At 35.7% G+C, this 72089-nt stretch overlaps 1 protein-coding gene across 1 annotated transcript; it reads right to left on the bottom strand.

Annotated features, from left to right (window-relative positions):
- Positions 1–43311: 43311 nt before the first annotated feature.
- On the bottom strand, positions 43312–44592 carry LOC149165239 (BTB/POZ domain-containing protein At1g63850-like). Its single transcript, XM_089429755.1, has one exon. It carries the CDS (start codon positions 44590–44592, stop codon positions 43312–43314), a length of 1281 nt encoding a protein of 426 aa, XP_089285881.1.
- Positions 44593–72089: the final 27497 nt, after the last annotated feature.

Here is a 72089-nt window from a genome sequence, read left to right on the forward strand (position 1 = left end):
TCCAAAAAGTGATGAACATGAGTTAGCCCATCATAGTGAGGCAGGTCGCTTACTTCTGATGACATGCAACACAATGACTTGGTCATCATATTACAACACAACATAGATACTTCATGCAGTTAGTTCTACCAGTGCTCTAATTCTTGGTCTAAATCTGATGTGTAGGAGCTCTCACTGTCCCATACGATACACCCATCTGTAGTCAGATTTACCCAATCTTGGTCTCACGTCGTTATATTGTAAATATGCTCCAAATTGTCATCACTTTCATAATCATGGATCAGTTCTCTATAGCGTGGTCCTTTTGTAGAATCTAACAACACCACTACAGAGCGACTTCTTTTAAAATATCATCTTCCACTTCTTCAGGTTGATTACCCCATTCATGTCAGTGGCCCAATTGATTCCGCGGAGTGTAGGGTAGGGATTGTTATCATCCAAAATCTCTATTACCTCAAAATCTGCTAGTACGCTTGCGCCTTCAATGTCAACTATTACCCCTTGCAACCTCCGCATCAGGATAATTTTCTGTTGATCTGCCATCCTTAACTGGATCGGAGACCACTGGAGTGCAGGTCTCCCCATTCTTTCCCATGTTTTCTTTGGCAAAACATTCACGCCTGACCCGGGATCCAAGATAACTTGGTCCATTTCGTATTCCCTTATCTGTGCGGTGAGTTTCATCTCATGCCTGGTCCTTTCCTTATGCTTGCCAAGGTTTCTAACTATGCGTGGCTCACCAGTAGCGCCATCCTTACCAGTGCATCAATTGATCAGTTCCCACAAGCCCTTCACAGCCTTACTATCGTGGAGCAGTTTCATGTAGGTCTCCAAGAATGTGGTAATCATGGATGGGTCCATTTCTTCAAATGGTTTCTACTGACTTCCTGAGGTGGAGGCCTCAACGAAGCTTTTCTTTGCTTCCATAAATGTTTCTTTTGCGCACTCCAAATCAAACCTAGTCTCCTTTTCTGGTGCTTTGTGGACCCATTTGACTTCTATAGGCTTCTTGCCTTTATCCTCCTTAATCATCGTTTTGCTTCGCAGCATAATGTTTACCTTAGCATCTTCCTTGCGAGGCTCATCCCTCATCATCTATCTTGGGCCTCCACAATTATAAGAAATCAACTATCCTTGGCCTCCACTAGGCCCTCGTCCACCTCGGCCTTAGTCGCACCCTTGATACTCACCTCTCATTTCCCTAACGCCTTGGTCGAGAGGCCGCATTTATGCCTGCACCTTGTATGAAGGTGTCTTGTCCATCACTAATTTCGTAACTACGTCAATTGCACTCATCATGACCTACTGATTGACAAAAATTTCAAAACAACTTTTGTGGTGTCTGTACGAATTTATGCAGCAAATGGAAATTGTCAGTCTCATGTTTCCCAACCACCAGGCATATAGCGCACCATAGAGCGGGCCCCGTACTTGGCCCTACCACAACCCCCAACCATAGAGGCATTGGTCACCCTGCTGCAACATAGTTCGCGAAGACTGGCCAATGATCCTTTCCATGCCCCTAACCTCTGCATTTTAGGCACCAAACTTCTTCGTGCGCCTCTGGCCGAGTTGTTCTGTCCTTCTTCAAACTTTTCATTTCAAGACAAAGGTTTTGCAACTGCGCATGAATCTCCTAAACCCCCAGATTAGCATCCTACATTGGTGTCTCATGCAGTCTCATCGTGATTTGAAAAGCTTCAACCTACGTCCCAATCTTCTATTGTGATAGCACAACCCTTAGGTGGGTCTGGAGCGAGGCCACAAACCATTCGAAGTGTTGCCTGTCAGTTAGGTTCATGTTGTCTTCACAGATCGTACACTTCAATCTTTAATCCAAATCCCAGGGCATCTCCCCCAGCTTCATCATGATCTCCTTGAATCCCACAATTGACTGTGCTTGAGACATAGGTCTACTGAATTCTCTATTCAGTGCAGCCTAGATATCTACCAACGAGGACAATGGATTATCAGTAATGTACTTAATGTACCACATTAATGCGTGGTCCTGCAAAGCACTAACTACCATGGCTTTCTTCATCTTCTCATCCATGATACCCTGAGCTTCCCATGTAGCCTTTGCGCGAACCAAAACTGGTCCAAGTATTCATTTCCTACACCCTTGAATACAGGTAGCTTTACGGAATTCGCCATGTTGAACAACGGTGGAAGTGGGGGTGGTGTGGGCTATGGGGTGAGAGGTGGGGGTGAGGATGGAGGCAGTGTGGATGGATGGGATGAGGATGTAGGTGGTGTAGGTATTAATAGGAACCCTTGTCTTATCAGCTGAACAATGCTCAGTGGAAAAGACTGTGTTGCTCCTTCGTCATCACTCAAAGGAGGCTCGATCTGTGGTATATACTTAGGACCTTTTCTTCCTTCATCCCTTAAATACTTTTTGCTTCACGTAGCTCCAAACATCAGGATAACTGCATGACTCGCTTTTCACAAAAGACAATCTTAATCCAAGTATTTAGTGACTTCAAATACTTACCTCACGGTCCTTTAAATTAGTGGTGCTCTGCTTCACCATAACTGATAGAAGTATCGACCACAAACTCTGTCTCCAATCCTCCTATGTTGTGGTTGAGCCAATGGTGGACATCGCGAGCGATCTTATCTTCAAAGGCTTCCAGTCTCCTTACTAACTCTGGTGTCCAAACAATTGGATTGTTGAGCATCCACGTTCCTTAGTCATTTGCCAACTTTGCGACCCACTCGTATAACTCAACCAGGAACGAACAAAAGAAGATTTTGTGTATTTTTGTATACAGATATCTATCCAACCATTGTTTTTCATCAATCGCGAATTCTTGTTTTGTTGCACCACGAATTTGTGGATCTTTCTATCCAACCAGTTTTTGATCTTATTTTTAGCTGGACTCCAATGATATGACATCACACATCTCGTTATGCAGATCCCGGTCCTAGTTTTGGAACCATTTGTTGGCTTGACGGGCCCTGACCCAAGTTCAGTGTTTAAGTAGCCAAGCAAATCCCACACCACTGGCCCTTTCAGCGTCAATTCGTGGAGCGCGAACTAAAGTCTCACTCGAAGCAGTATGGGGGGATGCGTGAATCAATTTTCCCCAGCCTAAGATAGTCGTGATGTCAATTTTACACACTAACCCCTGTCTTCGCGTAGATCGATAAGCCTTTATGGCTTATTGATGTACTTCTTCTTCCTTCTTTTAGAACCTTCGCAAAGGTATCCGACTGTCCTTCACCCAACCCTAGATGATGATTCAAGCACTTACGTGCTTCCGTAACTAGGTTACTCTCTTATTCCCCAAATTATATTAATTATTAGCCAAGTTTACCATGCAATTAAGATTATCCTTGCGTAAACATATATTATGACTTGCGTTCATGTAACAAATGAAAACATATATTTTCACGCATTAACTTCACATTATATCTTAAACCCAACATTCAACATAGCATAATCGCAACATTGATAACATAAGTAAAATAATGCTTACACAAATGGAAAGTACATAATAAGTTCAGAAGACTTCTTTTTATTGATGATTCAGATTTCCAATACAAATTCTAACCGCCCTGCACACACAGCTGCAGGGGTCGGCGCACTCAGCTTCAGAATTCTATCCTAGGCCTTTCCACACTCAGTTGCAAAGCCTCTTCCTTCGCTAATACTCTCACCCTTAGCTCTCACAAACCTATTAGATCAATGACTCATGACTACTGAACTACCTTAGACTCTCTAATACTCTCATTTTTATACAATCCCATGGTCCGCAGACAAAGGGCGGATCTCCAACACCAACACAACCTATCTAGACTAAGGGCGGAAAACCCTCTTTGACTTTAGATATCTTCACGCTCCACGACGACAAAATGCGGAGACTTTACATTCTTTATATAAAATTCGGGCCTTCTGCCCCAAAACTTGGGTTTGTAACCCCAAAATTTACCCCCATTGGACCTGTGCCCAACACTTCTCATGTTCCTTTGGTTGGAATTCAGTTTTAATAACATATTTCACCTCTCTAAACACTACATGTCAGTTGTACACAACCTTCCTTGTTATGGGGTTCCAAAGCTTATAACCCTTCAAACCATCCTTATACCCAATAAAGATGCACTTTTCAGATTTACTATCCAACTTTGTTCTTTTCTCTTTTGGAACATGTACATATGCATAGATCCAAATACCCTCAAATGTGAAAGAGAAGGTTTCTTACCAGTCCATACCTCTTGTGGAGTCTTATCCTCCAACTTTGATGAAGGCGATCTGTTGACCAGGTAACATGCAGTCTCCATCGCCTCTACCCAGAATTCTTGTCCTAACCGGGCACCATTGAGCATGCTTCTTGCCCTTTCCATCAACATCTTGTTCATTCTTTCTACAACTCCATTTTTTGAGCTGTGTATGGAGTAGTCTTCTATCATGCTATACCACACTTCTTATAGAACTCTTCAAATTCCTTTTTGGTAAATTGTCCACCATTATCTGCCCTCAACACCTTTATCTTCTTCTCTGTCTGGTTTTCCACTAGAGGCTTAAATTCTTTAAACCTATCAAAGACTTCATATTTCTTCTGAAGGAAATATATCCATGTATTCCTTGAGAAGTCATATATAAATGATACAGAGTACACAGACTTACCCAGTGATGAAACCTTCACATGTCCAAAGACATCACTATGCACAAGCTCTAATATTTGTTTCGCCTGCTTACCACTAGAGGGGAAACTCACCCGATTCTGCTTCCCATATACAAAATTTTCACAGAAATAAAAATCTAGAGAGTTATTAGTCATACCTTCTACCATACCATTACAATGAAGTATTTGAAGGCCCTTCTCTCCAATATGTCCAAGCCTTTGATTCCATAGCATGGCCTTTTCTCTAGAGACCACTAGATTTTCTGCTCCACTTTCAGGAACCACATAACTATTGCATCGATAAACAATAGTGCTACCTTGTAGCTTGTATAGAGTTTCAATCTGAAATCCTCGCATCAATACCAGTGATTCCTGAACCATATTACAGGTATGCTTCTTGAACAATGTTTTTACACCTGCATCACCCATCTTGCTTACAAAAATCATATTTCTGGCTAATGCAAGAATATGCAAAACACCCGAAATTGTTCTAATCCTTCCACCTTGCAACTTCAACTTTACTTTTCCGCGACGAACGATTCTAGCCTTCCTGTCAACCCCCAAGAAGACATCACCACCATCATATCTCTCATACTCGCAGAACCACTTTATGGAGAGTGAAGTAAAAGGATGCACCTGAGTCAATCAACCATGCCTCATGATCTACATGTGTAATTGAAGAACAAGCCAAGTATATATCCCCACCTTCATCTGAGGTGGTTTTCACCTCTGCAGAAGTAGCATCATCAGATCCCTTTCCTTTCTCAGGAGATTTAGATTTGCATTCCCTTTTATAGTGCCCTTCCTTTCTGCATTTCCAGCACACCTTTAAAGATTTTCCTGGAGATTTAAATCTCCCTCTAGATTTAGATCTCCCACTCGATGACTTATTTTTGTTTTTGTTTGGGGACCATCCTCCTATAGACAAGGCATCACGATTCTGGCTCTCCATATTTTTTCATCTCATCTCCTCCATTAGCAAGGATGAGACTATTTCATGAAACTACAAGGCAGTTTCATTGCTACCTATTGCAACAATTAGAATATCACACGAATATGGTAGAGAACACAACAAACTGATGCAGTTATCTTCATCTAAAATTTTAGTATCAATAGATAGTAACTGTGATGCAGGAGCATCAAGGACATTTTTATTTGTAAATATGTTAGAAAAGGGGGTGTGACAATTTTTAATATTTTATTAATTAATTTGTTATTTTAAATAAAATAGGAGGAAGTGAGGATTTTGTAAATATCCTTTTATTAAATAAAAGGATATAAGAGAATTTGGTTAGTTAAGGAGATAAAGAGATAAGATTCTAGATAATAGGATTTGTTGAGATATTTTAGTGATATTGAGATATTAAGGGGATTGAGCATTAAATTAGATCATTTTTAAAATTGTATAAATTCATTAAGCCTCCAAGGCATGGGGGGAGAGACTGTGAGTGAGTGTGAGTAGAGAGTGAGAGGTTTTCTGCTTGGATGTCTTCGGGCAGTTTGTAAAGGGCCATCAATTCCAAATATCTGGCCAACAAAAGTTTGTAAGTAATTCGTTTTGTTTCAAATTATATATATATATACACTGGTTGATTGTGAAAGTTTTATGTGTATAATTGAGGTATCAATCATTAGAGAGATCAACTGAATTTGTAAGATCGATTTATACTCAATAGATGGAAGGATTGATGTTAATATGACAATTGTTCAATCCATGTGAGAGCTTATTTTTGTTGAGTGAATGGTTGTTTGTATCGATCTGTAATGAAAGGGAGAGAGCGCCAATGAAGTTGTGAGCCTGATTAAAAAAACCAAGAAGGCTCGAGTTAACTTTTGCAAAAGCGTTGGAGGCGGTGGTATTGTTGATTGACAGTTTGAACAAATCGATGTGTTTGAATGAGCGTTGCATAAATTGTGGATTTAAATCCCTATTTGCGTTGTTCCAATTTGAAATCGAGTCTACAAGTCTATGAGTGTCATGAATGCTGTCATTGGAATGTGCCAGAATGAATGTTGTTTATGTTAATTGATGATGGCTCGAGTGCAAATTGTTGGCATAATTTACATAGCACAGTTTTCAAATTGATCTACTGGGGTATGGAACTAGAAATTAATGAATGCGTTAACCCTGAACTGATCTTGTTGTTGGAATGTTAATTAACGCAGAATTCATCTGCTTGCCGAAAGGATGGTTGTCACTTCAGAATTATTTTGCAGAATAGCCAGCATTATTAAATCCAAGACTGCGTTTATATATGTTTGAATGTTTCATAGTTGCAGGGGGGAATCGATTGGATAACACTGGAATGAAATCGATTGAATGTTTTAATAAAGGATGCAGGTTATTACAGAGAGCTGAATAGCAGTGGGTAGACAGGGTCTGGAATGGCGTACATAACATACAGTAAATGAAGAATCGATCTACAGTGATTAAAAGTGCATAGTAAGGAGTTGAAGAGCGCTGCTGAATTCTGGAAAGGTATGTTGTGGCTTAAATCTGAGTTTATATTTGCCATAGTAGAAAAATGTTTGAAGAAATGTGTGAACGAAGTTACACGCAATGAAATGGAGTTTTGTAATTGACAGATTGAGATTTAATGCATGGGTGCATTTGTTCTGTGGGAAGTTTATTTGAAATATGGTATTAAAACCCATATGTGAAGCGATGGGTAGAATGCGTTGAATAATGTGCTGGTTGTTGAATATGTAAGGTGAGTTTCAATGTTACTTGAAATGATGGTAGCAGTATGATATTTCATATCAGAATGCATGAAATCAATCTACATCAGTAATTTGTAAGTTGAATTTTTAAGAGGGCAAATGTGCATATATTGAATATGATGTGATTTTGAAAAGGCAAGGGCGTATAATATTGGAATTTATGAGCTAAGCATTAGTTGTGTATTTTCTTAACTAGTTCATATGTTAAGTCCATAATCAATGGTTAAGATGTGGGCACATCAAAATTGGGTTTTTATACTTTCCAAATACTGAATTGAGTGCATTGAAGTGAGGATAAAGTCCAAGTCTTTGGGTTATGACAGTATGGTTTGTATTTGGAAATGATTGTGTGAATTTTCCAGGAAATGAAAGGTAAGCTTCCACATATTAATTGAGATTACAAATGGTAGAAATTTGCCGGATATTGGGGTTTTAATTTGGGAAAAGTTGAAATGCATATTTAAATGCATGGTAGACTAAGATTCTGGGGTTTGCAGGCTATCCCTGCATCATTTTTGGTATAAGAGCTTGGCTCTGTTGAAATGAAATTTTTTTATTTTCTGAATGAGGACAAGAAGGTTTGCTGAACCAAAATGTATTTTTGAATGTGTGATGAATGATGAAGATCAGATTTTAAATCAAATATGCAGCATACACAATTGCAAGTGAACAGGATGGCAGAAGTAAATGGAGACAAGATCCTTCAAGATCTTAAAGGTGAGATGATTTCCTGATTTGAAATTTATGATTGAAGTTTATGGTTGCAGAAAAGATGATGGCAGTGAACCTGAAATTCAGCTAAAGGCTGGATAAGGAGGACCATTGCAGTGTCCTGAAGAAGAAGGAGAGTTGAAGAGATAGCTTAGAGAGTGAGCAGAGGACAATGCTCAAAGAGGTTCCAGAGGCAGTGAAACAAGCACTTACCAAAAGACTGAGTGAGGAGAGCTTGGTGAGGTAAGTGGCGGCAAGACAGGAGAACTTGTTGCAGAGGCTAGTGAAACTCATGATGAGTGAGAAACTCATGGAGGAAATGATCATGGAGGATCAGAGAAGAGGTTTAGAAGAATGCCACAGAGGTGAGATGACTGATGAAGTCCGATAAAGAGATATTGCAGTAATGAAGGTACAATTGCAGGTACTAGAAGAATGGATGCAAGAGCAGGAAAACAAGAATAGAGGATGGATCTTTCCACTGAAGGGAAAGAGAGTGATTTGGCAACAATTGCAGATGAAGTTGAGGCAAATTGTGATTGCCTTATTGAAAAAGGAACTTAGAGTTCTTGAGCCAGAGTTGGAATTTGAAGATTCCACATGCAGATTTGTTCAGAAAGATGTGTTGGAGGAAGCAGTCGAGACTGAAAAGTCTTGTGATTTTAAAACTGATAAGTTGTGTATGTTTGCAGGTAAAGGACAGGGAGATGAGCAAGCTTTAGAGTTTGTTCAGGAGAGAGAATTTAATCTGAATATGGTTCAGATCCATGCTGAGATAGCAAGATCTCAAGAGGAGATGAAGACGAAGGAGTCTACTCAGAATGTTGGGGTAGAAAGAGAAAGACCAACTGATGATTGGTCAAGAGCTGGTGAAGGTATGAAGTATTGCCAGAGGAAGCTAGAGCAGATGATGGATGTACATTTGAGATGTATGCAACTCAGAGCAGCTGAGTTGGAAGAGGAGGTTTCTATTGATGAAACAGAGGAGGAGATCATTGATGATTTCTTGAGTTATTGGGTAGATCCAGACCAGCTGGATAATGTGAACTCTTGTATTTTTGTAGCTAATAATTTTGATGTGGTTACAGGTGTTGAGGAGGATGCGTGATCTTGTGAAGTTGTCGCAAGTGTGGAAATGATTATTTCAGGAGATAAGTACTCTGAAGAAGAAACAAGTGATGCTTTTACTGTTACAGCACAGAATGTTCATGTGAATAAAAAGGAGATTCAGCTCGAAGAGCTGGTATATGAACCAACAGTTGAGACTGTTGAAACTTGTAATTTTCAAACTGAAGAGTTATGTATGAATGAAGGGATGATACATGACAATTTTTTTTTGAAAAGTGGTGGACAGATAACTCAGTTTATTGTAGAAGTTGACGATCAGAATTATGTTCTGATGACAGATGAAGAGATGGTGACAACAGAAAGCTTGGCTTATGAAAGTATTGAAGATTGCACATAAAGTTTCTCAAAGGAGATGACAAGTTTATGGCATGAGTTAAGTGTTCTAGAGAAGAGACTAGAAGCACAGAGGGTAAGTGTTCAGAGTATAAAGACAATGATGAATGGAAATAAAGAGGTTCCAGAACACAGAGGTATTCTCGAAGAAGATGACATTGAGGAGAGACTAACTGATAGTCTCAAGAATGATTGGGATCATCATACTGAAGTGCTGGCAGTGGGAAGTAAGGAATTGAGGCCTTATGATCTTTATTCTAACAAGGGTTTTGTGAATGCAGGTATTGTTGCAGGTACTGGAGAATATTTGACTCAGTCGAGCAGTCAAATGAAGCGAGAAGAAGTTTTCTATTTCAGAAGACAAGAGGGCATGGATGATTGGGTGGCAGTCAGAACAGAAACAAGCAAGAAGTCAGCGAGTGACAGTACAGATAAAGAAAGTAAAAACTGAGCAAGCCGTCTTAGCTCAGCAGGCAGCAAGAAATCAACAACCAGGAGATTTATTGGACCGAGAGATTGAAAGTATTAGAAGACTGATGACGAAAGAATCCCGGAAGAGACCAGCAGTAGTAAGACAAAAGAGAAGCAACAAGAGAAAGACAATGAAAGATTGCGAGAGCACAACAAGTGGAGTATTACAGCACAAAATATGGAAACTTGGAAGACAATAGCAAATAACAACAACAGTAAAGCAATTGACAAGCAAGGACAGATTACTAAATAAAATTTGGGATCCAGGAAGAAATAATTATCCAGACTTATGACCAGGTGGTCATGAATTTTCTTACATGGGGAGTCTGATGCAGGAGCATCAAGGGCATTTTTATTTGTAAATATGTTAGAAAAGGGGGTGTGACAATTTTTAATATTTTATTAATTAATTTGTTATTTTAAATAAAATAGGAGGAAGTGAGGATTTTTTAAATATCCTTTTATTAAATAAAAGGATATAAGAGAATATTGTTAGTTAAGGAGATAAAGGGATAAGATTCTAGATAATAGGATTTGTTGAGATATTTTAGTGATATTGAGATATTAAGGGGATTGAGCATTAAATTAGATCATTTTTAAAATTGTATAAATTCATTAAGCCTCCAAGGCATGGGGGGAGAGATTGTGAGTGAGTGTGAGTAGAGAGTGAGAGGTTTTCTGCTTGGATGCCTTCGAGCAGTTTGTAAAGGGCCATCAATTCCAAATATTTGGCCAACAAAAGTTTGTAAGTAATTTGTTTTGTTTCAAATTATATATATATACACTGGTTGATTGTGAAAGTTGTATGTGTATAAATTGAGGTATCAATAATTAGAGAGATCAACTGAATTTGTAAGATCGATTTATACTCAATAGCTGGAAGGATTGATGTTAATATGACAATTGTTCAATCCATGTGAGAGCTTATTTTTGTTGAGTGAATGGTTGTTTATATCGATCTATAATGAAAGGGAGAGAGCGCCAGTGACGCTGTGAGCTTCATAAAAAAAACCAAGAAGGCTCGAGTTAACTTATACAAAAGCGTTGGAGGCAGTGGTATGGTTGATTGACAGTTTGAACAAATTGATGTGTTTGAATGAGCGTTGCATAAATTGTGGATTTAAATCCCTGTTTGCATTGTTCCAATTTGAAATCGAGTCTACGAGTCTATGAGTGTCCTGAACGCTATCATTGGAATGTGCCAGAATGAATGCATAGTGTTAAGTGTTAAATTGAACGCTGTTTATGTTAATTGATGATGGCTCGAGTGCAAATTGTTGGCATAATTTACATAGCACAGTTTTAAAATTGGTCTGCTGGGGTATGGAACCAGAAATTAATGAATGCGTTAACCCTGAACTGATCTTGTTGCTGGAATGTTAATTAACGCAGAATTCATCTGCTTGCCCGAAGGATGGTTATCACTTCAGAATTATTTTACAGAATAGCCAACATTATTAAATCCAATACTAAGTTTATATATTTTTGAATGTTTCATAGTTGCAGGGGGGAATCGATTGGATAGCATTGGAATGAAATCGATTGAATGTTTTAATAAAGGATGCAGGTTCTTGCAGAGAGCTGAATAGCAATGGGTAGACAAAGTCTGGAAATGGCGTACATAACATACAGTAAATGCAGAATCGATCTACAGTGATGAGAAGTGCATAGTAAGGAGTTGAAGAGCACTGCTGAATTCTGGAAAGGTATCTTGTGGCTTAAATATGAGTTTATAGTTGCCATAGCAGAAAACTATTTGAAGAAATGTGTGAACGAAGTTAAATGCAATGAAATGGAGTTTTGTAATTGCCAGATTGAGATTTAATGCATGGGCACATTTGTTTTATGGGAAGTTTATTTGAAATCCAGTATTAAAACCCATATGTGAAGTGATGGGTAGAATGCATTGAATAATGTGTTGGTTGTTGAATATGTAAGGTGAGTTTCAATGTTACTTGAAATGATGGTAGCAGTATGAGATTTCATATCAGAATGCATGAAATCAATCTACATCAGTAATTTGTAAGTTGAATTTTTAAGAGGGCAAATGTGCATACATTGAATATGATGTGATTTTGAAAGGGCAAGGGCGTATAATATTGGAATTTATGAGCTAAGCGTTGGTTGTGTATTTTCTTAACTAGTTCATATGTTAAGGCCAAAATCAATGGTTAAGATGCGGGCACATCAAAATTGGGTTTTCATACTTTCCAAGTACTGAATTGAGTGCATTGAAGTGAGGATAAAATCGAAGTCTTTGGGTTATGAGAGTATGGTTTGTATTTTGAAATGATTGTGTGAATTTGCCAGGAAATGAAAGGTAAGATTCCACATATTAATTGAGATTACAAATGGTAGAAATTTGCCGGATATTGGGGTTTTAATTTGGGAAAATTGAAATTCATATTTAAATGCATGGTAGACTAATATTTTGGGGTTTGCAGGCTATCCCTGCATCATTTTTGGTCTCAGAGCTTGGCTATGTTGAAATGAAAAATGTTTATTTTCTGAATGAGGACAAGAAGGTTTGTTGAAACGAAATGTATTTTTGAATGTGTGATGAATGATGAAGATCAGATTTTAAATCAAATATGCAGCATACACAATTGCAAGTGAATAGGATGGCAGAAGTAAATGGAGACAAGATCCTGCAAGATCTTAAAGGTGAGATGATTTCCTGATTTGAAATTTATGATTGAAGTTTATGGTTGCAGACAAGATGATGGCAATGAACCTAGAATTCAGCTAAAGGCTGGATAAGGAGGACCATTGCAGTGTCCTAAAGAAGAAGGAGAGTTGAAGAGATAGCCTAGAGAGTGAGCAGAGGACAATGCTCAAAGAGGTTCCAGAGGCAGTGAACCAAGTACTTACCAAAAGACTGAGTGAGGAGAGCTTGGTGAGGTAAGTGGCAGCAAGACAGGAGAACTTGTTGCAGAGGCTAGTGCAACTCATGATAAGTGAGAAACTCATGGAGGAAATGATCATGCAGGATCAGAGAAGAGGTTTAGAAGAATGCCACAGAGGTGAGATGACTGATGAAGTTTGAGAAAGAGAAATTGCAGTAATGAAGGTACAATTGCAAGTACTAGAAGAATGGTTGCAAGAGCAGGAAAACCAGAATAGAGGATGGATCTTTCCATTGAAGGGAAAGAGAGTGATTTGGCGACAATTGTAGATGAAGTTGAGGCAAATTGTGATTGCCTTATTGAAAAAGGAACTTAGAGTTCTTGAGCCAGAGTTGGAATTTGAAGATTCCACATGCAGATTTGTTCAAAAAGATATGTTGGAGGAAGCAGTCGAGACTGAAAAGTCTTGTGATTTTAAAACTGATAAGTTGTGTATGTTTGCAGTTAAATTACAGGGAGATGAGAAAGCTTTAGAGTTTGTTCAGGAGAGAGAATTTAATCTGAAGATGGTTCAGATCCATGCTGAGATAGGAAGATCTCAGGAGGAGATGAAGACGAAGGAGTCTACTCAGAATGTTGGGGCAGAAAGAGAAAGACCAGCTGATCATTGGTCAAGAGCTAGTGAAGGTATGAAGTATTGCCAGAGGAAGCTAGAGCAGATGATGTATGTACAGTTGAGATGTATGCAACTCAGAGCAGCTGAGTTGGAAGAGGAGGTTTCTATTGATGAAACAGAGGAGGAGATCATTGATGATTTCTTGAGTTATTGGGTAGATCCAAACCAGCTGGATAATGTGAACTCTTGTATTTTTGTAGCTAATAATTTTGATGTGGTTACAGGTGTTGAGGAGGATGCATGATCTTGTGAAGTTGTCGCAAGTGTGGAAATGATTCTTTCAGGAGATAAGTACTCTGAAGAAGAAACAAGTGATGCTTTTACTGTTACAGCACAAAATGTTCATGTGAATAAAAAGGAGATTCAGCTCGAAGAGCTGGTATATGAACCAACAGTTGAGACTGTTGAAACTTGTAATTTTCAAACTGAAGAGTTATGTATGAATGAAGGGATGATACATGACAATTTGTTTTTGAAAAGTGGTGGACATATAACTCATTTTATTGCAGAAGTTGACGATCAGAATTATGTTCTGATGACAGATGAAGAGATGGTGACAACAGAAAGCTTGGCTTATGAAAGTATTGAAGATTGCACATAAAGTTTCTCAAAGGAGATGACAAGTTTATGGCATGAGTTAAGTGTTCTAGAGAAGAGACTAGAAGCAAAGAGGGTAAGTGTTTAGAGTATAAAGACAATGATGAATGGAAATAAAGAGGTTCCAGAACACAAAGGTATTCTCGAAGAAGATGACGTCGAGGAGAGACTAACTGATAGTCTCAAGAATGATTAGGATCAACATACTGAAGTGCTGGCAGTGGGAAGTAAGGCACTGAGGCCTTATGATCTTTATTCTAACAAGGGTTTTGTGAATGCAGGTATTGTTGTAGGTACTGGAGAATATTTGACTCAGTCGAGCAGTCAAATGAAGGGAGAAGATGTTTTCTGTTTCAGAAGACAAGAGGGCATGGATGATCGGGTGGCAGTCAGAACAGAAACAAGTAAAGAAGCAAGAAGTCAACGAGTGACAGTACATATAAAGAAAGTAAAAACTAAGCAAGCCATCCTAGCTCACCAGGCAGCAAGAAATCAACAGCCGAGAGATTTATTGGACCGAGAGATTGAAAGTATCAGAAGACTGATGACGAAAGAATCCCGGAAGAGACCAGAAGTAGTAAGACAAAAGAGAAGCAACAAGAGAAAGACAACGAAAGAGTGCGAGAGCACAACAAGTGGAGTATTACAGCACAAAATGTGGAAACCTAGAAGACAACAACAAATAACAACAACAGTAAAGCAATTGACAAGCAAGGACAGATTACAAAATAAAATTTGGGATCCAGGAAGAAATAATTATCCAAACTTATGACCAGGTGGTCATGAATTTTCTTACATGGGGAGTCTGATGCAGGAGCATCAAGGGCATTTTATTTGTAAATATGTTAGAAAAGGGGTTGTGACAATTTTTAATATTTTATTAATTAATTTGTTATTTTAAATAAACTAGGAGGAAGTGAGGATTTTGTAACTATCCTTTTATTAAATAAAAGGATATAAGAGAATTTGGTTAGTTAAGGAGATAAAGGGATAAGATTCTAGATAATAGGATTTGTTGAGATATTTTAGTGATATTGAGATATTAAGGGGATTGAGCATTAAATTAGATCATTTTTAAAATTGTATAAATTCATTAAGCCTCCAAGGCATGGGGGGAGAGATTGTGAGTAGAGAGTGAGAGGTTTTCTGCTTGGACGCCTTCGGGCAGTTTGTAAAGGGCCATCAATTCCAAATATCTGGCCAACAAAAGTTTGTAAGTAATTTGTTTTGTTTCAAAATATATATATATATATATATATATATATACACTGGTTGATTGTGAAAGTTGTATGTGTATAAATTGAGGTATCAATCATTATAGAGATCAATTGGATTTGTAAGATCGATTTATACTCAATAGCTGGAAGGATTGATGTTAATATGACAATTGTTCAATCCATGTGAGAGCTTATTTTTGTTGAGTGAATGGTTATTTATATTGATCTGTAATGAAAGGGAGAGAGCGCCAGTGAAACTGTGAGCTTCATAAAAAAAACCAAGAATGCTCGAGTTAACTTCTGTAAAAGCATTGGAGGCGGTGGTATGGTTGATTGACAATTTGAACAAATCGATGTGTTTGAATGAGCATTGCGTAAATTGTGGATTTAAATCCCTGTTTGCGTTGTTCCAATTTGAAATAGAGTCTACGATTCTATGAGTGTCCTGAACGTTGTCATTCGAATGTGCGAGAATGAATGCATAGTTTGAATTGTTAAATTGAACGCTGTTTATGTTAATTGAAGATGGCTTGAGTGCAAATTGTTGGCATAATTTACATAGAACAATTTTAAAATCGATCTGCTGGGTATGGAACCAGAAATTAATGAATGCGTTAACCCTGAACTGATCTTGTTGTTGGAATGTTAATTAATGCAGAATTCATCTGCTTGCTAGAAGGATGGTTGTCACTTCAGAATTATTTTGCAGAATAGCCAGCATTATTAAATCCAAGACTACGTTTATATATGTTTGAATGTTTCATAGTTGCAAGGGGGAATCGATTGGATAGCACTGGAATGAAATCGATTGAATTTTTTAATAAAGGATGCAGGTTATTGCAGAGTGTTGAATAGTAGTGGGTAGACAGAGTCTGGAAATGGCGTACATAACATACAGTAAATGCAGAATCGATCTACAGTGATGAAAAGTGCATAGTAAGGAGTTGAAGAGCGCCGCTGAATTCTGGAAAGGTATGTTGTGGCTTAAATCTGAGTTTATAGTTTCCATAACAGAAAAATGTTTGAAGAAATGTGTGAACGAAGTTAAACGCAATGAAATGGAGTTTTGTAATTGCCAGCTTTAGATTTAATACATGGGGCACATTTGTTTTGTGGGAAGTTTATTTGAAATCCGGTATTAAAACCCATATGTGAAGTGATTGGTAGAATGTGTTGAATAATGTGCTAGTTGTTGAATATGTAAGGTGAGTTTCAATGTTACTTGAAATGATGGTAGCAGTATGAGATTTCATATCAGAATGCATGAAATCAATAGTTTGTAAGTTGAATTTTTAAGAGGGAAAATGTGCATAAATTGAATATGATGTGATTTTGAAAGGGCAAGGGCGTATAATATTGGAATTTATGAGCTAAGCGTTGGTTGTGTATTTTCTTAACTAGTTCATATGTTAAGGCCAGAATCAATGGTTAAGATGTGGGCACATCAAAATTGGGTTTTTATGCTTTCCAAGTACTGAATTGAGTGCATTGAAGTGAGGATAAAATCCAAGTCTTTAGGTTATGAGAGTATGGTTTGTATTTGGAAATGATTGTGTGAATTTGCCATAAAATGAAAGGTAAGCTTCCGCATATTAATTGAGATTACAAATGGTAGAAATTTGCCGGATATTGGGGTTTTAATTTGGGAAAAGTTGAAATGCATATTTAAATGCATGGTAGACTAAGATTCTGGGGTTTTCAGGCTATCCCTGCATCAAACTACCTTACCATAGTATTAAATGTGTTCAAATGCTCTGGCATTGAGTCTCCACCTTTCATCCCCAGGTTATACAACTTTTTCCGTAGGAACATTTTATTCACCAGAGATTTAGATTGGTACAAATTCCTTGAATTTTCCCACAAAACCTTCGTTGTAGCTTCCCCTGATACATTCAACAATATTGATTCTGAGACACACAATCATATTGTGCTCTTTGCCTTTCGATCCAACATTTCCCATTCTTCATCGAACACTCCCACTGGTTGAGTACCTGGATCTACCGTGATCCAGTGATCTTTATCCACCAAAAGGTCCTCCATATTGAGTTTCCACAACTCAAAACTTTGACAATTAAATTTCTCAATCTCTATCTTTCCACTTCTCGCTATATTCTTTCACCACCAGAATTGATCCCGCGGATCTTCCACTGAGCAGGGTTTACCACAGGCTCGAGTGAAACCCCTCAGCAACAAAGGCGTCCCCTTGAATCCAAAAGAGCTCAGATACCAAATGTAGGTTTTAATCCCGTACATAAATTACCTATATACGAATTCTAAAACCAGAAAATAAACAATGGCGAGAGAATAACACATAAAACAAATATACACAAAGATTTTCCCCTGGATCCCAAAAAACGGGACTACCACATTGATTTCTCAATATGTTCATTTCAATGTTACAATACATATATATACATGCCGAAACATCCAATACCATGGACCGGAAACCATCACACCCAAAAATTTCCATAAAATAAAAGAGATCCAAAAATGGAAATTGATAGGAAGGAAAATTATGGGAAAACATTGAAAATAACTTAAATATCAGTCACCAAGGTTCTAAATCACTACACCAATGGAATTTCCATTTGCTAGTATGAAGTATTTCTACAAGTGAGAAAAAATCCCTTCATATAAGTTGAAGGTGATTTATAACCCTAACTACAAAATATGGTTGTTTCTATGCTTCAAATATGTAACAAAATGTTAGAATGGCGTGAAAATTGAAACATATAACAACATAAATATAAGTGCAATAACCCAATGAGAATAAGAAATATCATTTTTATTAGTCAATAATCATGCACCTGGTGTGGAGTGATTACAGAATTGGGCTTGTAGATCCCCCTCCATGGGATGAGTCCTTTCTTGACCTTGCACTTTAGCAATGTGCTTCTCTGTCTCAATATGCAATGGACAGAAAAGAAAAGAAAATATGCTTGAACTCAAGTGAGAGCTCAAAAGCTATAAGACAATAATGGGGACGGCGAAAATGGTCATGGTCAAGAATGGAAAGAAAACCCTCTATTTATAACAAAATATTCGAATAGATTGAGTATTAAAAAATAAAAAAATATTATTGACTAAATCAAAATATAGTTGTCGTGAATATTTTATTATATTTTTTGAGAGGGAAAAGATATTCAAAATGGTCAAATATATTTATTTAGAAAGTGGTTAAAGTAATTAAGAAATAAAAATGTTATGAATCAATTTGTGAAGATTAAGACAAATATGAATTTGAAATAATTATTAAATAATGATTTAATAATTATATCATAAGGAAAATAGGGATAAATATAGAATAATAAATAAATATTTATTTTTTTAATTATTCGAAGGTGACTAAGTAAAAAGTGATAAGAAATAATCATCAAATAATGATTTAATCAATATTTCTAGAGAATATATAAATAGTGATTTATTTAATTATTCTCGTGGGGTTTTGAGATTTTAATGAGAAATAATTTAGGAAAATGGTTAACTAAATTATTTGTTATGGTTAAAGTGGGTTTTATCATGGTAATACTCATCCTACATGGTGTATTTCCATCAACCTAGTAGGAAATAACTAGGTGAACATTTTTTGGGTGATAACACACCATTACATATGTGGAAGGCACTTACTATTTTTTTTGAAAGCATTAGTGATGCCAAAAACTTTCTTTAAAGTAAAAATTGAGGAAAATTCGAGTGGAAAAAAACAATTCCATTGTTACATATTTATCTAGTTTTTCTCAAGCAAGGGATGAAATTGGAGGTGTTGGAGAGATAGTTACACTAGTAGATCTTGTGAGCCTTTCCCTTCTCGAGCTTCACAAATCTTGGCATAGTTTCCAGGATGATGTGAATGGAAAATGTAGCTCCCTAATTAGGAGAGACTGTGGTTAGATATTTTATAGGAAGAGATAAGGAGGACCACAAGGAATGGAGTATCTTCTGGGACAGAAGATGAGGAGGAATTTGCTTTATATGGCAAAGGGAAGAAAGCCAAGGGAAAGAAGGTCCAATGCAAAACCGAGTCTAGTCAAAATGGGGGAAAGGGAAAGAAGGATATTAGTAAGATCAAGTGTTTTCATTGTCATGAGTTTGGACATTATGCTACAAAATGTCTAAACAAGAAATCCAACAAGCATGTTGTAGTAGTAGAAGGAGGAGAAGCTCTCTCTTCTCAGTTCAAGTTGGAATTATCTCTGATAGGTTGCATGGAAAGGTTAGTTAGAGGTGGTGTGTGGTACATTGACTCAAGGGATTCATTCCACATGGCAGGGGATAAATACTTTCTTAGCATTTTGGTGGAGAAATACATGTAATTCCATATCAGCTTGGAAATGATGGCAGATACATGACCAAAGGAGTTAGTATAGTGAGCTCTAAGAGGGAGTTGGATTCCCTTCTCTAGCTTAAGAATGTGATGTATTTTATAGGATTGAAGAAAAACCCTTTCTCAATAGAAGTCCTTAAAGACAAAGGGTATGATGTGGTATTCAGTAAAGGGAAGGCCTAACTCAAGCATTTTGCTTCAGGACAGGTCAATAAAATTGGTGTCAAGATTGAGAACATCTACAAATTTGAGGTTGATGCATCTGTAGCCCTAAGAAGAAAGGAAAAAAGTTCCCATAGAAGAGATGTGGTGGTTGAGTGAGAGTAGGATAGAGATCTCAAGATGGAGCCTCAATCAGTATCTAAGCTTCAGGTTAAGCTAGTTGGTAGTTGGGATAACCAACATGATGATGATGATGAGGACCATAAGCCAAGGCAAGTGGAGGCAGTCACTCAGTAAAAGATTCTAGTATAGGGAAATTACAATCCAAGTGGGTAGAGGATTTGGTTAAGGGAGCTCAGAAGAGATTTTAGTGTCCCAACATCAAGAAGAAGACACGCAGGCACAAAGGGTACATGGAACTTATGACTTAAGTGGTGAATTCATAAAACATGGTGGGAAAGAATCGGTCTCCAAATTAGGTTCCCCAAAAGGAAGCAAAGAAGCCTTCCAGTTCGTAGGAGGCAGCTTCAGCAACATAGAACTTGGTAAAGTTGAAGAGAGATCTAGGTGGACAAGGTTCTTCTAAGAATCCCTTCCTCGCTAAGAGGGAGTGTTGAAAATGTAGCAAGGAATGGATTCTTTGACTTGTGTGTAGGTTTTAACCCTGTACAAAATTTACCTACCTACATCTACCTCTACTGTGATCTACTGATCTTTATTTATAAATAGATCCTCCATCTTGCGCTTCCACAACTCAAAACTTTGTCCATTGAATTTCTCGATATTTATCTTTCCATTGTTCGCCAACTTCTTTTACCGCAAGAATCAATCCCGCAAATCTCCCATTGTAACATGGTCTACCACATGCCCGAGTAAAACCCCTCAATAAAAAAGGCATCCCCTTGAAGCCAAAACAAATTTGATACCAAATGTAGGCTTTAGCCCTATACAAAATTTACCTACATACGAATTCTTAAATAAAAATAAATAAATAATGGCGAGAACATAAAACAAATATACACAGAGATTTTCCCGTGGATCCTAAAACAAGTACTACCAAATTGATTTTTTATTATATTCCTTTCAATGTTACAATACATATATATACATGTTGAAGCATTCATAAACCCCAATATATTAACCCTCGATTAGAACATAACCATAGTTCTCTTGAACCGATCTACAAAAAACCATGGGTAGAAAACCATCATGCCCAAAAGCATGTGCAAAACCCATGCACAAAATCATGGGTATGTTCGCCCACTATCTATAGGACCGCCCAACTATTATGGGATCCACATAAAATAAAATAATAAAATAAAAATAAAATAAATCTTGGAGCTCTACCCCATAGCCTGTGCAAGGGAGTGGTAGCCCCCGACAAGGGGGTTATCGCACCCCCTGTGAACCCCCGATTGTGCCTAGTGTAATGTACAACACATGCATCTAATCCTGGAAAGAATATAACATACACCCAACATTCTCTCACTTGTTGTTTTCTTTCCACATAGGGGATAACAGGATATTTTAGTCATTGGTACAGCCCTACAACGCCCATTGTTTCTCCACATCAAGAAAATTTCTCAGTGCTCACAGGATTTGTCAATTCATCTGCAAAATTCTTTAACGTGTCCACCTTTACTAGCAACACCTTTTTATCCTCAACCATATCCCTCACAAAGTGATACCGGACATCAATGTGCTTTATCTTCGAATGATAAGAAGGGTTCTTAGCAAAGAAAATTTCACTATGGCTATCACAGTCTATCCTTATAGGGCGTTGTACCAACCCATACTTGTACACAATCTCTACAACCAAACTGCTTCCTTACTTGCATGAGTGGATGTCATGTATTGATCCTCTATAGTTGAAAGTGCCACTACATATTGCCTCTTGCTCATCCAACTGACTGCTCCTCCAAAATGGATAAAACATACCCACTTCTAGATATTCTTTAATTTATTTCTCCAACCGAGTCTACATCAACAAAGCCATGAATTTCCAAAACTATGTCCAATCCTAGTCTTCCTTGCTAGCACAAACCATAATCACTGGTGTCATGCAAATACCTGAAAACCCGCTTCAATGTTGTCTAATACTTCTTCCCTCGTTTTGAGATAAACATACTCAATAATCCCACTACATGTGTAATGTCTAGTCTGATGCAAACCATTGAATACATTAGGCTACCAACTGCAGTCACATATGGAACATGTGGCATGTCCTCTTCCTCGTTGTCTGTCTTGGAACATTGTTCAACAGATAAATTTACACCTACAGGAATAAGAACCTTCACCAGTTTACTATCCTACATATTAAACCTCTACAATATCATCTCGACATACTTCCTCTGGTTTAACCATAGCTTGCTCTTTTCCCAATCTCATTTAATTCTCATGCACAAAATATAGTTTGCAGCACCAAGATCTTTCACATCGATTTTGGGGGACAATTGGTTCTTCAAATCCTGGATAATTTCTTTGTCATTTCCAATAAACAAATTATCATCCACATACAACACCAAATAGATAACATGATCACCAATTAATTTAAAATACACACAGTGATACATTTTGTTTCTGGTGAAGGCAAGTCCCCATATATATGTATGAAATCTCTAATACCATATCCTTGGTGATTGTTTTAACCCATAAAGAGACTTCTTTAACCTGCATACTAGTTCTTTCTTACCCTTCCCCACAAAGCCTTCAAGTTACTTCATGTTTATCTCTTCTTCCATATCCCCATGAAGAAATGTTGTCTTCACATCCATCTGTTCTACCTCAAAATCAAAAGAAGCAACAACAGAGAAAAGTAACATAATAGAAGATAACTTGGAAACAGGAGGAAAAATATCACGAAAATCAATTCTCGATGCCTAGGAATAACCTTTTTCTACCAAACGAGCTTTGTATTTCTCCACCTTGCCTTCTCCATTCATATTCTTCTTAAACATCCATTTTATTCCAATGGGTTTCCTTCCAGCCAACAACTCCACAAAATCCCAAACCTCATTTTTATCGAAAGATTCAATTTCATCAACCATGCCTCTTTCTTGAGTTTTCCATCCTCTGAATCTACTACTTGCCTGATAGTTATGGGATCATCATCAGTAATATATAAAGAAAATTTTGAACATAAATAAGATGGACTATGTCTTTCTGGTTTCCTTCTCTCTGGTTTGATCTTCTTAAAACTAGAGTTTGTGGCTCTTCCTCTTCTAATTCATGTTTTGTTGTAGAGTTTGAGTCTTCTTCCTTTAGCTCAATCTCTATCTTCTTATGTTCCTTTGGTATGACTTCATGTTTAACAACTTCTTTCACCTCTCTAAACACCACATCTCAGTTGTACACAACCTTCCCTGTTTCTGGGTTCCAAAGCTTATAACCTTTTAAGCCATCCTGATACCCAATAAAGATGCACCTTTTAGATTTACTATCCAACTTGATTATTTTCTCCTTTGAAACATGTACATATTCATGACATTCAAATACTCCTAGATGTGGGAGAGGGGTTTTCTTTGCAGTCCATAACTCACATGGAGTCTTATGATCCAATGTGGATGAAGGTGATTTGTTAACCAGGTAACATGCAGTCTCCACCACCTCTTCCCAAAATTCTTGTCCTAACCTGACACCACTGAGCATGCTTCTTTCCTTTTCCATCAATGTCTAGTTCATTCTTTCTACAACTCCATTTTTCTATGGTGTGTATGGATTAGTATTTTTTCATGCTATACCACATTTCTTACAAAACTCTTCAAATTATTTCTTGCAGAACTCTCCACCATTATCTGTCCTGAACACCTTAATCTTCTTCTCTGTCCGATTTTCCACCAGAGCCTTAAATTATGAAAACCTGTCAAAGACTTTAAATTTCTTCCTAAGGAAATATATCCATGTATTTCTTGAGAATTCATCTATAAATGAGACACAATATATAGACTTACCTAGTGATGGAACTAACACAGGTCCAAACACATCACTGTGCATGATCTAATATCCCTTTCACCCTCTTAGCACCAGAGGGGAAACTCACTTGATTATGCTTCCCATATACACAATGTTCATAGAAATTGAAATCTAAAGAGTTATTAGAAGGCCCTTTGCTCCAATATGTTGAAGACTTTGATGCCATATGTATCCATCCTTCATCCTTAGGTTATACAGTTTTTTTCACAAGAACAATTTGTTCACGCGAAACTTAGATTGGTACAATTCCTAACTTGTCCCAAAAATCCTTCGATGTTGCTTCCCATGGTTCTTTCAACAATACTAAATTTGAGATACACAGTCGTATTATTCTCTTTTTCTTTCGATCCGACTTCACCCAGTCTTCTATTGACATTATCGTTGGTTTAGTACCTAGATCTGTCGTGATCCAGTGATCTTTATCTATCCAGAGATCCTCCATCTAGTGCTTCCACAACTCAAAACTTTTTCCACTGACTTTCTTGATCATTATATTTCCATTGTTCACCATCTTATTTTACCGCAAGAATCAATCCCGCAAATATCTCACTGTAGCATGGTCTACCACAGGTCTAAGAAAAACCCCTCAAGAACAAAGGCATCCCCATGAAGCTAAAACAAATCTAATAGAAAATATAGGCTTTAACCCTGTACTGAATTTATCTACAAATGAATTCTTTAAATAAATAAAAATAAATAATGGCGAGAACATAAAACAAATATAAATAGATATTTTCCCTTGGATCCCAAAACCGGGACTACCATATTGATGTTTCATTATATTCCTTTCATTGTTACAATACATATATATATACATGTTGAAGCATTCATAAACCTAAATCCATTAACCCAAGATTAGAACATAAACATAATTTTCTTGATCGGATCTACAAAATACCATGGATAGAAAACCATCATGCCCAGAACCATGTGCAAAACCCATGCACAAAACCATGGGTAGGTTTGAACACCATCTTTGGGTCCGACCCCATCCTTGGGTCCACCCAACTATTATTAGGTATGCATTAAAAATAAAAAATAAAAAATTCCAAGGGCACTGCCCCATACCCCGTGTAAGGGGGTTACCACCCCCCTAAAAACCCCTTGAAATGGGGGGCTTCCACCCCCCCGTTGCACCCAGCGCAACATACAATGTGTGTACCTAGTCGTGGAAAGAATATAAGACACACCCAACATTGTGAGTTAGTGAATGATGCCAATTCGAATCCAGTATCATAGTTTCTTGAGTTAGTTGTTAGTTAACATCTATGATGTGGACTATCACTAAGTTATAGTTAATTAATTCAAGTTAGATGGCATGTAGTGAGATGTGGGCTAGTTGATGGCTAAAATTAGCTACCTAGTAAAGTTTACTATAGTATCTGTCAGTTAATTGATATAGAATAGAGATAGATTTGAGTTTAGTTGAGTAGTTTGGATCTGTGTTAACAACAACAACAACTAAATTTAGCCTAGTAAGTCATGAAATTCGAATTTCTTATTGAGATTGGATGAAGGCACAATTGTATTTATTATTGTACACGAGTTTTTGTGTGAGGGGCTTGAGAAGAAAGCAAAGAAATTTCTCTCAGGAATTGTGCAAGGAAATAAGAGAAATTCCTATTTTCTAGGGGAAAATTTGTGCTAGGAAATAGGAGATCCTAACAGGCCTTATTTTGCGAAGTGTTGGACAAGTCTAGTAGAGAGTTGATCAATATTGTAGGTAGATTCGGGCTTGAAGCAAATTCTATGTAATAGATCAGATTTCTTAGTTGATTCAATACAAGAGAGAGGAGTTTTTCCGAGTTGGGTTTCCCATATATATTTTGTGTTCTATGTGTGATTGTTTTTCTATTCATTGTTTTTTTCCGCAAATTTTTGGTAGAGAAATATTGTGTATTTTGTGATTAGTTTTCTCTCGTGAAGAGTTGCAAGTTTTCAAGGATTTTGTACATGGAGGGCATAGGGAAATTTATTCCTCAAGGATGAAATTAACGTTAAACTATTAATACAGTTTGATATTCTTTTGGTGAATAAATGAATCAACATGTAATTCGAAATGGTAAATGCTACCACTTCTAATGCTGACATTGATATAGTAGTCGGTGTGAGTCAAACTATGAAATCGTTTCGTAATAGATATTATTAACAGATTGTATGAAAGTGAGAGACATTATGGCACACTTGTATTTGTTATTAATAAATTCTTGTGCAAAGAGACTTCATTGTGCAAAGAGATTTGTATCGACAACTTTCATTATGAAAGCACAACATGTAATCATATAATTAGGGGTAGAGGCATGAACTATTTTGCATGCTAGCTTTTCCTCTTGTTAATATTCATTATCCTCCTCTTTATCTTAATGTTAAGTTAACTCTACATCTACCCAATTCCTCATTAAACCAAAAAGGAGAGAAATAACATTTAATATTTTCACCTATAGAAGAAGACATGCATGAAACCATTTTTAACTCATTAAATAGTATTCTAAGCATGCACACCCCTTGTTTGGTGCAAACGATTGTTGTACAAGATCAAATTTCAAGCTCGATTTTGCGGAGAAAAACATCGCAGGATTTGGTAGGATTTGTAACTACAGAGGATAAATTAGCATCATCATTGGCATGCATCATAAACACAAACAACTGAAAGAATGTCATTGATGCAATCAAAATAAAAATCGTTCGTTGGATTGGCAATACTTTCTCCTAGCAAAAGGAGTATCTTAAAACATAGTATAACAATACATTCAAAACCCAATTCATGAAACTTTAATTTCAAACCAAAATATTTGTTTGATTGAGCTAAAGTTGTTACCAATGACTAATTTTTTGAGTGGAATGCTCCGGGAATATAATACCATAAGCCTTTATGCTCAACAGAAAATAGAAAATCTAAAGGAACAAATTCTATTCAATCCAAAGAATCATCTTTACCCAAAATAGACATAAAAATTATAACATTTGAAGCATCACACTTAGGATAAGTGTGCATGTGAACAGTTGAGCAAATTATCTATCAGTATTTCATCTTTTCCCAACTCCCTTGATAGGGTGAACAATTCTGAAATTTCACACCTCTGATAGCCTCGCTAGTTACAACATAGTGCCCTCGTCAAGACCCTAGTCTCCTTATCTCAAGGGTTGACAAAATTCAAGTTAATTTCAAGTTGCAGGGTGATTTCTTGAACCCTAGGTGCACACTTGTTTGAAAAAATCACCTTTAAGATAGATGAAAATAAAAATAATTGACAAGCATTGTATTTTAAGAGTGAAGGAAGAGAAAGATTCTTCGGATGGATTAATGAGTTTGAATCTAAGAATTACTGCAGAAATGGACTTATGATAGGTGGTCTCCTGAGAAAGGAACAAAGAAGAAATCAATACAAGTATGGGGTCAAAATGTAGTTGTGAAGATGTACAACTATCTTGATACAAGTGTTACACAGTAATTTGTCACTGTCTTAATCCCCGTTTTCCTACCGTGTATGAGTCCAAAATCATTTATGCTCATGCTCTCTGATGTTGCCAAATGACGCACTTTGCCAAAGTTTCTGCCTCATCGTGTCTGTTGGCCAAATAAATGCGCTGATGAGTGCTCCAAAACAGTCCATACGCGTTGCCATCGTGGAAGTACACGTGATTCCTGCGATGGTCGAATTCCATGTGCCAGCGCAACTGTTTCTCGTATTTTCCCGCGATGACATGACTATCTCCGTTATGCAATAGCGATTTCAGTGCGACAAACCAGTTATGTGCCCACGATGATCCAGTTTGGGCGAGTTTTCTCTAACAGTCGGCCTTCTAGATGACTCCAGACCTAGTTGTTGGCCTTGTTTATGTCGCCCCCCTTTCTCTGGCATGGTTATTCCTTCATTTTTGCTACCCTCCTTGGAGATAAGCTCATCGTCCCACCATTCATGGAGACTCCTTCTCCTATTTAAACTCTCACCATTGCTATGAGCTGCTAGTTTTTGGATATTTTTGGAATTCTTAGTCTTTGGAGTGTTGCTGATAGTATTGTGAGCTTGTTAGATAGCTGGTGTGACAAGTGTGGGATTGTTTGAGAGCTTGAGGAAGGTTGCGAAGTGATTTAATCTTGTGTGAAACTCTTGAGTGAGAGAGAGACTTGTATTGGGAGATCCATATTCAAGGGTGAATGCTTGAGGAACATGCTGGTTGGACCCTCTTAAGAAGGCTTGTGACGTCAAGACCTGGGTTGTAAGCTTACTCTATTTTATATTTAATGCAATCAATGATGTTTTCCTATGTCTTGTATGCAATGTACTAGATAGCTCATGATTTCTTGACTTTATGGGTAAATAGTTCTTTGTTGTATCCGGTTATGTGCTTTGTTGTATTTCCTTGATTTGTTTCAGGTTGATTACTCATTAGGAGAAGGAAGCGGAGGCTGGAGTAGCGCAACGGAACTCCATCAACCACCGGTTGAGGTAGGCCTCCAACCTGAACTATTTAAGGAGAATTTGTTGTTGATTTGTCCTTGTTTGTGACTAGACCCACTCTAGGGCTAGAGGGGTTGCCTCTGTCCGCAGAGGGAACACTTTCCTGCTTCACAACAAGCATCACTGATAGATACATGGAGTAAGTGAAATCTCTATTTGAGGATGTAAGTTCAAAATTTTTCCTTTTTGTTTGTCCTTTTTATTGGGTTTGAGATTGTGGAAATATCACCAACTAGATATTTTACTTCTAAGGTTTCAAAAACATTGGAAATGCTTCATGTGTTGTGATGTTGGGAAACTTATGAAATTATTAAGGTCTACATTAATGTGTTATCGCTCTTGTTTAGCTATCGATGGGAGGCAATCAATGTTCTTCCTTTGTTTTTGTTTGTTTTTTCATTTTTCTTTTGCTAAGAAATAACATATTTTTATTTTTCCAAGGGGAGTACACAACTATAACAGCAGAGAGTTGCACCTAAAAATTTTGGGCTCATAAATACCCCAACATAGTTTACAGAGTTTATGTTGCTATGAATTATGGTGGTGATTATTTGAATGCTCAGTGCATAATTGTTTGAGCAAATAGAATGGTGGTTGTACATGATGCAAGCCCTACCTACATAATCCCATAGATAGTCATAAGGAAGGAAAAAGTAATGATTGTTAAAATTACTTGCAAGTTCATGTTTAAATAAGTTCACAATCCTATTTTGTAGAATAAGATAAATTTTCATATGATTTGGAGGCATGCAATTGCGAATATTTTCCTATGTGGTTGAAATAATCGTCAAGTAAAATGAAAATTGCATGTAATAATACATGAATATGTAATAATACCTAAATCATTGGTGAACAGATAACATGAAGAACTATGGTGTGAACAAAAAACATGCCCTGGTGTGAATAGATAAGATGTCAATAATAGTTTCTTAGATTTCTCCTTCCAAAAATCAATTAGTCGTGACCACTATACATGAGAAATATAGTGGCAAGGGTAGGGGCTCAACAATTGGTCTACCGAGTGGAAGCAGTAGCTTCCCTGTTGTAGAGTAGGGCCCAAGATACTAGTAACCTAATAAATTTGTTCAAGGTGGGAGGGATATGGGAGATAGAACCTATTGCTTACACCATAATTATGTCACATAGAGGTAGGGCCAAAAGAATACCAAATCACAAAATGTAACAAACTTAAAACAACATCTACGACAATAGAAGGGAGGCAATTGATAAAGCTTAAATGGTGGTCTGCATCGATGGTGGGTAGACAAGAGTAGTGGCAGGTGCACAAAACCCATATGGTAGGTGCATTGAGTTAGGAGCACATGCAAAATAGAGGTGGAATTTGGACATATATTACTATGCAATTTATTTTAAAACTTTGGTTAACCTTTAAAAATACATCACTTCTTTTTAACTTGCAATAAAACTAAAACCTTATTTAAGATCATCTAAATTATGAAATAAAAATAATAATACCTATACTAATAACAAAACCTTAGATGAAATCCAATAAAAAATAAAAAAAAATATCTTCTTTTATTACTATCTATTTATATCTTAACTCATATATTATAAAATGATATATTTATATCCTCATTCATATATTATAAAATAATTAAAAAATATATTATCAAATTGAAATTAATATAATTTCAAAACCATAATTGACATCCTGATTCACATATTATAAAATAATTAAAATGTATATTATCAAATTGAAATTAATATTAATCAAAACTATCAAAACTCATGTATTACAAAATAACAAAAAAACATATTATTAAATTGAAATTAATATAAATGAAAACAATGAAAAGATGGTTATAGATTTTTTTTATTTTTTTTTCCTATCTTTTTTCAATTGAAGATTGTTGTATCTTGCTCTTCATGTTAGAGGGTATCAAAGGTTACATACATATCCTGTATAAAGAAATCCCAACTTCACCAAAAGGACTAACCAATCTTGTCCAAACAGTCCAAGTCACTAGGGACACTATAACTGTTATTCAGAATATGTACATAGAGTTCGGATACTATAGAATAACCGAGTATTAAAAGATTTGCTCAGCATACCAAATCCATCGTAAATAAAACATTTATCATCCAGAAAATACACAACCGACTAAGTTAAGAGGGGTTATAGCAACTGCATTGCCTTGGGCTCATAATAACAAGCAGCGATCAGGAAAATAATTTTTCATAAAGGTAGATTAGATCCCATCGTATAAATTACAAAAAGAAACAAATCAAAGAGTATGTGAAATCCCATCGTATAAATTAAAAAAGAAACAAATCAAAGAGTATGTAAAAGCCAAAATGGCATATATACTATGTCAATGTTGAAGCCGCCTCCTCATGTTACCTTTTTGTCAAATCTTGTGTGAGATGATGGCGTCGCGCAGTTTTTGAGCCCACCACTGAAAGAGTCTATATGTGCACATGGAATATTTGGTGAACATATCTTGACAGCTTGTACGGAAGTGCGAGACATCGTGGCACATTTGTATTTTAATAATTGTTTGTTCCGAGAGATTTCATTGTTTAAAGATGGTTGAAAGAGTTGTGTTTAGGAAATCAGTCTTTAATCAAATTATTGTGGTAAAGGTATGGACTATGCTAATTATTTATTTTAATTTTTATTATTTTTTTCTTTAGTTTAATGTTAATTTAATTTTATATGTACCCAATTTTTAATTAAATTAAAAAGAGAAGAAATAACATTTAATATTTTCACCTATAGAAGAAGGTGTACATGAAACAATTTTTAACTCGTTAAATAGTATTTTAAGTATGTACATTCTTTGTTTGGTGCACAAGATTGTTATACAAGATCAAATTTCAAGTTGGATTCTATGGAAAAAACATCACAAGATTTGGTAGGATTTCAAACTAGAGAGGATAAATTAGCATTTTCATTGGCATGCATCATAGCCACAAACAAGTGAAAGAATGTTAATCATGCGATGAAACTCAAAATTATAGACTTCAGGCTTCTGTGATCCATATTAAGTTAGAGAGATTTTTTCGGCGAAAATCACAAGGAATATCATTTGTCGACGCGTTTCGAACCAACTAGTGTGGTTCATCGTCAGGAAAATCAAAATTGTCAGTTAGATTGACAATACTTGCTCCTAGGAAAAGGAGTATCTTAAAACATAGTAGAAAACTACATTCAAAACCCAATTCATGAAACTTTAATTTCAAACCAAAATATTTGTTTGATTGAGCTAAAGTTGTTACCAATGACCATTTTTTTGAGTGATACCCTCTGGAAATATAAAAGCATAAGCCTTTATGCTCAACCGAAACTAGAAAATTTTAATGTGAAAATTCCATTCAATCTCAAGAATCATCATTACCCACAATAGACAGAAAAATTATAACATTTGAAGCATCACACTTAGGATACGTGTGCATGTGAACAGTTGAGCAAATTATCTATCAATCATTCATCTTAGCCAAACTCCCTTGATATGGTGAACAATGTTGAAATTGCACACCATTAATAGCCTCACTAGTTACAACAAAGTGCCCTCGTCAATACCCTAGTCTCCTTACCACAAGTGTTGACAAAGCTTAAGTTAATTTCAAGTTGCAAGACGATATCTTGAACCCTAGGTGCATAATTGTTCGAAAACCCCACGTTTAAGATAGATGCAAATAAAAATAAAGGGAAACCACTATCTTTTAAGAGTCAAGGAAGAGAAAAGGTCTTTGGATGGATTGATGAGTTTCAATTTCAGAATTACTACAGAAATGGACATATGATATGTGGTCTCCTAAGAAAGGACCAAGCAAGAAATCAATGTAATTATGGAGTCAAAATGTAGTTGTGAATATGTACAACTATCATGATACAAACATCATTGATAGATACATGGAGTAAGTCATATCTCTATTCGAGGATGTAAGTGTTGGAAATACTGAAAGGGCGGGGTGAATCAGTATTTCTTTTCAATTGTTCTTTTTATCACCAAAGAATTTATATATAAAACATAGAAATAGATAACTGAAATTAATGCTTTTATTAAAAATAATATGTGCAATGAAAATAGATACAAAATGTAAATGGTTGCAATCGGTTGCCAAGCACCAACTTGGAGTTTAGTGAGGCTCCAACCTCCAAAGCACCATCTGTGCTTTTCCAAGGCAATAGTTCTGCACTTAGGAGCACCAATTCCCAATGATTCTAATCCTTTCAGTTCTGAGGCTCCAACCCTGTGGGCTCCAACCCTAACTTGGTATAATTGTTTTGCTGTAGTTCACTGCTCCCAAGCCTGATGAGCTTCTGCTTCACTCCTGTTCTCCTGCTTCTCCTACCTCTCCTTCCTCTGCCTGAAATTCGGCTTCCTCTCACTCTGATTATACACACACACACAAACCCTTTCCTTGTTTTTCCTGTTTTATATGTTCATGATGCCTCTGGCTGTTGGTTTCCACATTCCGTTGGCTCTTCGGCTTCCTCAATGCTCGATTTAGCTTCATATGAGCTAGCTTATTTTTTGGCTTCCTCTGCACTGGCTTGTCCTTCGGCTTCCCGAATTTCCGGCTTCCTTTGTCTCTTCGTGTTCATCAACACTTCAGGGACACATTGATTCAATCAATGAGAGCGGGAAATACTCAGAGAAGATTGTTTGCATTTTAAAAATTGTAACCGAGGCCCTTTTTAATAAGAATCTACAAACAATGGACTTTATTGTTTATGGAGAGATTTCATTGGTGAGATTGTACCAACAAGGAGGCCCCCACTTGCCATGTTGCCATTGCAATCACAATCGGCTCTGTTCAAGCCTATTGAACTATCGGAATCGTCATCATAAGCCTTTTGGCCTAAAAAACCTTAGGTAACACAAATACTAAAATACACAGGAAATATATGAAAAACCCGACAAAAACGCTTAAGGGCGAACTTCAAGGAATATTACACCTGCATCTATAACTGCTCTAGGTCCGCCTTTGGTCGCTTTGGGGCTTTTCCCTTGTATTTTAGTTTTTACACCGAAACCCGCCAATACACTGAAAAACCCTTTATGCACGGAACTCAAAACTTATAAGGACAGGTTTATAAAACACAACGGGTCTGGCTGTGTGATCATAATCAGCAATAGCATGTGTTATTGGCCCCACTCCTTTGCATCGCGACGATGTGATATTGCGATCTTCGATCATCGCAATCACATGCCGCATGGCCTCGAGGGTCTTTCCCTTGCCTCGTGCCATCGCCGACGTCAATCCATCAATATATATGTATTTGCCACCTCCGATAGTGTATTATGAAATATGCACTCTTCTCTGCCTCCGATAGTGTATTTCATATATATGTGCTTTTCTGCCTCTGATAGTGTATTTGCATACATATATGTGTTTTCTACCTCTGATAGTGTATTTGCATACATATATGTGTTTTCTTCCTCCGATAGTGTATTTGCATAGATATATGTGTTTTCTGCCTCCAATAGTGTATTTGCATACATATATGTGTTTTCTGCCTCCGATAATGTATTTGCATACATATATGTGTTTTCGACCTCTTTTAACTCTTTCATGGCATATATTGCTCCCGATACTGTATTCTTTGGCATACCTTGCTCCCGATATGGCTCCTCCTGAGCTCTGATCGCTCTATTTTGCTCCTCTAAAGGCTTTGTTTGCTCCTCTCTATTTTGCTTCTCCAATAGCTCTGTTTTCTCTTACGATAGCTCTATTTGCTCCTCCAATATGCCTGTTTACTCCTCTAATATGCTCTGTTTTGCCTCCTCTGGCTCCTCTCCATTTTGCTTCTCCGATAGCTCTATTCTCTCCTCCAATAGCTCTGTTTGCTCCTCCGATAAGCCTGTTTGCTCCTCCGATATGTTCTATTTTGCTTCCTCTGGCTCCTTGAATACTTCCATATTAACATAATGACGATCTATGTCAACAATCTTCTCCTTTGTAATTGATGGCAATATTCTTCTTCTCTCCCCCTTTGACATCAATGGAAAAGGAATGCATACGGACTCCCCTTATCGAACTGCACCCCCTGTCCTGCAACATCTTTATGAATGAACTTGAGTGATGTTAAAGAGATAACCCCCATCTTTTGACGAAGATGTTCAAATGCTTCTCGAAAAAGAGGTTTTGTGAAAATATCAGCTATCTACTCCTTAGTATTGATATATTCCAAGATGATGTTTTTTTCAGCTACTTGTTCACGAAGGAAATGATACTTGATTGGTATATGTTTGGTTTTTGAGTGCATTACTGGATTTTTATTGAGACTGATAGCACTTTTGTTATCACAATAAATGGTAATTGGTTGATCTGTACATATGTTGACATCTTTTAGAGCTTCCTTCATCCATAGTATTTGAGTACAAGAGTCTGCTACAGCTATATACTCGGCTTCGGTTGTGGATAATGATATGGGTTTCTGTTTTTTTATTGATCCAAGATACTAAACAGTCTCCCAGGAAGAATGCATTTCCACTAGTAATTTTTTGATTATCTGCACTTCCGGCCCAATCAGCATTGGTGTATTCAGTACAGTCAGTGTTCAGCTCTTAGGGTACCAAAGACCGAAATCAGGAGTTCCTTTCAGATATCTGAGAATTCTTTTTACAGCTAACAAATGGGATTGTTTAGGAGCAGATTTAAATCTTCCCACCATTCCTACTACCTGCATTATGTCGAGTCTCATAGCAGTTAATTACAGAAGGGCTCCAATTATTGACCTATAATGAGTTGCATCCACACGAGAGGAGTCATCATTTTTGCTCAATTTGCAATTTGTGGTCATAGGTGTGCTCATGGGTGCACAGTCTTCCATTCCATGTCTTTTAAGCATATCTTTAAGATATTTGGCTTGAGATATAAACAATCCTTCTCTAGTTTGAGATACTTGTAGTCCAAGGAAGTGAGATAACTCTCCTATCATCGACATCTCGAATTATTTTGACATGTTTTGAGAAAATTCATGGCTCATCTCATCATTATTGCTAGCAAAAATCAGATCATCAACATAAACAAGTGTGACTAGTAACTTACCTTGATCTATCTTCATGTAGAGATTACTTCCTGCCACTCCTTTCTTGAAGCCTTGTTGTTGTAGATAGTGATCCAATCTAGCATAACAAGCTCTGGGAGCTTGTTTCAGCCCATATAATGCCTTTTTCAACTTACAGACTAAGTCTTTTCCTTCTGTTAGATCAAACCCTCCTAGTTGCTCCATGTATACTTCTTCCTTGAGGTCACCATTCAAAAATGTTGATTTTACGTCCATTTGATAGATTTTGAATCCTTTTGAGCAAGAAAATTCCAAGAACATCCTGATATATTCCATACTAGCTACTGGTGCAAATTCTTCTTCAAATTCAATTCCTTCAATTTGTGCATAACCTTTGAAAACAAGCCTTACCTTGTTTTTGATGATTTGTCCATCTTCATTCATTTTTTTGAATACCCACTTGGTTCATATAATTTTTTTGTCCTTTGGACGAGGTACCAACTTCCATGTCTCATTTTTCTCAATTTGGGACATCTCTTCTTCCATGGCTTTTACCCAATAAGGATCCTTACCTGCTTGAGTATATGTTTCTAGTTCTATCATGGATAGAAGAAGAATATCATTTTTCTTTGGTGTACTTATCATCCTTTTTTGGGTTTGCACCCCTTCATCTCTATTTCCAATAATCTTCTCTTTTGGATGATATTTCAAGAGAAACTTCATCATTGAAGGGGTATGAGGTGGTTCTTTTTCCTCGGCTTCTTCTTGATCGATTTCTTCTTTTTCAGATTCTTCTTCTTCAATGAAAGGATCAACTTCGCGTTCTTCAATTTCTTCTTCTGCAAAGTCTTCATCAATCTTTACATCAATGCTTTCCACTATTTTCCTTAGTAGATTATTGTAGAACTTGTAGGCTTTGCTCCGTGTAGAGTATACAAGGAAGATCCCTTCATCAACCCAAGAATCAAACTTTCCTGGTGAGCCATCATCGATTTTTATGAAGCACTTACTTCCAAATATCTCTAAGTACATTACTAAAGCAGGTCTTCATTTCCATAGTTCATAAGGATTTTTTTCATAATTTGGTGTTAATTGAGTTCTATTCAAGGTATAGAAAGTTGTCCCAACTACTTCTCTCCAGAATTTTGGCTGCAAATCTACTTCTAATAGCATTTTTCTTGACATTTCTTGAATTGTTCGGTTTCTTCTTTCAACTATCCCATTCTACTGGGGTGTTATGGCAGCAGAGAATTCTCTTCTAATTCCATGTATTTTACAGAACTCATTAAATTATTTTGAGGTGAATTCTCTCCCTCTATCTGTTCTGAGGCACTTAATATTTGAGTCCTTTTCATTTTCTACAAGAGCTCTAAAATTCTTAAAACAATCAAATGCTTCAGATTTATATTTTATAAAATATATCGACATCATTCTAGTATAGTCATCAACAAATAAAACAAAGTACCTTTCTCCTTGGAGTGCCTAATTTCTAGTTGGTCCACATAAATCAACATGGATAATCTCCAAGGGCTTTGATGTAGAGGACTCCTTGGTCTTGTGGCTGGTTCTAGTTTGCTTTCCATGTTGACATGGACCACATATTGCTTGTTTTGGTTTGAATAACTTTGGAATGTCTCGTACAACTTTAATATTGCTGATATTGATCAAGTTCTTGAAGCTTGTATGTCCAAGTCACTTGTGCCACAACCAACTTTCATCTGTTTGACTTAACTAGCATTTATCCTCTTGAATCTTGTTCAGAATGTAAATGTTGTCTAGTGTTCTAACCCCTTTCTCCACAAGTTCCCTTGAGGAAGAGTTCCTTATTTCACAATCTTTGGTGCTAAAGACAACATTATCTCCTTGATCACAGATTTGGGTAACACTCAAGAGGTTGTGTTTGAGCCTGTTTACTAGCAGATCATTTTGGGCTTTTCCTTTTCCATTGATAAGAGTAACAGTTCCTTTTCCAGCAATGCTGGCAGATCCACTTCCAAAGGATACATTTCCTTCCTTTTTGTTCAATGAGACAAACTTCCTTTTGTCCCCTGTCATGTGTTTGGAGCACCCACTATCCACAAACCAATGATTTTCATTATTTTGAGCATATAGAGCTAGGCCACAGTTATCCATGATGGGATTCTCACTACTTGATTTTCCTATTTTGAGTGGGCAATCTTGTTCATAGTGTCCATTATTTTAGCAGAATGAGAAAATCAAATCAAATTTGGTCAAGGGATCAAACGAACTGAAGGTTTTGATTTATCCCTACCTTTTGGGGCCATATGGTTTGATTATTTGATCCTTTAGCTTTGGTGTTTCACTCCTGTGAGCCATGCAATGTTTGGCTTGATGAACAATTTTCTTACAATGAAAACTATGTCCAAGAAAAATAGTTTTGTACCTATTGTAGTAGCCACGATTTGAGTCAAATTCCTTCCTTGGAATTCCTCCCGCTTCATTCTTTGGATTTGAGATGGGCCTTTGATGGAATATAGGTTTGTATATTCTATAATATCCATGATTCGAATCCACATTCTTCTTTGGAGTTATTCTGTCTTCATTCTTCGGATCTGAGATGCACCTTTGATGACATAATTTTTCTTCTTTTAGGTTGCTGGAAAGTGCATCAGCATAGCTTTTTGCACTATTCTTAGTGCTTGATGATTCTCCTTTAAAACTTGTTCTAGATTTGTCATGTTGAGGTTTTTGACTTTTTAGGATAGTCTCAAGTATTTGAGAGCTTTTCCAACCCTTTTTAACTTGCTCCAATTCCTTCCTCAGAGATACTATTTCAGCTTCACGTTCTTCGCAAGTTTCTTCTTTTTCTTTTAGCTTTGTTTCCAAGAGAACTTCCCTTCTTCTTGTTTCCTCATTTTCTACCTTGAGAGAAATCATTTTATTATGTAATTTCTCATTTTCTTCAATGGCACTTATTAACAGTTCATCTACATTTCCTTCTAGTCCCGAGTCATCATCATTGAATGATATGAATAATGTTTCTTGGCTTTCAGCCCAATCACTTTCCTCATCTAATTTCTTTTTGATGACTACAAATTTATCCTCATCAAACTCATCTTGATTAGAGAAGAAGTTTTCTTATTGATCCCTTTCTTTTTGTATACCATTCTTTTAGAATTTCCTTCATCATCACTATCATGTTTATGAGGACACTTTGCAGCATAATGACCTATTTTTCCACATTTGAAACAAATAAGGGGGTACTTACCTTTTAGCTTAGATCCTTTCCTTAGCTTTCGTACAAATTGAGCCAATTCAAATTCCACATTGGATTCATCACTATAGTCATTCCTTTCTTTCCCCTTCTTTGATTTTGAAGCCTTGAATGTTGCATATTTGGAGCTTAGGCCACCTTTTCTCATCTCATAGGCAATGAGGATTCCATGGAGTTCATCCATCTTGAGAGTATCTAGATCTTTTATTTCTTCTATGGCGCTTATTTTGGAGTCAAATATGTCTGGAAGAGATCTTAATACCTTTTGAACAATGGTACTTTCTTCAATGTTTTTGTCCGATCCTTTAAGAGAGTTGACCACTTTAGCTACTCAGAGAAAGTATGCTGCAATATCTTCTTCATATTCCATTTTTAGGCTTTCAAATTGCCTTCTATGAGTTTGAATCTTTGCCTTCTTGACTTTTGAGTCCCCATCGTATAAGCTAATTAGCTTATCCCACATTTCTTTGGAAGAGTTACAATTCATGACTTTTGTAAACTCAGAATCAGTGATTCCACTAGTGATGGAGTTCAAGGCTTTTGCATTTGCATTGTAGGTTTTCCTCTCGTCTTGGTCTGTTGGAAATGTGGAAGGAATTGGCTACTCATTTAGAACCGAATACCAGACTTCAGGTCCAAGGGACATTATGTAGTAGGTCATTCTCTTTTTCTAGAAACCAAAATTAGTGTCATCGAATAGAGGAGGTTTTCTTGATGCTTCGTGATTTCTCATCATGACTATGAATCCTTCTTCAAGTTGTTAGGCTAATATGAAGAAGCTCGGTCTGATACCAATTGTTGGAAATACGGAGAGGGAGGAGGGTGAATCAGTATTTCTTTTCAATTTTTCTTTTTATCACCAAAGCATTTATATATAAAACACAGAAATAGATAATTGAAATCAATGATTTTATTAAAAATAATTTGTGAAGTGAAAATAGATACAAAATGTAAATGGTTGCAATCAGTTGCTAAGCACCAACTCGGACTTTAGTGAGGCTCCAACCTCCAAAGCACCAACTCTCTTTTGCCAAGGCAATAGTTCTGCACTTAGGAGCACCAACTCCCAAGGATTCCAATCCTTTTAGTTCTGAGGCTCCAACCCCGTGGGCTCCAACCCTAAACTGGTATAACTATTTTGTTGTAGTTCTCTACTCCCAAGCCTGTTAAGCTTACGCTTCACTCTTGTTCTCTTGCTTCTCCTACCTCTACCTGAACTTCGCTTATATTATACACACACACACAGACCCTTTCCTTGTTTTTCCTGTTTTATATGTTCCTGATGCGTCTGACTGTTGGTTTCCACATTTCGCTGACTCTTCATCTTCCTCAATGCTCGATTCAACTTCCTCTACATTGGCTTGTTCTTTGGCTTCCCTCTTCTTCATTGCTTTGGCTTCCTCTGCGCTGGCTTCTCCTTCTGCTTCCCGGCTTTTCGACTTCCTCTGTCTCTTCGTGTTCATCAACACTTCATCGACATGTTGATTCAATCAGTGAGAGCCAAAAAGACTCAGAGAAGATTGTTTGCATTTTAAAAATTGTAACTGAGGCCCTTTTTAATAATAATGTGCAAACAATAGACTTTATTGCTTACGAAGAGATTTCATTGGTGAGAATGTACTAACAAGGAGGCCCCCACCTGCCATGTCACCATTGCAATCGCAATCGACTCTTTTCAGGCCTATTGAACTATCGAAACCTTTATCATAAGCCTTTTGGCCTTAAAAACCTCGGGCAACACAAATACTGAAATACACAGGAAATATATGAAAGACCCGACAAAAACGCTTAAGGGCGGACTTCAAGGAACATTAGACCCACATCTATAACTGCTTTGGGTCTGCCTTTGGTCGCTTTGGGGCGTTTCCTCTGTATTTCAGCTTTTACACCAAAACCTGCCAATACACTGAAAACCCCTTTATGTGCGGAACTCAAAACTTATACAGACGGGTTTATAAAACCCATCGGGTCCAGTTGTGTGATCGCAATAGGTAGTAGCATGTGTTATTGGCCCCGCTCCTTTGCATCACGACGATGCGATATTGCGAACGTTGATCATCGCAATCGCATGTCGCATGGCCCTGGGGGTCTTTCCCTTGCCTCGTGGCATCGCTGACGCCGATCCACCAATATATATGTATTTTCCACCTCCGATAGTGTATCCCGAAATATGCACTGTTCTCCGCCTCCGATAGTGTATTGCATATATATAAGTTTTTCTGCCTTCGATAGTGTATTTGCATACATATATGTGTTTTCTACCTCCGATAGTGTATTTGCATACATATATGTGTTTTTTGCCTTCGATAGTGTATTTGCATACATATATGTGTTTTATGCCTCCGATACTGTATTTGCATACATATATGTGTTTTCTGCCTCCGATAATGTATTTGCATACATATATATGTTTTCTGCCTCTTTTAACTCTTTTGTGGCATATATTGCTCCCGATAATGTATTCTTTGGCATACCTTGCTCCCGATATGGCTCCTTCTGAGCTCCGATAGCTCTGTTTTGCTCCTCCGATGGCTCTATTTGCTCCTCTCTGCTTTGCTTCTCTGATAGCTCTGTTTGTGCCTCTGGTAGCTATGTTTTCTCCAATAGACCTGTTTGCTCCTCTGATATGCTCTGTTTTGCCTCCTCTGGCTTCTCTTTGTTTTGCTTGTCCGATAGCTCTGTTTGCTCCTCTGATAGCTCTGTTTGCTCCTCCGATATGCTTGTTTGTGCCTTCGATATGCTTATTTTCTCCTCCGATATGCTCTGTTTTTCCTCCTCTGGCTCCTCGAATATTGCCATATTGACATCAATGACAATCTATGTCAATAGTAAGTTCAATAATCTCCCTTTTTGTTTGTCCTTGTTATCGGGCTTGAGCTTGTGGAAATCTCACCAGCTAGATCTTTTACTTTTAAGGTTTCAAAAACATTGCCAATGTTTCATGTGTTGTGATGTTGGGAAACTTCTGAAATTATTAAGATCTACATTAATGTGTTATCACTCTTGTTTAGCTAATGATGGGAGGCAATCAATGTCTTTCCTTTGCTTTTGTTCATTTTTCATTTTTCCTTTTTAAAGAAATAAGATATTTTTATATTTTCAAGGGAGAGTACACAACTATAAAAGCAGAGAGATACACCTAAAAATCGTGGGCTCATAAATACCCCAACGTAGTTTACAAAGTTTATGTTGCTAAGAATTCTGGTGGTTATTACTTGAATACTAACTGCATAATTCTAGCAAATAGAATTGCATACATAATCCCAATGATAGTCATAAGGAAAAATTAATGATTGTTAAAATTACATACAAGTTCAGGGTTAAGTAAGTTCACAGTCCTATTTTGCATAATAAGATAAATTTCCATATGATTTGGAGGCATGCAATTGCAAATATTTTTTTGTGTTTGAAATAATCCTAAAGTAAAAGGAAAAGTGCATGTAATAATACATGAATCATTGGTGAACATATAACATGAAGAACTATGGTGTGAACAAACAACATGCTATGGTGTGAATAGACAAGATGCTAATAATGGTTGCTTAGGTTTCTCATTCCAAAAAGAAACTAGTCATGACCACTATACATGAGCACTATAGTGGGAAGGGTAGGGGCTCAGCAATTGGCCTACCCAGTGGAAGCACTAGCTTCCCCGTTGTAGAGTAGGGCCCAAGCTACTAGCAACCTAATAAATTTATTTGAGGTGGGCAGGATATGGGAGATAGAAGCTATTTCTCACACTAGAATTATGTCACATAGAGGTAGGGCCAAAAGAATACCAAATCTCAAAATGTAATAAACTTCAAACAACATCTATAACAATAGAAAGGAGGCAATTAATAAAACTTAAATGGTGGTTTGCATCGATGGTAGGTAGATAAGAGTAGTGGCAGTTGGACAAAACCCATATGGGTTTTGTACCCTAGCTAGGGGCACATGCAAAGAAAAAGTGGAATTTGGACATACATTACTACTTTACAATTTATTTTAAAACTTTAGTTAACCTTTAGAAATACACCACTACTTTTTAACTTGCATTAAAACTAAAACCTTATTTAGGACCATCTAAATTTTGAAATGAAAATAATAATATCTATAATCATAACAAAACCTTAAATGAAATCCAATAAAAATACAAAGAATAACTTCTTTTCTTACTATCCATTTATATCCTAACTCATATATTATAAAATAATATTACTGTCAATTTATATCCTGATTTATATATTATAAAATAATTAAAAAGTATATTATTATATTGAAATTAATACAAATCAAAACTCATGTATTACATAATAACAAAAAAAAATATTATTAAATTGAAATTAATATAAATGAAAACCATGAAAAGATGGTTATTGTTTTTTTTTCATCTTTTTTCAATTGAAGATTGCTGTATCTTGCTATTCAGGTAGAGGGAATCAAAGGTTACATACATATCCTGTATAAAGAAAGCCCAGCTTCACCAAAAAGACGGTAACCAATCTTGTCCAAACAGTCCAAGTCATGACACTATAACTGTTTTTCTGAAATGTACATAGAGTTCGGATGCTACAGAATAACTCAGGAGTATTAAAAGATTTGTTTAGCATCCAAATCCAGCGTAAATAAAACATTTATCACCCAGAAAATACACAACCGACTAAGTTAAGATGGCCTATAGTAACTACATTGCCTTGCGCAGGTACTACTAATAACGAGCAGCGATCAGGAAAATAGTTTCATCAAGCTAGATTAAATCCCATCGTATTAATTACAAAAAGAAGCAAATCAAAGAGTATGTAAAAGCCAAAATGGCATATATAGTATGTCAATGTTGAAGCCGCCTCCTCATGTTGCCTTTTGTCAAATCTTGTGTAACATGATGGCGTCGTGCAGTTTCTGAGCCCACCATTTAAAGAGACTATTCGTGCTCATGGAATTTTTGGTGAAAATATCTTGGCAAAAGCTGTAAATGCGTTTTTGCTCAACCAAAGGGAGAGTTTCACCTACGCCAATAATACCAGTCTCCAGTGCACTCTGAAATGTGCTTGCTGTGTCATCGTAAACGTAATTACGAAGACTGTTCAGGAGTTTGACCATTATAACAGCCCATTTGGTAAGAAAATCGACACGGAATGACACTGTAGTAATTATCTCTCCATTTTCCATAGCCTTCAAAATCTGATCAATTAAAATGGTAAGCATGTCCGGCAGAGCAGAGTAATAATGTATCGCTCCACCAGCTACTGCATTACGAAGATCGACATCTTCACAAAACTCTTTGACCACTGTTGCGAACAATTTTGAATCGCAACGCCGAATGACGCCCAGTAGCCAACACAAGTCAGAACAAGCCGCCGGTCTCATAGACCTTTCATCAGACTTAGACTTAATAGCTTTCACATCTGCCCTAAACCGTTTCAAAATGACATGACTGCAAACAACATTAATAGCTGGTGACGTATTTAACTTAAAGTAATCAAAGATATGTTGCTCCACAATGCTGCGAAGTTCTACATTATTGTCAGTATTCTGCAACAATTCTTGTAGAGATTCCTTCAGCATCTTTATATCTTCGCAATCTGACTTGCTTTGGCTCATACCAAGTCTAGCAGCTAAGTCAGGCAATACATTTATGTTCAACGATGACAACAGCACGGGGAGCTTGGCTTCTTGCTCAGGACACCAGCGCACAGCAGCTAAATATCGCATACATGACTCCATACAATCACGAAACATCACTTCAGAAGCAACTGGTAAAATAGTCAATGCTTCATCCACATGAGTGAAATTAAAGCATTGGTCTGTATCATAAGAATACATTAGCTGAATACATTTGATGTAAGTCTCTGGATGGTAAGAACATGTTACCTTGATTTCAAATGGTCGCTTAGCCGAAGACCCACTTTGGGAAAGCTTGGTTTCAAGAAACTCAGACTTCTTCAACACTTGAGAATGAAGTAAAAGAGGATTTCCAGGATACTCCACTCCAGCTGAATCGATTAAATTCAATCTTACGTCGGCCGTATTCTTGTCCCCAAACAGTAGTGACTGGTTAGCCATTGCTTCCTGCAAATTTGCAATTGACACTTTGGCCTCAATAACTTTGCAGAGAGTATTACGATCTTTGAATGCAGTGACCATTCTTAAACACCGTCCAAGAATCTCTGTCGGCGTTTTATCTCTTTCGATGCGATAATCTAATTTTGATTGGACATCACTATCCTAGGAACCTAGGACACATTGCTTTGCTGGAGTGTTTCTTTAATGCCGTTGCTATCAACTTTGTGTCACCGGGTTAAGGAATCAATGTTGACAGGAAATTATTAAGGGAGTGGCTTTACTTCATGTCACTTATTTAAATAACCAATGCTATCAAGACCAAGAATATGGGTGCCGGTGGTAATGTGACTGTTTTTGCCCATATGATTTTTGTTTCCTGCTTTTGCTATTTGTATTTATTAGTTATTTGTTTAGACAGCCAAGTGTATTTATAAGTTATTTGTTTAGACAGCTAAGTGTTTATGTACCATATTGAATCTGAAAAAACGTACACTATAAGATGTGTTTCTTTGAGTTTTTTTTCATCTGAAGTTTAAATAAATTTAAATCTTTTCCAATCGGTATTGTTTTTAACAATTTATTTAAATTCTTTCTTATAATCCAATATAAATCTAAAAAAAACTGTTTTCTAATTTTTTATTTTAGTTTTTAAAGTATATTTTTCAATCAATTCATTCAACATTTAATAAAAATGAATCTAAATCACAAATTTTAAGTGCCATATCTATATAATCCATCTACATTAGAATTTTTAAAAACTGTAAATCTATTTATATTAAAAAAAAAACATCTTAAATAATAAAAATCAACCTATCACTAAAAGTTATATTTTTAAATTAAAAAAAATTAATAATAATAATAATTAAATTATTGGCTAAAAAAAATTATTTTAGTTTAAAACCCTCAATCTAACCAAAGCTAAGCTAAAATGGAAAGTTTACAAGCATCTGTACAAATCCACTTTTTAAATAATAAAAAATCAACATATCACTGAAAATTATATTTTTAAATTAAAATAATAATAATAATAATAATAATTAAATTACTGGCTAAATAAATTTATTTTAGTTTAAAACCCTCCATGTAACCAACGCTAAGCTATAATGGAAACTCTACAAGTATGAGTACAAATCCACTAAACCAACTAAAGAAATCAAATAATGAGAAAGCATAATTTATGCTTATTAGGAAGGGCACAAACATGTTGAGAGTTTTGAAATGAACATGGATTTTAAACAAAGTACACCCTGTGTTATCTTGTTGACACTTATTATTGGGCAGAAAATAAGTAATGCATTTTACAATGTTGCCATCTGTATCATTCTAAATAATGGAAGTGAGATAAGTGACATCAATTATTGAATGGTAGAGCAAGATTGGGGTTTTTCTATATTAAAGTGGAATCAATTAATGGAAAGAGATAGCACTTTGGTATTTGTCCATGTTGGATTTAAAATATTTTGAAATCTATGAATTTAATTGTTGAAATAGTAAGAATCGATTTAAAATTATTTTAAAAAACCACTACAATGTCACCAATCAAACAAATTGACCATTAAACAAAGTGAATTACTCATCACACAGTTAAATTAAATACATGCAAAAGGCAAAAAGAATTACAGAGACCAAATTGATCAAGCATAAACTAAATCAGTATCAGACTTGACTCTGCTCTTCTCGTAACAGGAGCTTTTATCATAAGCTTTGAATGCCCACAACTATGGGAGTTAGAGAGTAAATTTGTGTTTCCCTTGGACTCGGTGTTTTAGTAAACGTGCAATGTTTGTCTTTAGGAACTTTTGATATCATGAATTGAATTTTTTTTTCATCCTTCGGGTGTTATAAATGTGTTGGTTGGAGTTAATAGATTTAAAATTTTTCATTCTATACATAGATTATGACTGAAAATATCTTGGGTTTTGAAGTAAATGTTGGGGTTTTTATTATTGAGCATGTTGAACATATTGAAGAGGAGGAGAAACTTGTTACTTGGAATTCTGTACAAATAGTATCCAATGAAGTTAATGGTCTAAAGCACTGTAATCTCCATTTTAATGTAGTCATGATCAACAATTCCATTTTATGAATCGACCCAGTTTTGAATACAAATTTTGTGTTCTGAATGTGTATCGATGTAAATAAAGTCAAAGATGAAGCTAGTGAAACTCACTATATGGAACTTTTGTTTCCTCCATTTTAGCTGCGAGTGACAAAAAGGCAACCGATAATCCTAAAGTGGCCAGCCTAGACTTGGTTGCTTACGATTGTCTTTAGTGCGACTTTTTGGAGATTCCAGTGACGGAATCCGGCGGAAAAAATTGAGGTTAAATCTTGATTTGTATTATTTAAAATGGTTTTTTAACTGCATATCTGGATTCAACACCCTGAAAAACCCCTAGGACGCTTTGATTGTGCATAAATTGCTGCCGGATTTTGACTGGAAAAACCCACCGGAAAAGCTTCCAAAAAGTCTCTTTAAAGACAACTCCTTTAGGAACTATGTTTTACTATTAATTTGAGACAAGTTAGAAATACTTTTTAGATTTCTTGAGTAAATATTTGAATTTGTAATTTCCAAGGCGTTGACATCATTGCGCCTAACCACCAGGGCTTCAAGCTCCAAGGTGTGATGTTAGCACCTGTGTCAGGTAAGACGCAACCTACTTTGTCAAACTAGAGACATTTTTTCCGCTGGATTCCGTCCCAAGAATCTCCAAAAAATCACACTAAAAACAACTCCGTTCCTAAATGTCACTAAAAATGACAAAATGGTTTTAAGAATATAATAAAAAAAATAAATAAATCATTCTCAAGTTCTATATATGTAACGTTGGAGCGTCGCAAAATTCTGTTTCGATAGTCAAATCTGTGTTGTAATATGACAAATTAAACAACTCTGTCTTGTAATATGACACATTAAACAACTGTATTTTGGAATAATGGGTTATTTAAATTGAAATTTTAATAATTTTTTGAGGATCAAGAATGGAAAGAAATCATTAATCATTCCATTGTTTTATACATCATCATCGTCAATAATAGAAAGAAATCATCAGCATCATCACTAATTTTAATTTTTTTTTTATAAATATATTTATAAAATAAAAAACAATTTAATTTTCCATTTCTAAATTCATAATTATTTAATTTAAAATTTCTAAATTCCAATCAAAAGATAAATACATACCAGAAATTTTGAAAACCAACTCATTTTTAAGCGGTTAACTCAATTCTATGTGCCCCTTCCCAGCTGTACGATTTTACAGAAAAGTAAAGAGAGTGAATCAATTTGATAAAATAATTAATCAAATAAATGGGTAACCGACATCGCACGTATTGCTTTATTTGTCATTGTTTGTGACAACTCAAGCTTTATTCCAGTAATTGTGAAAATATGTAGAACTAAGCTTTATATGAGTGCTTTTAAAAATATTAGTATATGATAGTTTTTATATTGTGAGTGATTTTGAGAATATATGGTACATGTAATATTGATCCTTGTCAATCTTTATCCGGGTGCTTTTTGAGAATATCAATGTATGATACGTCTATTTTCTATGTCGGTGATTTTGAGAATATGTAGGAAACTTGATAATGATGTTTTTGTTAAACTTTAGCTTTATGTGAGTGGTTTTTATGTCAGTGGTTTTGAGAAATCAAATAGTTATTAGATATTGATAAATTTGGATAGGTTTCTAGTTGTGACGATATAAATAAAATAAAAAATTATAAAATTTATTTAAAAGTTAATAAAAATTAATTAGAGATAGAATTTTAAATGGTTAAATAGTTTTAATATTAAAAAAAATATTTATATATTTAAAAATATAATTTAAATAATAAAAATATATAATATTATTAAAAAATTATATTACAAATTATTTAAACATAAAACAATTAAAACACTTTTATAAAAGTAAATTTTAAACCATAACACAATTAAAGCATTTTTATAAAGGTAAAAGTAATTTGGCACTCTTAGAAACGTAAGAAGTAGACAAATGACTTATGCATCATAAAGATTCCACTTTCAATATATCACTTATACAAATTTTAGGGTATATTTGTCACCACGATCCAAGCTAAAACACTTGAAGTTATGTGTGTGAGAGATCTGAACATTGCCTTGATTGTCAATTTTAAATCTTAATACCTTAAGAGAACTCAAGAGTTCCTTAATCACAGCTAAGTAATCAAAATAACAATTAATTTTGTTGTCATCCAGTTTTAATGGACATTACTTCAGTTTCGTAAAAAAATTTATTATACCTAATAAGTATATGTCACTGCGTATGCAATCATATATATATATGAGATTGAATTTTTTACATGATTTAAGCTATACAATTTTTTTCCTCGTCTTCAAAGTGAACCTCAGCTTGTTTCATATTTTTTCCCTTGAAAACCTTAGTTTGTTTCATAGATTTTTTTGGCAAAGACAACTTACATTTGTTGAAAATCTGAAATGCCCAACATCAAATTTTAGTTTAGTATTGCCTTTGATACATTAAATTTTTAAAACAAAACTAATTAAATTTAACAATTTTCACACACCAACTCCAATCAGTGTTTTAAAAACATAATATTGATTCTATACACAACACTGGAAGGGAAGGAGCGAAGGAGATTATATTGGAAGAAAAGGAAATTAGATTTCAGAAACATAATATTGATTATATATTCAGCTTTGAAAGGATTAAATTTCAGAAACATAATATTGATTCTATATGCAGCATTGGAACGAGGTTATATTGGAGAAAAAGGTATAAAATTATCATCCGAATGATTTATCGTATTCATAACTGTGATATGACTATAATGTTTACGTACTAATTTGATGTGCGTATCTGCTATATTTTAGAACTTCGAACTCAGGCTGTGACTAAAACGCATATTTTTAAGAATTGAATGATCAAAATTCAAGTTTATTATTTGGATTGCGTAATAAATACTGTAAAATAAAAAAGTTATGAAATAGTTTTCTAATATATGAAATAGTTGTTTCAAATATATTTTTTAGTATATAAATAGATCTAATATTCTAAAAAAAAATTACAGCCACTTGTATTATGTAGATTAAAGAATTTAAATTCAAATTTTCAAAAATCTTTGTTTGATTTTGATTAAAATTAACCAAAAAAATTATGGTGAAAAAGACAATTAAAGTACTTCGCTAAATATAATTATAATAACAATTATATTAATAATCATTTAATCAATAATAATGAAGTAATTAAGAAATAAAAATCAAACAACAATTTAAATGTGGTTGATACAAAATTCATCTTTAAACACTCCACTAGAACACAATGATTAAAACACAAAATTAATAAACACAAAAGGTTGATATTACAAACCCAATGGAATAATAAACCCAAAGGAATGGAGTACACAATTTGGTATTCAAGAGGTAAGAAAATACATTTTTATATAAATGCTTATACATAAATGAATGTTATAAACAATAATGAGGAAGTTATCATGGAGGAACTTATTAGAATTGAAATAATCTCAAATCCCTAGGAAAATGGTGTAGATCTTAACATATTTATTTGCACAGTAGTGAAGAGGTAAGAAAATACCTTTTTATATATTTGCTTATACATAAATGAATGTTATAAATGATAATGAGGAACTTATCATGGAGGAACTTATTAGAATTGAAATAATCTCAAATCCCTTGGAAAATGGTGTGTTATGAGCCACGTGGCATGAATATAATTTTTTTAATTTATTAAAAGTAATGGACCATTTTGGTAGAAATTGTTTATATATAAATGAATGTTACAAATAATAAAAAGTCAATACGTACAAATAATAAAAAGTCAATACAATCTAACAAACTCTGCATTACATTAAGACTCAACATGCCTTGAGCAAATTCCCTTGAAAAACAATTTAGGCCCCAATTTAAAAAAAAAAAATCAACCAACCTTCTTCCATTTAAAATTCAAATATATATACTTATTAGCTAAATATATTAGCGAAAACTCATAAATTTATATTTGAAAATTAAAGATTTGGATTAATCCATATATTTAATTTAAAAGTAGCATATATATATATAATTAAACTTTAATATTTGATTTTATTTTCATATAACTATTTGTTAGGTGATATGATTAATAAATAAATGTTGAGATATTTAAAATATGATAGTTAATATAAAATGAGGATGATTAGGACCCGCTTTGGAAAAGCTTGGTTTCAAAAACTCAGCCTTCTTCAACACTTGAGAATGAAGAAAACGAAGATTTCGGGGATACTCCACTCAAACCGAATCGATTACATTTAATCTTACGTCAGCCGTATTCTTGTTTCCAAACCATAAGCCATTGCTTTTTGCAAATAAAATGACACTTTGGCCTCAATATCTTTGCCTAGTGGATGCAACGTATTAAGACTTTTGTGTTCCATATTTTCTGTGAATGCAGTGACCATTCTTAAACATCGTTCAAGAACCCCTTTCTGGGCGTTTCATCTCTTTTGATGTGATAATCTAATCGCCGGTGTTACTGTAGGTTGATTGGACATCACTATTGTACGAATTAGGACATTGCTTTGCTTGTAAGTTGCGTGTGCCGTCGTGTTGTGGCCAGCAACAACCCCTTTCTTATTTAATGTTATTCCTAATACTAAATAAGTGGGGACCCTTAGTTAAAAATTTAAAAAATCAAAATAGTGCTTAAATTTCCTTTTCAAATAAAATTACCATCATAAGTTTAGAAAACCCCCTTTTGCAAAATATAAAAAAACCAAGTTTTATGATAAGGTAAAATAAAATCTTTCCTTAGGAAAATCGCATCGTAAAAAGATGACAGCATACCACCCTATAAGCCGAATTCCAATATTGCGAGATGGCGATATGCGATAATAAACAAATATCGCATCGCATTCAGCATAACTTACATCGAAAAACTTTAATTTGCCGATATGCGATGACGCCGATCGCAAATCGCATTTCGCAGAAAACAGGATAATAAAGATTGTAATGTGTAACTTTTCTGCGATCTGTGATATTGTGATACAGCGATACAGTGATATTGCGATGTTACGGTTCTGCGATCTGCGATATTGCGATCTGCGATGTTGCGAAGCAAATCGCAAAATCGCTTCATCGCAGATCTTTCGGGCTCGTTATTTAAGAAAAGTATTTTCCATAAGCTGACACCTGGTTATGCACTTTAATGCTAATAAATGAGTTAGTTTCCAGTTATTAATGGAATATGGGTTCGTGCTTATCGAAAAAATCATCTCACGTAAGGTGGTATACTTGATGTGTCTACGGCATTTAAAACTTTCCCATCACCCTTCCTTGTCATTCATTTTCACTTCACTTGTGAATTCCAGGAGCAGAGAACAGAGGCCAATACAAAGCAATATGCAGGATAAAATGGGAAAGAAAAGCAAAGCTCCGAGCTCCAAAGAAAAAGAAATGGCGCCCTTGTATACAGACACAACCTATAACAGAGACGCAGGGATTGCTACGTGGGAAGGCATGTATAATCTGTTTGAAGAGGAGAATCCCAGAGTAATGGAAGTTCCTGCTACCGCGGACTCAAATAGTTCTTCAGAGCCATCCATCACAGAGCTAGCTTGCTCATTCTTGCACCGGATAGCAGCAAGGCCCAAAATTCTCCCATACACGGATATGGTCATGTAAATACTGGATAGCGTTGATATCAGAAATAGACAGTTTAAAACTCAGGGTCAAGAGCTTACGGAATTATTATTTTTACAAATGTTGAACTTTATATCCGCTAGAAGGAAAAAGCGCAAAAGGTGAAAAACGCATCAAGGAAATCCGGATCAAGAAACAGAGGCAGTTTCTGATGATTAGTGCTAATCGCTGAGAAAAATTTCTTGAAAAGGAAAGTTGCTAATTGCCCAGTCACCTGCAAACCCCGAAAATTGCAAGAAAGTAACGATACAGACAGTTTGGAAGCAGAAGCCTCAGGAAAAGGCAAAAGCAATCAAAGGGTTAACCAAGTTGAACTGGGATTATTACTAGGTATACTTGGTAAAGCCACATAGCCAGTGGATGACTCTTAAGTGTATCATCAATTTGGCCGAAAGGATGGTGCCAGCTCTTGTCGATTCTGTTTTCTCAGCTCGAATAAAATCGGAAGTCGGCCAGCCGAATCTTCTCAAACAGATGCTACATGCATGCGATTTCAAGGACCAAATATAGAAGTAATTTAATTTTAGATTCAATTTTAGTTTTAATTTTGTTTTATTTTCCTGAAAAGAGGACGGTCATTTAAACCGCATCCTACATTTTTGCAATAATTTATTTTTATATTTAGTTAGTAGTATTTAAACCCTTCTCATGCATTTAGAGAAGGGTCCTTAAATTTATCAAAAACTTATCCCCAGAACATGCACTTCTGTACCTTCTGAGGAGGTTTTGATGAATGAATGGAACATGATTTATTGATGTTTTCATTTGATATCTGCTACTGATGTTGCACTTTTGTACTCTTAGTGGATATTTGATTAAGAAGAGATAAATCGTTATCACTTGAATCTCATGAGTAGGGCTAGTTATAAATGGTATTTCTATCTCTTAACTATTTATGCCTTGTGTTAAAGTGATTTCCATGTTCAGTTATTTATATATTGATATATGAATGCCTGAGTTATCATTTGGCACTTTTTTACGGTGATAGCTATTTATTTATGCTTCGTGTATGAGTAGCTTATTATGCGATATTTTTTTCACAACTGTCTTGTCTAACTTTTTATACGAAGTGGTTCATCTTTATTGAATTCTTTTCTCATAACAGCTGAATGATCTTTATTACCAGTTGTTGTTTGAAATCATTTTAGATCGCATAAAGGAAAGATTACACCCCGGGTTATTGTAGATTTACATATTTCTGTTTATTAGAATATAATTTCCTTATTATTAAATTAGAATTAGAGATGAAGTATTCCATTTAGAAACTGTTAGAAACAGAAATATCAATCTTTCTCACACACACACTTAAATTGGGAAACTGGTCCCATATCCCCAGTCGGACCCGCTATACCAAACGGAAAAGGAGCTGCCAACCAAGGTCCGGATCGGGCAGGTATCCCCCTTGTTGTAGACCCGCTTTTCGAGGCTTCGACATATTTGGCGCTAGAAAGAGGGCCACCAAACTGTGAATGGTAAGTAAATCTAAATCTAAATACCATTCTAAGAGTAAATCGCCCTCACCATCGAGCCCGACTTCCCCATTATCTTTAAACCCAAAGCCAAAAGTCGTTGGATCAACAGTGGCTGCTACAAACCCTAACATTTCAGAACAATCTACTATCGAACCTCTTGAAGTTGAATCTTTGATTCACAAACTTCAGCGGTTTTCAATATCTCCTCAAAAATTTGATATATCTCAAGGCAACGTGACTTCGCAATATAACCCTGCTCATCCTCTTACCAGGTTAAAAAGCGAAAAGTTTGGTGTTCAACCAACCGAAGTACCTCTACCTACCAGGAAGAGAGCAAGGAAGTCTCCTAAAGGATCCGATAGCGAGACGCTTTCATCATCATCATCCATCTCAACCTCTTCACCGCGAAGTCAACCATCCACTCCTCCACTTCAGATCATCGTCCATCAGCCTATTGCAACTTCCTCAACTCCTTTCAACCATCTAGAGTCATAATATCCTCATCTTCTCAACCACAAGGATCATCTTCTGCACTTTCCTCTGTTATTAGCTCAGCAATGGCCCAAACTCCATGGAATAACCCAGGCGCAGTCTTAATGCCTGCACCCTTGAGTCAGTTACCGGCCCATCCTGAAAAATGTATGCCTATGTTTAACCCTGAGGCAGGCATGCTAATAGAAGAGCATATAAATAACTTTATGTTATCTATAAATCTCAATGGAGTTGTTAATGAGGATGCTATTGTTCGACTTTTCCATTATACTTTGCAAGGAACAGCCGGATCATGGTATTTCTCGTTATCTTCTGGATCTATTACTAGTTGGGACATCTTCCAAGAACAATTCCTGACCAAGTTTGGTGAGGATAGGTCTACAGCGACACTGATCAATGACTTGTCTAACCTGGCCGAGTCAAGAGAACCTATCAAAGATTTCAATTTACGTTTCAATAAAATATTAAACAAAATTCCCATTGCTTCTCAGCCTAGTGAAGAAGTGCGAAGTGAATGGTACATTACTACTTTACCATCAAACTTAGCAATCTTTGTTGATAAGTCTAACAAAACAACCTTAGTTGAAAATATGAAAGAAGCAATAGCAGTAGAGAAACATATTATGGCCCTAGAAAATAGAAACGTGATAGAAGAACGAAAATCTAAGAAGGTATCTTCCAAAGAAGATACCAAGAAAAAACAACCGAAAGATCCATTTGATTTAGAAGGATTACAAAAAGTTTTGAAGACCATGTCTAACGAAATTGTCGACATCAAGAAACAAGTGGCATAAACTTCTTCTAAAAAGCCATATATGCCTTTTAAAATAAATCCTTCAACTGATTCCAAAACCCCTAACACTATTTCAAATGCTGAATCAGAAGAAGAAAAAGAGGAAAACGCTACTGAAGAACATACCGATGAAGAAGAAGTTGTAGAGTTACAAGGTATGTGGGATTTCATCCTCCCAAACAAAGAGGATCAAGAGGCATTCCCAGTTAGTACTCGCAGCAGAAATCAACTTGATCCTCCTCAACCTACACCTAAGCCAAAGAGCGCAAGCTCAATGATTAAGGATAAAGTCACAGCGAAGAAAACATCACCTAAAGCGACTCAAACCAGCCCAGTCCAAACAGACACATCTACTCCATCTAAAACGCTAATCGTTTCGGATGAAATGAAGTATAATATCGTAGAAGATATGAAAAAGACTAGGGCCAATATTACTCTTTTTGAATTGAGCAAGTTAAAACACCAGCAGAAAGTACTTTTGAAAGAATTACATGTTGTTCAAGTTGCACCTTTACTAGCCGCTTTAATCTCTCAAGCTTCTCATGACATGGGAAGACCTCCAACTAGTACGATGAATAAAGTTGATCCAAACAATATCGCATTAATTGGAGGAAGATCGAGATCGCATACTCCCCCATTTCTCCTTATGAAATTTTCAATAAAAACGTGCATAATTGCTTAGTCGATTCTGGAGCTTCATAGAATATTTTACCAAGATCAATTTATGCAAAATTGAATGTTCAACCACAGAAATCCATTGTACGCATAGTCCAATTAGATCGATCGCAAGTCGAAGTGCTTGGTGAGTTAAATCAGGTTACCATAAGGCTGTCATCCAATCCAAAGGTATGTCAAGTTATTGAAATTTTAGTTGCTGATATTCCTGAATTTTATGGCTTAATTCTTAGCAGAGATTGGTCAGAAAAACTTCATGGATACTTTGTAACTGACTGGTCACACATGTGGCTGCCTTATAATGGTAAACCAAATCAAATAAAAGTTGAGCGCGAATGACATCAGAAATACATAGTAACAGAACTTGAGGGAGAAAACGAACCAGTAGCATACAATTCTAACATTATTGGCAACTATTCAGTAGATTCTTTCCTAGGAAATTTTAATGCTCATACATCACCTTACTTAGAACATTCTGTTTTATCTCAAGTAGAAATTTTTTCTCAAACAGATAGTTCTAAATGCATTAATTTTATAGATAGTCCTGTAAATAAATCTTTGTTTTGGAAACTATTTTTTGATGGTTCTAAGTCTAACGAAGGAGCAGGAGCAGGATGCGTGTTAGTAAGCCCAGAGGGAGATAAAACCATGCTAACTTGTAGACTCGAATTCAAGTGCACCAACAATACTGCAGAATACGAGGCTCTAGTCCAAGGGTTATACAAAGCAATTGGATTAGACGTCAAATACCTGCAAGTTTTTGGAGATTCTGAAATTGTAATTAGACAGGTACGTAATACTATACGCTGTTTATCATGTCACTTAAAGCATTACCAATCTTTAGTTCAAGATTTGACTGAACATTTTATAGCATTTAATATTTCATCAATTCACAGACTCCAAAATGCTAGCGCAGACCTCTTAGCCAATGTAGCTTCCAAGCTCATTCCTTCAGAAGATTTTAGCCCTGACTGATTTTCAATTGAGTTAATTTTTAGACCATCTATTCCTAATAACATTACCAATTGGAGGATTTTTAACGACGATTCCGATATCGTGAGTTTTCTCACATCTGAAGGATCCTACACTAATCAAATAATTGATGAAGACCAACATGACCAACGATTGCAACATGATAGTACTAACAATGCTATACCTAAATCGGTAGTCAAATTAGAAGACCTTTATGATTTGAAAGATCGATTCAAAAGATCTACCAATTCAAAACTCCAAAGTTCAACTTTTAATTATGAATTAGTAAATCTAGGAACTGATGTCAAACCGCAGAATATCAACCTAGGCCTTGGCCTAGCCCCTGAAGAAAAATTAGCATATATCCGTGTCTTGAAACAATACAAAAGTGTCTTTGCTTGGAATTACGATGAACTCAAAACATATGACACCTCCATCATCCAACATACTATGCCAATGATTGATAATGAAAAACTTGTCCAACAAAAGTTGAGAAAAATCCATCCAAATTTAGAAAATTAGATCAAAACTAAACTCAACAAGTTATTGAAAGCCAAAATAATCTTTCTCGTTAGACATTCTAAATGGGTCTCCAATATGGTACCTGTTAGAAAGAAAAATGGAGATATTAGAATCTGCATTGACTTTCGAAACCTTAACAAGGCCTGCCAAAAGGATAATTTTCCTTTACCTCCCATGGAACAAATACTGCAGGCAGTTGCGGGCTTAGAATTAATGTCATTCTTGGATGGATTCTCAGGATACAACCAAGTGCTGGTATATCCCAACAATCAATTAAAAACGACATTCAGAACTAAGTGGGGCACATACACATATCAAAAGATGCCATTTGGTTTGATAAATGCGGGTGCCACATTTCAGAGAGCCATGGACATTGCATTAAGGGTTAGTTAATAAATCAGTGGTAATCTATTTGGATGATATTACTGTTTATTCCAAGAAACGAAACTACCATCTCAGGGATTTAAAACAAATCATCCAACGTTGCCTAAGGTATGGGATTTTGCTTAACCCGAAAAAATCCTTTTTTGCATTGAGTGAAGGAAAACTTCTAGGATTCATAGTGTCAGAATCTGGAATTCACATTGATCCTGACAGAATCAAAGAAATTTCCGCAGTACCCCCTACCTCACAACAAGAAAGCCATGCAATATTTCCTTGGCCAGATTAACTTTGTAAAGAGATTTGTTCCAGACTTTTCAAGAATCGTGTCTCCTTTACAAGCCATGATTAAAAAGAATGCAAACTTTAAATGGGGCCAAGATGAACATGAGGCATTCAATCTGATCAAACAAGCAATTATCAATGCTCCATCTTTAGCAACTCCAAATTTTTCCGATCCTTTTATTTTGTACACATTTGCCTTGGATAAATCATACGCTGCGATACTCACTCAAGAAAATCAAGAAAATGTGGAAGCCCCAATTGTTTTTTTTAGTTCCAATTTACAAGGTGCTGAGCTGAATTATTCAAATGTGGAGAAACGAGCTTATGCCGTTTTTAAAGAAATTAAATATTTCAGACCTTTTTTACTCAAAACACATACCAAGATCATAGTACCATTTCCAGCGGTAAGAAATATTCTAGTACAAAAGGATGTGGGTGAGAAAATGGCCAATTGGGTTACTGCCTTATAGGAATATGATGTAGAAATCAAACTGGCAAATATTGTAAGATGTCAAGGCTTTTGCAAAATGCTAGCAGGAGCATCACTAATGTCCAAAAATCCATCTGAAGAGGTACAAGTGTACGAGGTAAGCCTAAACGATGCTGAGTCATTATACACTGATATTATTTATTATCTAAAGAATGGATATGCTCCTCCAAACCTCGATCATACCAAGAAAAGAGCCCTGAGATTAAAAGCCAAACAATATCAACTCGTGAATGACATTCGTTTTAGAATAAATTATGATTCTGTTCTCCTTAGATGTCTTGAGAAATCTGAAGATGAAAAAGTCTTGCAGGAACTCCACGATGGACCAGCAAGCAGACACTACGCTGGAGACACCACTGCTTATAAAATTTTACGCGCAGGCTATTACTGGCCCACATTATTCAAAGACGCACATAACTATGTAAGGAAATGCCAAGTCTGTCAAACCACTACTGGGGGACAAAAGAAACTGTCCTTTCCATTGCAACCAGTTACCATTGAACAACCTTTCGATCAGTGGGGATTGGACATAATAGGTGAGATCGTTCCTCATTCTTCTAAACAGCATAGATACATCCTTACAGCAATAGATTACTTTAGCAAATGGGTAGAAGTAGTTCCACTCAAGACGGCTAACGCTGAAAATATCATTGAATTCATAGATCAGTTCATAATCACCAGGTTTGGATTGCCTTTCGCTTTAATGTTTAATAATGTATCATATTTTTCTGGTAATGCAATGACTGAATTTGCACTCAAAACGGGTTTTAAGCTTAAATACTCAGCCAATTATTATCCACAAGGGAATGGGTTACCTGAATCTACAAATAAGAACTTAATTAGAATCATCAAGCGAACCATTGACCAAAATCATAAGAATTGGCATAAGTCTTTAATATATGCTTTATGGGTAGACCGAATAATGTAGAAAGCCTCCATTGGCACTTCTCCATTCAATTTAGTTAATGGGAAATAAGTGGTTCTTCCGACTCATTTAGCAATCCCCTCTTTGTCCTTAGTTCAGTACATTGATGAAGTACCAACTTCCTCCTTACAGCTAAGACGAATGGAAATAATCAAGTTAGAAGAACAACGAGAGCAGGCCAAAAGAACTCACGCTCATCATCAAGCATTGGTAAAAGCCTCTTTTGATTCCAATATGATATCCAGAAAATATTTTCAGATGGGAGATCTAGTTTTAAAATGGGACAAGGCTCATGAGGAAAAGGGAAAACATACAAAATTTCAAAGAATGTGGCTTGGTCCTTTTCAAATTGTAGAAGTCGTAGGTCCATCTACTTTCATGCTACAAGATTCAACAGGGAAAGAGGATTCTCTACATGTTAATGGTCAGATTCTTAAGAAATATTTTCCATAGAATATCATTCTTCTATTTTTGTAGAGTAGTTGTTTTTCTTTTCATAATAAAACCAGTTGTGAATGGTTACAATAGGCATTTACGAAAAGGACACCAATTCTCTTTCAAATTTTGATCTTTCGCTTGTATAAATAGCAAATTGTTTTGGAAAATTGATCTTTATTATTGAAAGATACAGTTAAAAAAAAAAAAAAAACACTCTAGCCTAGATATGATACTAGTTTCAACTTCATAAAATTTGATGAAAACAACCTTTAATGAGAAATTGTTTTATATCAGTGCAATGAAAGGTATCAATAAAAAAATAAAGATTCTCTATAGAACGGCTATTTCCAAAAACTCTATTATTGTCGTCCAGAGCTATCTTAAGGAAACAATGACTTCCTCCCTACTAAGGAAATCACAACTTTCAGAGAAACAATCCAAGGATACACTTTATCTCAAAGAGTGAGAGGCATCATCACGAGCCGGCTTATCATAATAATATATATTATAACTTGCTGACTTTGCCAATACTGCATACCACAACAGGGCAATGACTCAAGATTGTTGCAATCAAAAGGCAAAGGGTCTCATCGCGACCCAGCTTGTTCAGCGAAGTTATAAATCAAGTGAATGACTGTGTCATGAATTGGCTACGAAACCAAGACATTGCTCTTTAAGAATAAAAAGAAAATCAAAAGCAATAAGTGTGGATGTGGATTCTTCTTTGGGACTTGTAGGTTTCTTTAAGTAGGATACAGGATCATTGCTGGGTAACAAGTAACCCTGTCGAGGCTATAAACACCTGCTGGCAGCAGAGGCTCTACCTACGACAAAGGAGCATATTTAAAACTGGTTTACAGAGAAGACTTTGTTTTATCTTTACAAGCCAAGTAATGACTGATGTAAATACAAGGACTAGCTTGAGGCAGCAAATAATTAAAGTTGGAAATAGTTGAAACAAAATGTCATTGACAGGTTAAAGTATAATGTACTTTATCTTTCTATAATAAAGTTTAACTTTCTGAAAATTTTCTGTTTTGGAAGTTTCGAAAATTCAAAAAGCAGCAGAGATATCTGGTTCTTCCAAGTGAATCGCCAATTGTTGTGGCCAGCAACAACCCCCCTTCTTATTTAGTGTTATTCCTAATACTAAATAAGTGGGGACCCTTAGTTAAAAATTTAAAAAATCAAAATAGTGCTTAAATTTCTTTTGCAAATAAAATTACCATCATAAGCTTAGGAAACCCCCCTTTGCAAAATCTAAAAAATCCAAGTTTTATGATAAGGTAAGATAAAATATTTCCTTAGGAAAATCACATCGCAAAAAGATGACAGCATACCACCCTATAAGTCGAATTCTAATATTGTGAGATTGTGATATGTGATAATAAACAAATATCGCATCGCATTCAGCATAACTTACATCGAAAAACTTTAATTTGCCGATATGCGATGACGCCGATCGCAAATTACATTTCACAGAAAACAGGATAACAAAGATTGTAATGTGTAACTTTTATGCGATCTGCGATATTGCGATATTGTGATATTGCGATTTCGCGATACAACGACAATGCGATAATGCGATGTTACAGTTCTGCGATCTGCGATATTGCGATATTGTGATATGCGATGTTGCGAAGCAAATCGAAAAATCGCTTCATCGCAGATCTTTCAGGCTCGTTATTCAAGAAATGTATTTTCCATAAGTTGACACCTAGTTATGCACTTTAATGCTAATAAATGAGTTAGTTGCCAGTTATTAATGGAATATTGATTCGTGCTTATCGAAAAAATCATCTCATGTAAGGTGGTATACTTGATGTGTCTGTGGCATTTAAAACTTTCCCATCACCCTTCCTTGTCATTCATTTTCACTTCACTTGTGAATTGCAGGAATAGAGAACAGAGGCCAATACAAAGCAATACGCAGGATAAAATGGGAAAGAAAAGCAAAGCTCCGAGCTCCGAAGAAAAAGAAATGGCGCCCTTGTATACAGACACGGCCTGTAACAGAGACACAGGGATTGCTACATGGGAAGGCATGTATAATCTGCTCGAAGAGGAGAATCCCAGAGTAATGGAAGTTTCTGCTACCGTGGGCTCAAATAGTTCTTCAGAGCCATCCATCATAGAGCTAGCTTGCTCATTCTTGTACCGGATAGCAGCAAGGCACAAAATTCTCCCATACACGGATATGGTCAAGTAGATACTGGACAGCGTTGATATCAGAAACAGACTGTTTAAAAATCAGGGTCAAGAGCTTACGGAATTATTATTTTTACAAATGTTTAACTTTATATCCGCTAGAAAGAAAAATCGCAAAAGGCGAAAAACGCATCAAGGAAACCCGGATCAAGAAACGGAGGCAGTTTCCGATGATTAGCGCTAATCGCGCATCACTGAGAAAAATTTCTCGAAAAGGAAAGCTGCTAATTGCCCAGTCACCTGCAAGCCCCGAAAATTGCAAGAAAGTAACGATATAGACAGATTGAAAGCAGAAGGCTCCAGAAAGGGCAGAAGAAATCCAAGGGTTAACTAAGTTGAACTGGGATTATTACTGGGCATACTTGGTAAAGTCACATAACTAGTGGATGACTCTTAAGTGTATCATCAATTCGGCCGAAAAGATGGCGCCAACTCTTGTCGATTCTGTTTTCTCAGCTCAGCTAAAATCGGAAGTCGACCAGCCGACTCTTCTGAAACATATGCTGCATGCATGTGATTTCAAGGACCAAATACAGAAGTAGTTTAATTTTAGATTCAATTCTAGTTTTAATTTTGTTTTATTTTCCTAAAAAGAGGACGGTCATTTAAACCGCATCCTACATTTTTGTAATAATTTATTTTTAGATTTAGTTAGTAGTATTTAAACCCTTCTCGTGCATTTAGAGAAGGGTCCTGAAATTTATCAAAAACTTATCCCCAGAACATGCACTTCTGTACTCTCTGAGGAGGTTTTGATGAATGAATGGAACATGATTTATTGATGTTTGCATTTGATATCTGCTACTGGTGTTGCACTTTTGTACTCTTAGTGGATATTTGATCAAGAAGAGATAAATCGTTATCGCTTGAAGCTCATTAGTAGGACTCGTTATAAATGGTATTTCTATCTCTTAACTATTTATGTCTTGTGTTAAAGTGATTTCCATGTTCAGTTATTTATATATTGATGTATGAATGCCTGAGTTATCATTTGGCACTTTTGTACGGTGATAGCTATTTATTTATGCTTAGTGTATGAGTAGCTTATTATGCGATATTTTTTTCACAACTGTTTCGTCTATCTTTTTAAACGAAGTGGTTCATCTTTATTGAATTCTTTTCTCATAATAGCTGAATGATCTTTATTACTAGTTGTTTTTTGAAATCATTTTAGATCGCATAAAGGAAAGCTTACACCCCGGGTTAGTGTAGATTTACATATTTCTGTTTATTAGAATATAATTTTCTTATTATTAGATTAGAATTAGAGTAGAAGTATTCCATTTAGAAACTGTTAGAAATAGAAATATCAATCTTTCTCTCACACACACTTAAATTGGGAAACTGGTCCCATATCCCCAGTCCGACCTGCTATACCAAACGGAAAAGGCGCTGCCAACCAAGGTCCGGACCGGGCGGGTATCCCCCTTGTTGTAGACCCGATTTTCGGGGCTTCAACACGTCGTTATCAATTTTGTGTCACTGGTTAAATAAAGAATCACTGTTATTGTGTGTGGCTTTACTTCTTGTACACGTAATAACAATGTTCGTCAAACTCAAGCTTTGAATATGATACACGGTTTTTATATTGTTAGTCATTTTGAAAATATATAGGGGAGGGATGCCATTTGGCGAACACCTCCACATCGACCACCTAGAATGCTAGGCTGGCACATTTAACTTGTGTTGTAACCCACATATGTAATGACGTGTTTGCCTTATATTATTACTGGGTTATGGCAGGCTTTAGGGTTTGTTTACCGTGATTATGCTACGCATTGCTCATTTACGCATTCATTTCTGTTTGGGACCTATTGTTCTTGTCAGTTCGCAGTGCCAGGTAGTTGAGCGTCGTTGCTCCAATGGAGGTCACTGCCACTATTATTGTTGGTGATGCGGGTAGTGGCTTCGATGGTGGTTTATGGACAAGTAGAGGTGGTTGTTCTTTAGCTTATTTGGTTCTTTTCGTGCACTTCATGTTGTTTTTTTGTTTGGTTTTTCTTCCCTGTCTGGTGGTATGGGCTTGTTATTCGTCTCCCTTTATCCTTGTGGCGAATTTAGCTCGGCTCAGTGTTCAAGATGGCCATTTCACGCTTAGAACGGATTTTTCAGGTTTGTAGCTCAATTTGTAAGTTGCAATTTCACATTTGAACTGATTTTTGGTCCCTATCTAACCATTTTGATGTTGCTTTGCAGGTTGTTGCAGTAATTTGAGCTACTGTTTGAGCATCTGGGCTTCCTGTGGCTTTCTGGCATGGAGAAAAAATGTAGGACACTGTCCTACCAACTAGATATACTGTGTTTTTAACACGTTTAGCCTCCATTGGAATATTGTGCCTTTGTTTTATGTTTTATGCTTGTGTATGTGTTACCTGTGTGGGTTTTGGCTAATTTTAGGGTTTTGGGTTGTGGGTTTTACAGTCAGTGGGTTAGTGGGTTTTACAATGGAAAACTAACATTATGGGACCCTATTGAAAGTTAACCCTTTACTGATATTGTATTGTTAAGGCACATCAATTGCTCGGATACCCCAATGGATGGAGTCGGTGTGTCATGAGGTAAGACATAGGGAATCCCGACCTTTCTCCTTTGCTATATTCGTCCATATTTGCGGCTTGAGCCACTAGCTGAGTGAGTTGGCAGGGAGTTGTGTATTTTTCCCTTCGCTTTTTTTTGTCACCGAACTACGGGAAGTGCCTAAATAGATTGGTTGTGCTTTTAGCCTTTCCGGTGAAGCGGCTTTACAGTGGGTTTTACAGTGGGATTTACCATCTATGGTTTTTAGAATTGATAGTGGTTTTGTAAATGTAGTTATTTTTTTAATTTATTTAAATAATTTTTGGGTTTTGGGTTGTGGGTTTTATAGTTAGAGGGTTAGTCGGTTTTACAATGGGTTTTACAATGGGATTTAGCATCTATAGTTCTCAGAATTGATAGTGGTTTTGGCAATGCCATTATTTCTTTAGTTTGTTCAAATATTTTTTAAAAGATGGTTTGTCAGGATGTTGTATTAATAATCTTGGATGAAGTTTTGTCAATGTCATCTATGGTTCTCAAAATTGATAGTGGTTTTGGAAATGTCTTTATTGTATTAATAAGCTTTGATGAATATTGTCAATTCCGTCTATGGTTCTCAGAATTGATAGTGGTTTTGGCAATGCCGTTATTGTTTTAATGTATTCAAATAAAGTTTAAAATTTGGTGTGTCAGGATGATGTATTAATAAGCTTGGATGGGATTGAACTGCAATGTACTGTATGTAAAACAATGAAATTTAATTAGATTTTTGCAAGGATAGTTTCCAAGAAACTAGGGGATGGACTATGGTTGTCTCTTCCTATTCGAAACTAGGGATTGTTTCTGGGTTGCTATTAAATTAGCTGGACCCAAGGATTAACCCAAATTCGTCTGAGATGCTTCCAGTCCTGTTTATTATTCACACTTGTCTCCTAATATTACTATTATTGGCTCAGATTTCTTTACATGGTATTTTACCATTCTCTTTCAGTACTTTTCCAATGTTTTTGCCTACTTGATGAAATCAATACAAGTCTTCTTCCACCTAGATGAATGCTTTTGGAGTTGGCCAGGCATGAGATGGGTATGTTTGTTGGTTTTCTGAACAACTGTAGATCCATGGTATGGTAGTATTTATGCTTGAGTTATAGCTCTGGGGCCTTGTAGAGATTGTATTGAAGCATTATTTGCAAAAATTGTCTTGAAGCATTATTTGTGTATCTTCTATTATTATTGGTTATTAGTATCTTCTATTGGTAACTACTTATCATTACGTTCACTTCTTCTCCTTCTTTATGTTGTTTCCTTTCATCAAGAATTACGAAGACTATGGTTCAGCTGAGTCTTCTAAATGGTTCTTAATGAGCATTGGTTCTTAATGAGCATTTGTGTTTTTCAGCTGAGTTCTAAATGGTTGTTAATGAACATTTGCTTTTTGCTATTGTGGTAATTGCTTTCTCTTGTGGCCTATTCTATAAAGCTGCAGAGTTCACGAGTGGTAATTACATAGATTGTCTTGAAGAATTGATTATCTTGGCTCTTTAACTTCTTTACTTACATTGTTCATTTACAAACTCTTAACATAGTTAAAATTTCATTATTATTTACAATTTATTGATATTCATATTAGATGATTTCACTCCAACCAGAATACTTATAAATCTTGGCTCTTTAACTTCATTACTTACATCGTTCATTTACAAACTCTTAACATGGTCAATAATATTTTTTTGGTTTTCGCAAATAATACTTATTTAATATAAACCTCTAATTTATGAGAATCCCTACACATACAGGTTTCTATAAATTTTTTCTTTTAGCTTAAACCTTGAAAAATGAACTCAAGTGATCTTTCTCACTTTCACTACCCTGTTGGCATGTGTCTATGAATTGCTTGGGTGTATCAACTTGATATGGAAGCTGGTTGACTAATCATACACCTGTCACATTGCCTTCAGTAAGGAGCCTAATCATAATCCTTATGTTAAAGCTCAAGGGTTATTGGACTGAACTCAAGATCCTAATCTTCTTAGCATGATCAGAGTATGAGCATACCCTTCCTAAGGTAATAAGACTACAGGTTGTAAGACTAATATAATGATTAGAATGCTCAAAAGTTCAGCTCCCAGGTTCTAAGTTTGTTCTAAGGTTTTATAAAAATTAAAAATCAAAATAAACTGTATTATAAAAATTCAAAGTGAAAATAAATATTAACTAATTAGTGATTATTTACAATTTCTTCATGTTCATATCGTGAATTTCACTCCTGAGAGAATACTTAAGAATATTTGCCCATTAATTTCTTTGCTTACATTGTTCAATTAAAACTCTTAAGAGATTGTCTTGAAGCATTATTTGTGTATCTTCTATTATTATTGGTTATTAGTATCTTCTATTGGTAACTACTTGTGATTTATTTTCACTTCTTTTCCTTTTTTATATTCTTTCCTTTCATCAAGTAATTACCAAGACTCTCGTTCAACTGAGTCAAGAATCCCTTCTAAATGGTTCTTAACGAGCATTGGTGTTATCCAGCTGAGTCAATAATTTATTTGTGTCATTCAGTTTAGTCAATAATCTATTATAAATGGTTGTTAATGAACATTTTCTTTTTGATGTTGTGGTAATTGCTTTCTCTGGATTTTAATGAAATGTTTGGAGGAAAAATTGACCTGTATGACACAGATTTATCATAAATATAGGTGGAATCTTTATGTTTTTAGAATGTTATTTAAAAATAAAAATAAAAGCAACAACTCCAACTCATCACATTTTTACAAAATTTCCAAAGGACAAATTTTAATATTAGTTAATTTTGGAAAAAGGAATAACTTCCACCACATTTATAAAAATTCTATATAAAAGTTTGTTAAAGTTTATGCATCCCACATACGGCTTAGACCTTACCTTAAAGTTTCACAATCATACAATCTAGTGCTTCTCTAAAAGTTGATTGATAGTGAATCATACCCACCAAATTTGAATGAGAATTGGAATTCATTCAATATACAAAAATTGGAGAATTTAAAATTTAACTTTGTACAAAGTTCAATACTCACACATTATCATTGTAGGCGTTCTTTTAGATAAACAAAATTCCAATATTTATTTTTGCAATTTAAAATATTTTTTTTTACAATCTTATAAATTTGTTTAATCTAATAAAAATACTAGTTTTAATTTATAACTTTTACATTTTCTTGTATGACCTAAAATTGTTTCTGCTTGGTTATGAGTTCATTTTTCTCGAATTTAAGGAAACGAGTTAACCTCCTAAAACTTAGAGGTATGTGGTAGGAGTAAAAGTCTCCCCATCACAAGTGAAAGTTGCCCCCTTAAGGACCACCAATGGGTTATTCCTGGCGTGGTTTTCCTTAAATAATGGTGATAAGTCAACCTGCATTCACTAATACTACTAGATATAGCTAGATAATAGTAAAACATGACTATCCTAGCTACTAATTTGACAAGTAAATTATGAAAAATTATCCTACTTTAAAAAAAAAACCTCTACATTTTATTTTATTTACCATTACAATTATTTTGAAATAAAATACTTATCCATACCATTACCACCTAATGAAATAAAATACTTATCCATACCATTACCACCCATATGAAACAAGTAAGTGATTTCCGTAAAATATAAACTTTTCAAATGGGTGATATTTAGGACATGCTTAATCTTCATCAAAGCAACTTGACCTACCCCCCAATCACGCGATTAATGTGTTGTAATATATATTTGTAAAAGTAGCATCAATCCGTAAAAGTAAAAATGTTTGTTTTATTTTATTTTATTATTTTTAATTTCGTTTTAATTTTATAATATTTTTATGAGTGAATTATATATGTTCATATTTACATATAATTTTTTATTTGATTGGGTATCTTTAAATTTTTTTTGTTTGGTTAAGGCTTAAGAAAAATAGGTTTTGTGATGATCCCGCAAAAATGTAGATATTTAAATTTTACTGTAGTAAAAAACGGAATTAAGAATAACATTGGAAGATTGTTTAAAAACCTTAATAGTATTCCTTTCTATTTTTATATGTGTATTAAAATATATTAATAAAGAAATACTTACGGTAATGTTGGCGACTTCCGAGAGGGAGTTGGAAAAGGAAGTCAGTTATTGAAACTGCATATAACTACCTTCCCTAACTGGAAAGGCTTCCACGGAAAAGGGAAGGGGTATGGCAAAAATCTGCGCTGTAGGGATAGGCAGAGGAAAAAGGCAAAAAAAAAAAAGATGGAAAGACTAAGTCTGGTAAGGACCAGATAGTCAAGCACGAAGTGCAACCTTGCTGAGGATAGTGATCCGGCAAGAGAAAGCTAGGGGGAGAATTTGGTCTTGAAGGACGAGTCTCATGGATGGGCGGTTAAACAGAAATGCACAGATTTTCCTGGTGATCTACTGAGGGATTTAAGTGCTGGCAGCGACCAGGTATGTAAAAAAACCCCTTGAACATCTGCAAGTTATCTGTGTTGTTTGTTTCCTTGAAAAGATATAATCAATACTTAATATAATGCTGCATTAGAAAGGCTGGAAATGATAGATAACTGAACATAGAGACTGTGTTCTTTTACCCTGTAAAGGGCAAGGAAAAAGAACCGGTGCAGGGCAGAAATATCTTTAAGCAAGGGTTTCAGGCGCAGAGATTCGGTACTAAGGTTAACGTCACCAAATCACTGAGCAGAGAACAACCCTGAGCTGCAAAAAGTTTACAGTCTCACTGTGAACAAACAGGGACAAAACTGTAAAACTAATTGTAATTAGAGTTACCAGTAAAACTATTCCCTAAGTATTCTAGAAGAAAACCTTTGCCAAAACTAAGAAATTTACATGTATAAACGCAGTGGAATGAGATAATAATAATAGCTCGAAGCCTAGTATAAAAAAAAAATGATGGCAAACTCCTGAAATTGTAACGAGTTCTGGATACAAGTAAGATCAAGGAAGGAATAAGATAGACATTAGCCGCATGCTAAGAGAACTGAAATAGGTTGTTAAACTGGAAAAAAAAAAAACATAAACACTTAGAGCCGGGTAAATTTCTATGGTACAGAACCTTCCTTCAATAATACTGTAAATAAAGTATACGTTAACATTTAGCGAATATCGGAAGTGTGATAGCATATTCCAACAATCCACAATCTCACAAGAAAACAGAGCTATAAATCGAGCTATTTAGCCAAGAATTAATCTTTGAAAATAGAGCTATACATTGAGCTATTTAGCAGAGAATTAATCTTTGAAAACAAAGTTATAAAACGAGCTATAAAACAGAGAACCAATCTTGGCCTGTTTGACATGAGCGAAAACAACAGTCGATTCACTTATACAAGGTAATGCATAAGGTCGAAACATGACCGAAACTACTTAAATCAATCATGTGAAACTACCATGAAATTTCCTTACCAAAACCATAAGGAGGGTTTCGCCAAACAAATATATATATGAACCTTTACCATTAAAAGAAGACTATGCAATATGTTTAGCGAACAACGAGTGACTGTTGTGAATATGCACAATATCTGGGTCGTTAGTACCCATAATAACTCTTTTAACTAACATTCCAATCATAGGAATAAAAGATAGAGATTTAATGTTAAAAATAAGCAAAGGCGGCAAGGCTACAACATTCTGATTATAAGAAATAAAAAGGGGTTTGGGTCCAAAAACTGTAATCAACAGGAACGTGCTTCTAAGTTCATTTCCAAATACATATTCAGAATATCAGATCAGATTTACAAACTATTTAGATTAGCCGTTTACAGGCCTTTATAGTTAAACAACTCTTCCAATTCAGAAACTTGAAGTGTTAGGGTTCCGCCCGGAACCCATATATTTGCAATCAGAAGAGGTGCAGAGCGGGTCAGATGTGAGCCTCCCGTCACCATCTGCGACCAACAATGGGAAGGGTAAGGTATGGAATCGTTGGGCTATGGCCAGGGCACGAGGGAGACCCTCTGCTGTCAGGTATAAAAAAAAAAACGAAACCATTAACCCAGAACTAATTACCTTAAGAATGATTGAAGGAACGCACCTGGTGGACAGCCGGTTAACCCGTAACTCTTGAAAGAGACCCTCCTCTTCCTGTATCGAACTCGGAAAGCTGGGCAACCGCACCCACAAAACAATAAACCAGCAAGATAACCATTAGCTCTGTTTCATCTCAGGGAAAAATCTTAAAATACAAACAAAAGCCGAGAATGATAAAACTTAAAAAAAAAAAACACATATGATTAGCCGATGTAACCATACTAGGAATTCATCGATAGGTGTATATAATGCTCAGGATGGTCGCTCGGCGGTATGGATAGTCGCTCGGTGGTATGAGGAACTCTAATCGATCCTCTGGCCACTGCGAGGTGGAGCGGATGGAAGCAGGGTCGCCAAGCCTTGCGAAAATCTCGAAGAGCTGAAAGGAAACTGTGATATAGTGTTAATCTCCGGGAGTAATGCCAAGGGGCAGCGCCCCCTTGGATTCAAACTAGATCATCCTAACCGTTGAATGAGGCGGTAAAACCTAAGGCGTGAACCCTTGCACACCCGGACCACACCCCCTTCACGTGAACAGGCCGACGAAAATAAATGTCTTGGCCAGGTGTTAACTGTTGGTAATGTCAGCAGTGCCCGCGGACCAGTGCTGCATCAATTTGCTATTTCTGGAAATGGAAAAGGTGATGATGCTTAACCAAGGTTTCATATACGGTGGAATTAGTGTGGAACATTAAATTGAAGTAGTATTTCGCACAAGACTAATGTTAATCCATGGTAAATGTAATTATCAATTTTTTTTTTTTAAATTTCTGGGGTATGTGACAGGTTTATAGTCCAATACCCAAAGACATTTGGTAGGAGTCAAAAAGCTTGCCTCTTTATGCGCTGCGAGCCACGTAATTTGGTGTGGTTTGGTTTTCCTTGAATAATAGTGATGAGTCAGCTTGCATTTGCAAATAGTAGATAGTGACTGATGTCCTTACTCTTAGTTTGAAAACCAAGTTATGATAAGTTTTTCCACAATGTAAAAATTTCTTGAATAAAAGGATATAGAATAGAGTTTAAGAGCATGTACTTCAAAGGGGATAGAGTATGTATGACTCTCCAGACTTTAGGCGACTAAATCATTACATAAAAGTAAGTCATTTATCTCACAAACAAGAAAATATCATACACGAATTCCATATTTAAAAATAATTAACTTCTTTTAAAAAAAAATTAAGTCATCACATTTTATAAAGAAAATTTAAGACGTGAGAAAAAACATATTAAGTCTCTTTGTATTCTCTCCCTGGATGTAAATTTTTCAACAAAAAATAACAATCTATCTTAATTTATGTATTGTTTTTTTTAAACATATTTTATATGTTGCACACACTTACTCTAATAAATCATAAAAAACTAACAATCTATCTTAATTTATGTATTGTTTTTTTTAAACATATTTTATATGTTGCACACACTTACTCTAATAAATCATAAAAAACTTCTAACCATGTAAATTATCTAGAATAGAAAATGTATTGTAGTATTTAGAAAATTTTAATTCAAAGCCTAAAAATTTAAGTACACAAACTAGAAACTTTGTGTAATTATCCTAAGAAAATATGACTTACTATTATGTGAAATTACAAATTATTATTTTTTATTTTGAAATGCAATTTAGTAATCTAGTATTTTAACATAATAATATAATTGCATTTGGGAGAAAACATTAAAC

Source organism: Pinus tabuliformis, chromosome 5_1, assembly GCF_031772625.1.
Source record: "Pinus tabuliformis cultivar Carrire ecotype Pingquan chromosome 5_1, CPIR1, whole genome shotgun sequence".
NCBI classification, from domain to species: domain Eukaryota; kingdom Viridiplantae; phylum Streptophyta; class Pinopsida; order Pinales; family Pinaceae; genus Pinus; species Pinus tabuliformis.

What these genes read in the sequence shown, in the direction of transcription:
- LOC149165239 (XM_089429755.1), bottom strand. Translation starts at nt 44,592, where the DNA reads ATGGTCACTGCATTCAAAGATCGTAATACTCTCTGCAAAGTTATTGAG.